We start from the raw sequence: 60,948 nt of genomic DNA, 5'->3' as shown, positions 1-60,948 counted from the left end.
ATGTACACACTGCCCTCCTATGTAACTGCACCCTTTTTGCACAACACCTTGTAAAAAAATTTATGTTGAATTAAAATAAATAAATAAATAAATAAAAAAAAAACCAAAAAACAAAAAAAAATATGAAGGGGGACTGGAAGTAAGGCTCACTGCCTCTCTTATAATTAATAAAGTCATTTTGTAGAATTCTTTTTGGTAACACTTGGATCTGACCTCAGGGCCTCTGGGTTGCTCTAATACTTGAGACCTGCCCACAGTACTTTTTCTGCTGCAATATAATTCAGGTAGGGTCTTGAGATTTTGCCCTGTCAATCTGGACAGGAATCTTCCTTCCTATAGCCTCCCAAGTAGCTGGGATTACAGGTACACACCACCATGCCCAGGTTAATGACCTGCACCCCCTGAGTATCTGGGATTACAAACAGGAGCTATGGTGCCTGGTCTATTTTGTGAGAATTCTAAAAGAGAAGCAGGGTAGTACAGTGACAAGATACATGCTTAAGCATCTCAGGTCTCAATTTTAGAGTTGACTCTCAAAGAATAACCATTATAAACAAAGAGTTCTAGGATGTTCTGCTTCCACAGATAAGAAGACAGGGACATAAATCACATACTTGTTAATCACATTCACACCATATATAGAAAATCAGATTATGTAGTTTCCAGGGATCTGTCCGGTGGGGGATTCTATGACCAGATGACCTCCAAGGTCATCTAGGTACTTGATGAGCATAGTGGCTCAAGCCTGTAATCCTAGTCACTTGGGAGGTGGTAATCGGAGGATGATGGTTTGAGGCTAGCCCAGGTTGAGAGACTCCATCTCATTCAATGATTGGACGCAGTGCCACAGGCCTGTGATCTTGGCTATGAGAGGAGCACAATGGCGGGGTGTAGGGGCACACGCCTGTCATCTCCAGTGATATGGAAACACACAAGTAGGAGGATCAAAGCCCAGGACAGCTCAGGCATAAAGTGAGACCTACCTACAAATGAACAAAAGCAAGAAGGGGTTGGGAGCATAGTACAAGTAGAAGAGCCCCTACCCTGAATGAGGGCAAACAATTAATGACGCCCTGAGTTTAAATCCCAGGACCATTAAAAAAAAAGTTACATGTTAATAGTCTATTTTTTGTTTTTAAAAACCCATTGCTAGTGGGCTGGTAATATGGCCTAGAGGTAGAGTGCTTGCCTCTTATACATGAAGCCCTGCGCTTGATTCCTCAGCACCACATATATAGAAAAAGCCAGAAGTGATACCAGGGCTCAAGTGGTAGAGTGCTAGCCTTGAGCAAAAAGAAGCCAGGGACAGTGTTCAGGCCCTGAGGTCAAGCCCCAGGACTGGCAAAAAAAAAAAAAAAAAAAGAATCCATTGCTAGTGATATCTGTTTTTCTTTTTATCTGAGGTCAAACCTTTGGACAGGAATGCAGTCCTAATGATAATGCTGCTCTTGGAAAACATTTCATTTCTGCAGTATAAGGAGTATACTACAGTAAAAAGCTGAGTCCGTCCACAAAACTATAGAGTACTGGTCCCAATAGAAATGTTTACCTCCTAAACTTTGGTGCTTATCACTGATTTAAAATTACATATTAGGGCTGGGGCTATAACTCCACCACTGAACCATATGCCCTTAACATACACAGTTCCTGGGCTCAACTCCCAGCACTGAAAAAACAAATACACACATACATATACACATACACACATATATACAAATATATTCATATAGAAAGTGTGTAACATCTGACATTTTCCAATTGTGCTTAAAAATACAATCATAGCACTGCAATTTCCTTAAGTTACTTCCTTTATTGTTCAAGTGTCAAGAAAAGAAGGTCTTGTACATAAACACAATGCTGTGTCTCAGAAATCAGAGCTCAGCCAAGAACTTTTCCCTATGACTACAAAATGAAATATTTATGCACTTAGTATAATACTTCACACTTACTTTTGAAATCTGCTGTTGCAACCTCTAAGGAGCAGTGACCCCACCAGAGAAGTAGAAAGAGCTGTCTTTTCTTGTTTAATATTGCTTTATATTGAAAAGCAATGGCTTTGATGCACAAATAATATTGAAAGGTGCTCCAAGTCACTACTTACACACTCAAATATATCGTTTCTCTAGCTTGGCCCATGTAAACTGCACTTTCCTTCAGTAATGAAGATTGCCTTCAATGGCCCTCAACTACATGCTTCAAATCAAGATAGCCTATTAATATCAGCCACGGCACCAGTGAGAAAAGACAAACTGCCGCACATTTAAGTGAGTCACAGAAGACCGGAAAAATCTCACAGCTTTGGATATGTCACATATCCAAGGATGAGCCTTCTCCTCACGCTGCATACATCGTAAACATTTTTAAAATGATCAAAACACTCTCTTGGCTCTAAAGAGAGCATTTCACACTCTATGAAAGGACTTAGAGCCTCTAACTATTTACCCAAACTCTCATTTCCACACAGAAGAGTTGGCATCTTCTCAATGTTTAAGACAAAGTTTATGGTGGTGGTGGGCACCAGCGGCTCATGCCTGTCATCGCGAGAGGTTGAGTTCTGGAGAGTCATGGTCTGGAACCAGCCTCAGCAGAAACGTCCTCAAGGTTCCATCTCCAAAATAATCAGCAAAAAGCAGGACTGGAAGCCTGGCTCAAGTGGTAGAGGGCCAGCTGAGCAAGCAGGAGGCCCTGAGTCCAAACTCTAGTACTGGTAAAAACAAACAAAAAAACCCTTTATTTCCATCTAAAGCAAGGAAGAATAAATGAAACTTTAAGCTCTTAAGCCCTGAGAAATAAAACTCGGAATAATTCTGAGCAAAGCATTGGGATTTTTTTTTTTTTTGCCAGTCCCAGGGCTTAGACTCAGGGCCTGAGCACTGTCCCTGGCTTCTTTTTGTTACAGGCTAGCACTCTGCCTCTTGAGCCACAGCACCACTTCTGGCTTTTTCTGTGTATGTGGTGCTGAGGAATCGAACCTAGGGTTTTGTGAATGCTAGACAAGCACTCTACCACTAAGCCACATTCCCAGCCCACAAAGCATTGTTTTAAAGGCTGATGTAAATATTTAAAATATTTCTCTTTAAAATAAACTACCCAGCACTCTTACAGTGAGCATCCGGCAAGTCACTGTCTACTCTCTGAACCTTAAGCTCTTTTTCTCCTTTCTCTGTGCTCCACAAGTTTTCAAACGGCTCAAGAAAGTAATTCCATTAAAAAAAAAAAAGGGCACGATGTAAATACAGTGTGATGCTACATTTGATTTAAAGTAGTCATAAATTATAAATCACCAAATAACTTAATGTAAATAACTATGCAAATCCTTAGTATAAAAAGAATCCATTCTGTCCTGAATATAATAAACCAGTTCAGTGACTTCAAATGACAAGGTGAAATAAAGGCAAAAATAAGATGTAAGACACTATTTATAAAAGTATAAAACCAATTACCACGAATCTTTTTACAAAGATAAATGTAATGTGGCTTATGACTTTCAAAACTTGCTAAGGAGGCTGACAATAAATGGTTTCAAAAAATTACTTTAGGGAAGTGGAGGTGTGGCTCAAGTGGTAGAGCTCTAGCCTTGAGCAGAAAAGCCAAGAGCAGGAGGCTCTGAGTTCAAGCCCCAGCCCTGGCTGGCACACACACACACACACACACACACGGACTTTAAAAGGGAAACTAGAGGAAGTGGTGCTGTGGCTCAAGTGGTAGAGTGCTAGCCTTGAGCTGAAGAGCTCAGGGACAGCGCCAAAGCCCAGAGTTCAAGCCCCACTACCAACAAAAACAAAACAAAAGGGAAACTAGAGAGTGCATTACATATTATTGTAATACATGATATATTTAATATATCTGTAACAGTAATACTGCAATAGGAGGTCATTTTAATCTTTGGATCTACTACCATATAGCAAGGATACTTTTTACAATGTCTTTGCTGTAACTGGATTTGTATGTGTTAGCCCTCAACAACTACAAGTTGTGGTTGACACTATACCAACAAAATAAAACTTCAAGTTGTAGTTGATACTATACCCACAAAATAAAACAAAGTTCTTCTTTCTTCTTAAATCTTTTGTCATTATAACAAGTGAAGTTCAAAATACATAAAATCGCTACCCCTAGAAATTAATGCCTAACTCCTTATAAGGGGGGGTGGTGGAGAAGAAAAGAAAAATAGAAACATTTGTCCTTAAAGATAAATCTGAAGTCCTTGCACTTCCAAAGCACATGGTATGTTCCAAAGCACATCTTCTTTCTGATCAAGTTCAATCTTCTACTACTTATCTGTGTGATACCAGGTCAATCCCCATTCTGTGAGTTTCAGTTTGAATTTTCTTGAATGCTTGCAAAACTGGTACTGGACTTGAGACGTTTGGCTAGATAAGACACAAATATTGTTTTAAATTAGATTTACTTTTCTTCACATTTTTCTTTATTTTTTTGTAAGCCACCTAATTTTTGTATTGAGTAGATTGAGAATTAACTGGATATATCTAATCTCTTAAGATTTAAAATTTAAGCCTATTTTTTATGAACCTCAAAAAACATAATTAGAAGCTACATATGGCTTTGTCAGGAGCAGTAGCAAATATAACAGGCCTTATTCCTACCTTTTTGAACATCACAATCTTACATATGTAAACGCTGCTAAAACTAGACTACTTATAAAAGGAAAGGACAGTAAAACATCACAATAAAAAAGAGATTAGACAACTTAAGACCAGTGTTTGAAAGTAGAACTGCCAACCTGTCTGCAGAGGAACTGAAAGACGATGAGGAAAGAAATAAAGATTAAACACAAGAGAATATTTGAGAAATAACTGCAAGGTTTGTGGCTTTCACAGAAGATGGATGATTGTGACTTTCACTGTAAACACAAGCAAAACCCCCATCATATGTTGTAAATAAATGTTTTACACAAAGTTAACTAGATTTGCAAGGTAAATGAGATTCTAAGCCTTAAAGGTAAAATAGTCTCTCAACAGTGGGGTTCACACAGCATTTTGCTGTTATTCTAAATAAGTGCTTTCAGGACTGAGCTATAAAATATAAGGGATGGGTGGGTGGATGGATAGATAGATAGATAGATAGATAGGCTGGCAAAGTTTAAAAGAACAAATAAACTATGACAGACTTTCCCCTTTACTAGCTATCTTTTTTCCCTCCCGGAGTCCTGGGGTTTGAACTCCGGGACTTCTGCTCCCTCAGCTTGTACTCTATCACGTGAGGCGTGGCTCCAGCCTCCTACGCAACATTTCAAGATGACAAGATACTACAAGTTCAGATCAAACTGATCTGTAGACAAAAACCAAAATTTTGAAATAGGGATATTAGAGGAAAAGGTAAATGAAGCAGCATCAGGAAGAAGCCAAAGGGGGAAAGGTTGAGTAGGCATAATATTTGAGAGGAAAAAAAAAAGATTAACTTTGTTTCCTCAAAACATTACTTCTTAAACACGGAAAGCCTAAGGTATGATGAGAGGAAATGAAGAGCTCGTCTCCGCTCCAGCTCAATGCTCTGCTCCCTCTGGAGGGAGAGAGGAGAAGACTGCATCTGCACAGAGCTTGTGCTGCATGCATGTAGCATCCTTGGAGCTACGATACCAACTTGTTCAAGGCACACCATGGTGTCTCCTGCCTCCCTCCCCCCACGAGGTTCTACCATCACTCCGGGGTTTGTGGCGGACTGCACTCTTGCCAGGATTCGGCTCCACTGTTGCCACCTCGTTCTGGGGGCGATCTAGCTATCTCAACTAATCATCTGACAGGCAGTTCTCCGATTTTTGGTTATCTGCACTTAGAAAACTCTTCCATCTCTCTTCCACTAGTAAGCTTAACTAAGATGCAGACATTTCAAGCTAATATACTTACCTTTTCTAAAATATGCTTAAGGCCTTTGTTTCTGGTGCTGAGCACACAGAGCCTCATGCATGCTAAGCAAAAGTTCTACACTGAGCTATGCCCCCCTCCCCTAAATCTTGTAAATATAGGCTGTTATCTAAGCAAACAAATGGCTATAAAAACAAACTTACGGAGAATGAGTTTGCGTTTCTTTTGCTCTGAGTGTAGAAAGCTGCTAAGGTAGAAGACAACAGGTAGAAAGAGGATGAAGACAGAAACAGCAATCACGGGCACAGTGTCGCTGCAAGGGACGGAGCAGTTGAAAGTTCGGCTCCAGAGTTTGCGAGTAATGTTCATCTGAAACAATGAGCAACAACAATGTTATTCTATTTTGTATTGAACTTGTCTGCACCTTTTAAAATATTTTATTACTATCTAAATAGGCATTCCAAATTTAGACCATATATACTGTCCTAAAAACCTATTGAGCCAGTGGTTCATGCCTATAATCCTAGTACTGAGATGACTGAGATCTGAGGATAGGGGTTTGAAGCCGGCCCAGGCAGGAAGGTCTGTGAGATTCTTGCAGGAAGGTCTGTGAGATTCTTATCTCCAACTAACCACCAGAAAAAAAGAAAAGAAAAAAAACAGAAATGGAGCTGTGTTTTAAGTGGTAGAATATTACCTTGAACAGAGATGCTAAGGGACAGCACCCAGGCCCTGAGTTCAAACCCCAGGACCCCCACTCCCCAAATAAATCTACTTATGGTGAAAATAATTTCTTCTGGCTTGGAAACAGACTGGCTCTGGACATTATATCTACACAGAAATGTCATATTCTAAACTCGCAATACTGACCAATGTATGTTAGAATGTTAATGACCAATATATTTCAGAGAACTTATGCTAACAGGAACACCGTTGGACTGTTTCTTCACTTTAAAAAAATGATTTATTATTGAGAGCCTGCTACAAACCAAGTGCTATTAAAGGGGAAGAGAAGTACAAATAAAAGTCCCCAGGTGTAGCCATTATAAGCACTTTTTACCTTCTTAAATATTATTTGTCCAATGCAGTTTCCTCTGAGCTGCTATGATAATTCACATTCATTATTCTCAACCAGTAAGCTTATCAATTTCCACCTCATGTTCTCTACATTGTATAGTTTTCTATCTCTTTTAATGACTTCTCGGTGTCTCATTGCCTAAGAAGGTGCTATCGCCATCTAGTGGTGTCTCATGTACAGGCTAGCTATACACTGGGGAAGAAAAAGTTTTTTCCTTGACCATTCATGTACAGCACCAGTGGACATATAGAATGGTAAACAAATAAAACAACCCTGTGGCCAGGTACTGGTGGCCCATGTTTGTAATCCTAGCTACTCAGGAGGCTGTGATCTGAAGATCATGGTTCAAAGCCAGCCTAGGAAGGAAAGTACATGAGACTCTTAACCTCTAATTAACCACCAGAAAATTGGAAATGGAGCCACGGCTCAAAGTGACAGATCACTAGCCTTGAGCAGAAAAACTTAGGGACAATGCCCAGGCCCTGAATTCAAGTCCCATGAGTGACAATACATCATCATCATCATCATCATATCATCCTTGTGTTCATGTGGCTTACATTTTAGTCAGATGAGACAGACTAAAGACCAATGTTTTAGGGGTCATAATAGATGGACAGAATAGGTTACTGAGGAATGGCTTCTGAAAAACATTTTCGTAAAACATAGAAACTTTTTTTTTTGCCAGTCCTGGAGCTTGAACTCAGGGCCTGAGCACTGTCTCTGGCTTCTTTTTGCTCAAGGCTAGCACTCTACCACTTGAGCCACAGTGCTACTTCTGGCTGTTTTCTGTATATGTGGTGCTGGAGAACTGAACCCAGGGCTTCATGTATACAAGGCAAGCACTCTTGCCACTAGGCCATATCCCCAGCCTAGACACTTCTTTAATTAGCAACAAGTTCATAAATAATTGCAATGTAAGATGGATACTGGTGGCTCATGCCTGTATTCCTAACTACTCAGAAGGACAAGATCTGAGGATCCTGGTTCAAAACCAGTCCAGGCAGGAGAGTCTGTGAAACTTTTATCTCCAAGTAACCATCAAAAGGCTGGACATGGAGATGTGGCTCAAGTGGTAGAAGAGTGGCTTTGAGCAAAAACAAGCTAAAGGACAGGGCCTAGGCTCTGAGTTTCAAGCCCAGTAATGCCAAGTTGTGAACTCACTTATAACGTCCCTCATTGATTTCCATTGTAGTTTGACAGACCAGGATATTCCAAAACCCAACTACTTAGTTATTTCCATTGACAAGAGCCTAAGCATACTCCAAGCTTCCCCCAGGAGATGGTACAGTGAAGACGCTTTGAGCTGCCCAGCAGAGGACGCATCCTATCACAGCAAAGCACCTACCGAATCTTCCACATCGATGCACAAATGTGCTCCAGCTTCAGCCTTCTGCTCAAGATCACTCATTTTTTGCATTTCATTATATAGACTACTGAGGCTTTTGTAGGCTGTGTGACAGTTTTTGCACACTTCTGAGTAATTTTTTGGTGGTAGTAGATTGTGTGAGCCCCCCTATAATGACAAAGGTAGATATAATACACGTTATAAACATTACACACACATCTCTGAAATATTAATTATTTGCCCTGTCCTTCCTGCCCAGAGGACAGGGACAACGTAGTGCATGGTGTATTAAAAATGCTGGTTGTACTCAGAAATAAGCCCACATGGCCACACAGACACAGACACAGACACACACACACACACAGACACAGACACAGACACACACACACACACACACACACACACACACACACACTTAAGCTCTCTTATTCTTGACAAACGCGCCAACAACATTAAATTGGACAGCAAAGTATCTTTAACAAACAGGTCTGGGAACACTGGGCACTCTATATGTTAATCCATATATGAGAGACTGAAACTAGATCCATCCTGTACTTTGTACAAAAACCAATTCAAAGGGCTGGGAATATGGCCTAGTGGCAAGAGCACTTGCCTCGTATACATGAAGCCCTGGGTTCAATTCCTCAGCACCACATATATAAAAAAGGCCAGAAGAGGCGCTGTGGCTCAAGTGGAAGAGTGCTAGCCTTGAGCAAAAAAAAAAAAAAGAAGAAGCCAGGGACAGTGCTCAGGCCCTGAGTTCAAGCCCCAGGACTGGCAAAAAATAAAAAGCTCTGCACAGCAAAGGAAACAATTACCAGAAGGAAAAGACAGCCAAAAAGCTGGGGGAAAATCTCTGCTGGCTATTCTTCCAACAGGGAATATTCTTCTGATAGCGGATTAATATCAGAACATGTAAGAACTTGGAGCACATACATTGTACAAGACAGCATTTGAAATACCTGAAGATTATGTTCAAAGCAGGTCAAGGTCTGGTTAAATAGAGTGAGGAAATGTTCTGTGCTGTTTGATAAATGTTCACTGTTGTTTGTTAAACAATCTGCCAAGAAAAGTAAATTAATATAGCACAAGCAGTAATTAGATGTTGTCATTTACCTCTCAAGCTGCTACCTTCTGTTTTTGCACTCTGGTAATTCTTTATTCCAATAAACATATAGTATGCTGCACAATAGAATTTCCCAAATACAGGAAGTTTACTTCTTTTAGCTTCCAAAAGTTTTCTTTTAAATCATAACCATTCCCATGAAAATCGTATAAATAATATACGGCACCAAATAAAATTTGCATTGACCTTTAAGTGCAAAATGGCATAATCACGAAATTTAGCTATCAAATGCTCTCTTCCTCTCTCTCAGCTTGCTTCCTTAGTTGGCACTCTAACATTGGAGTCATGCTTCCAGCCTAGCTTTTTTCCAGTTATGTTGGAGATGGAGTCTTGTGGACTTTTCCTCTAAGGTTGGCCTTCAAATGGAGCTCCTCTAGATCTCAGCCTCTTTGATAGCAGGGACTACAGGTGTGAGCCACCAGTGGCTAACTTCAAATGCAGTCTTAAAAGTGCTATTTAGGCCTAAAACTTTTTACTCTGGTTTTGCTAAATTCTTATGCCTTTTAGTTTCTGTCCCAAATTTAGTAGTTCTTTCTCTCTTCCAACTTCACTAAGAGGTTCACTTATTATATCAACTGGCAGCTGTTTTCATTTGCTCTTTTTTTAAAAATCGTTTTTATAAAGGTGATTTACAGAGGGGTTACCACTTCATAAGTCAGATAATGAGTTCATTTCTTTTATTGAGCAACGTCAGCCCTTTTCTCACCCTCTCCTAGTTTTTCCCTCTTATCCTCACACACGTTGTATAATTTATTTTCAACACAATGTCTAGTGAGTACCAATGTGCTCTTTCTTTAAAAAATATTATGAGCATAAATTAACTGTACAAAGGGGCTTCATGGTAACATTTACAACATGGATATCAGGTACTTTGATCAAATTCACCCCGTATAATACCTTTTCTCACCCATCCCCCTCCTCTGTCTTAAAAAGTTTGGGGGGAGTTTTGGTGACTAAACTCGGGGTGTTGTACTTGCTCAGCAAGTACTCTACCATTGAAGCCATGGTCCCATAAGTCCCTTTCACCATTTTGTGTCTTGGGGGGGGAGAGAAATACTGGGCATTGAACCCACAGCTTTGTGCGTGCTAGGCAAACATTGTACTGCTAAGCTACTGGATTCATTTCATCTTTCTATTCTATCATGAGTTAAGGGCCCAGAGAAACTGGTGTGAATTTTGCCTAAAATACTGACAAAGAGGCTTCAAGTTTGGAATTACACAGAAGTGTGTGTGTGTGTGTGTGTGTGTGTGTGTGTGTGTGTATTTTGGTTAGTCATGGGGCTTGAACTTGGGGCTCGGGTGCTGTCCCTGAGCTCTTTTGCTCAAGGCTAGTGCTCTATCACTTTGAGCCACAGTGACACTTCCAATTTTCTGGTGGTTAATTAGACATAAGAATCTCATAGACTTTCTTGCCCAGGCTTGCTCTGAATCATGAGCCTCTGATCTCAGCCTACTGAGCAGTTAGGATTACAGGCGTGAGCCACTGATGCCTAGCCATAAGACTCTTATCTCTAATAAACTACCCCTAAAAGGCCAGAAGTGGATCTCTGGCTCAAGAGGTAAAGCATCAGTCTTAAGCAAAAGACTTTCACGCACAACATCTATGCCCTGAGTTCAAACTCTAGGACTGGCATAACAAACAAAAATATTAATTTAAGCTTGATGCCTATGGCTCATGCCTTGTAATCCTAGTGACTTAGGAGGCTAAGATCTAGAAGACAGTGTTTTGAAGCAAGCCTGGGCAGAAATCATCATCAACAGGTGAGGCTGATGGCCTGGTTCAAGTGATAGAGCACCAGCTGAGCAAGCAAGCTTACAGATTCAAGGTCTTGAGTAAGTTTACTCTGATACTGGCAAATACACTTTTTTCTTTCTTTTTTTTTGCCGGTCCTGGGGCTTGAACTCAGGGCCTGGGCACTGTCACTGAACTTCTATTGCTCAAGGCTAGCACTCTATCACTCGAGCCACAGCACCAGTTTTGGCTTTTTCTGTGTATGTGGTATTGAGGAATCGAACTCAGGGCAAGCACTCTACCACTAAGCCACATTCCCAGCCCAAATATACTTTTCTTCTAAAGGTAATTTAAGAAATTCTCTCAAGGAACAAAGATCTTAATCTCTTCCACTTTACTCGCAGTCAGTTGCTTTTCACATAAAGTAATTTGGAAATGAAACTAAAAGCTAACGTAGCCTGGCATGTGGTTAAGCACCACATTAATGCAGCGCCACCAATTTTTTTTCTAACAATTGTTAGGCAGTGGGATTAGAAGACACAAAGGAGTTCATTTATATAATGAAGTTGAAACTGTCTTCATTATCAAAAGAACCCTGACTTTGTGATTCAAAACAAAGGAAAGCTAGTGAACCCTTCTTTTAGCCTTTTGTGGGAATTGAGAACATAGAGTTATAAATAGTAAGAAGCTATGCATTTTAGAAAGCGGTAAGTTAAAGAATATTAGCAATAATAAAGCTTCCTATAAGCACCAAGTGAAGTGGTCATTATACATTTTCCTCATCTCAGATAATCAATGGGACCTCATCAAGGAGAGATTAGCCCCGCGGCTGTCACGGGGAGGGAAGGCTAGAGCCCGCACGCCGCTCAAGAGGCCTTCTTAAAGGTTAAAAAAATTCAAGTGAACACCTTACCAGAAACCTACTAAATCACCCCCATGGGAATTACGCATCTTTAAATAGTGTTTTGCACCTTTTGGGAGTTTGTGTAAAGATCTCTGCTGTTTTCAAACCCAGTAAAGAATAAACTATGGAAACTTCATAATTAAGTTTAATAAGTAAGAAAATTAAGGGGCTGGGGGCATTGCTCAAGTGGTAGAGCACCTGTCTAGTAAGTGGGAGGCACTGAATTCAAACTCCAGTGCGACCCCCCCACCAACAAAACCCCAACGAGGTTCAAAGTACAATGTATGCAACTATGTAGTTCTCATAATGAAATCCCCTCATAGTATTAATGTATGCTAATTCAAAAAATTAAAATAATAAACTTGAAATTTGAATAACAGAAAATAGGAGAAAGGGAAGAGTATGTGTAGGTGACTTTGTCATCAATTTAAAAGGAAAAGCCTATTTTTACATTGTGTGTGTGGTGTGTGTGTGTGCAGTACTAGGGCTTGAACTCAGGGTGGAAAGAAAAGCCTATTTTCACATACTCTGTGTGTACACATACACTCTTGCATGTGCAGTACTAGGACTTAAACTCAGGGCCTCCCTCTCACTTAGCTTTTTCACTTACTGTTGGTGCTCTACCACTTGAGCCATGCCTCTACTTTCAGCTTTTTGCTGGTTAGTTAGAAGTGAGAGTCTCTTTTGTCTGTTCAGGCTGGCTTTGAACCTCAATCCTCAGATCTCAGCCTCCTCAGGAGCTAGGATTATAGGGCGAGCCACCTGCCCCCAGCTAGTCTCACATGTTTATTTGTATTGGGATCTAAATTTATCCAGTTTCCAAACAGGAGACTGGGGCACGAGAAGAACAGAGGACAATAGATTTTGACTGTTGACACAATATAAATAAATACTGCTTACATACCTTCATCTGTGGTGGTGCTCTTCCTAGGCTAGCCAGTGAAAATCTATGTACTTCACTGCTCCAATACAATTCCATGTATTTCTTGGTTGTTTTATTTTTTTTTAATAATATTTGTCTTGAATTTGTGTGTGTGTGTGTGTGTGTGTGCGCGCATGTGCAGTCCTAAACTCAGGGCCTTAGCTTCTTTAGTTCAAGGCTAGTGCTCTACCACTTGAGCCACAGCTCCATTTCTAATTTCATGTATTTCTAACAATATTTAAACATTATTTCCATTGCAAGTATATGCTATTTACTCCATCACATTATAAATAACTTTTGTGGCCTCAGTCTCACCATTTTGTGATTTCCCTTTCCTTCCCCAAATCAGATAAACATATATACAAGACAAATAGTACCAAAATCAAAAACAGTGACAACAGGAGATATAAAGGGGGGAGGGGGAGGAAACAAGTGAAAAAAGAAATAACTTCACACGAGACATTAAAAACAAAAACAAAACCTTCTTGTTTCCATATCTTGGAGTTCTTTTCAATTAGCATCATTTTCTATGGTCATAGCTACATAGAATTAAGCTACTGTGATCCTCTGCTAGGACTATCCTAGACATTTACTAATTATTACAAATGAGGGAAACCATGTAGTCTATGTTTCTTTGGGTCTGGCATTTTTTTCCCAAGTCTTTCCATTTCTTTACACATGTGGCAATATTATTCTTTCTGCTGGAAGCATAGATTTCCACTGTGTATATATACTACATTTTCTTGACCCATTCATCTACTGAGGGGCATCTGGGTTGGTTCCATATTTTAGCCATGTAAATAATGCTGCAATGAACATAGTTGGTACATAATTGGAACATAGTTCTGGTAGCTTTAGTATGGCCTTATTTGTGATCATTTGGGTAAATGCCCAGGAGTGAAATTGCTGACTCATAAGAGAGCTCTATGTTTAGTCTTTTGAGGAACTTTCATACTGCTTTCCAGTGTGGCTAAACAGGTTTACATTCTCACAAACAATGTAGTAGTGTTCCCTTTTGTTCACATCCCCTCCAGCATCTGTTGTTACTAGATTTCTTGATAATGTCCATTCTAACTAACTGGGGTAAGGTGGAATCTCAATGTCTCTTTTTGTTGTTGTTGTTCGTGGGGTTTGAACTCTGGTACTGGGTGCTGTCCCTCAGTTCTTCATCTCAAGGCTAGTGCTCTACCACTTGAGCCAGAGCACCACTTCCAGTTTTCTGGTGGTTAACTGAAGACAAGAGTCTCACAGACTTTCCTGCCCAGGCTGGCTTTGAACCACAATCTGCAGATTTCAGCTTCCTGAGTAGCTAGGATTATAGGCATAAGCCACAGATACATGGCTCAATGCTGTTTTGATTTGCACTTCTTTTATGGACAGAAATGTTGAGCATTTCTTCATGTGTCTATTGGCCATTCTTATTTCCTCTTCAGAGAATTATCTCTTTAAGTCTTTTTGTAAATTAAATTTTATTGACAAAATGATGTACAGAGGGGGTACAGTTACATAATAAGGTAATGAGTACATTTCTTGTCTTATTTGTTACACCTTCCCTCATTTTTCTTTCCCTTCCCTAGTTCAGATAAGCATATATACAATATCCAGTGTACCGAAATCATATACAGTGACCACAGGGGGTACACCAAAGGAAATTCACCTAGTTCTCTTTAAGTCTTTATTTGTTTGTTTGTTTGTTTGTTTTTTGCCAGTCCTGGGGCTTGGACTCAGGGCCTGAGCACTGTCCCTGGCTTCTTTTTGCTCAAGGCTAGCACTCTGTCACTTGAGCCACAGCACTATTTCTGGCCGTTTTCTGTATATGCGGTGCTGGGGAATTGAACCCAGGGCTTCATGTATTCAAGGCAAGCACTCTTGCCACTAGGCCATATCCCCAGCCCTCTTTAAGTCCTTAGCCCACTTTTAATGAGGTGGTTGCTTCTTTGAGGATTTGTTTCGGGGGGGGGGTTAATTTTTTGAATCCTACATATATTTTAGACATGAGGTTGTACGGCTAGTGAAGATCTTCTCCCAGTCTGTGGGCTTTCTATTTTTCTTGCTAGCTATGTCCTTGGCCATGCACAGCTCTGCAGTTTAATGCAATCCCATTTATCCTACCTTTCTTTGATTTGTTGGGCTTCTGGATCTTTAAGTTTCGACCTGTGCCAAGGAACCCTCCCATTCCTTCCTTTCTCATCTCACAGAATTTTTGTGAAGCTCAAATGAGATAAAAATTATGAGAAACAACTTGGGAAATTTTATTTAATTCAATGATTCATTATTTTGCTTAGCTCCTCATTTTTTCCTTTCCTTCAAGTTCCTTTTCTCACGCTCCCACCCCTCACTATGTTACCAGCAGCTATGTTGCTTAGGCAGGAATACTTTCGTTATTTGTACAGTTTTTATTGATTGATTGACTGACTGATTTTGCCAGTCCTGGGCCTTGGACTCAGGGCCTGAGCACTGTCCCTGGCTTCTTTTTGCTCAAGGCTAGCACTCTACCACTTGAGCCACAGAGCCACTTCCAGCCTTTTCTGTGTATGTGGTACTAAGGAATCGAACCAAGGGCTTCACGCGTGCTAGGCAAGCACTCTACCGCTAAGCCACATTCCCAGCCCCTATTTGTATAATTTTTGAAACTTAATTTTTAAAACAACTGGCAACAGAGGTTCTGATATTAGCACCAGTTTACTAGGAAAATAAAAGTTCCAAAAGGTAAAGTTTATTGTCCCAAAGCAGAGAACTACTAAGCAACAGAGTCAGAATGAAACCCATGGCTGACTAAAGCTCATATGAACTGCTGCACATTTTGGACTTGGAGTATTTATTGAACTAGCTACCACTAATACACCATGATGCTGAAGAGCATCCATTCGAACTTAGCAGCAAGTATTGTCTAGCTTCAGAGAATCTAAAATAAAATCTTAACATATATACTACTGAGACACAACTATAAAATAGAAATGAAAGAATTACTTACTTGCACAATTTGCATCCTGCCATGTGGTATTAAAAAACTCAGAAAGAATCACAACTATTTGCATTCTATCAGCCATTAAGAGGCTTTTGGCACAACTCTGACTCTCTGAGGTATTCTGCAACAAAAAGAAAAGTAAAATCTGAATATTCCTAGACTTTCCCAACAGCTTGAAATAAAAACCTTATAAAGATAAGTCAAATATCTGTTAGAAATCTTTTAAATATTAAACATTTAATCTTTTAAATATGGCCAATGGTGGTATTAACAATAACAATAATGATAAAACAATTAGTAGGTAACATTTATGGACATGGAATTCAGTGGCAAGAGAAGAAAATCTTATGCTTCTTGACCTTTTGTTTCTATAGTAGGATATCAGCTATTTAAGTTCAAGTTATCTTTTATCTTTTTTACATAGGAGGAGAGCCAAATCATTTGGTTTCATATTTTGGGCAATTTCTAGTTCAAAGTTTTATAATCAGCAAGAAAACCCAATAACATATCCATTTAGTTCCTAAATAGTACTCAAAAAAATGCTTTCCACATATCATTTTAATTATAAAAGAAACTCAGGCTATCCAAGTAATAAACTCAAGACTCTAAATTACTTGATCCTTATCTATTTCCTTTTTCTTATGCCCCAAGCAAAGAACTAAGTCCTGCTGAGCATTCTCCCACAGTTAATTATTTAACCCTACTACTTGTTAGGCATTAAGCGAATTCTGGAGTTTTGAGGATAAGAAAAGTGCAGGAGATGGGGCTGGGAATATGGCATAGTGGCAAGAGTGCTTGCCTTATATACATGAAGCCCTGAGTTCGATTCCCCAGCACCACATATATAGAAAACAGCCAGAATTGGCACTGTGGCTCAAGTGGCAGAGTGCTAGCCTTGAGCAAAAAGAAGCCAGGGACAGTGCTCAGGCCCTGAGTCCAAGGCCCAGGACTGGCAAAAAAGAAAAGAAAAGTACAGGAGAACGCCACTAGTGCTGGAGCAAGGTCCTCTGTACACATGAGATGGGGGATTATACGGCATGGAGACTAAAAAAAGACAGACTACTAACTGCAGGGAAAGAACCAATCAGCCATGTAGGATAAGAACCAGAAGGTAGGCTTACAGGAAGAATGCTTACTTTACTGACAGGGGGCCAGGAATGTGGCTTAGTGGTAGAGTGCTTGCCTAGCAGGCCCTGGGTTCGATTCCTCAGTACCACATACACAGAAAAAGCTGGAAATGGTGCTGTGGCTCAAGTGGTAGAGTTCTAGCCTTGAGTAAAAGAAGATCAAGGACAGTGCCCAGGCCCCGAATTCAAGCCCGAGGACTGACAAAAAAAAAAAAAAAAAAAAAAATCACTGACATTCATTTTGGTAAGCTAATCCTTTTTGTGGCTCAATAAAAGACAGATCCAGCCAGGTATGATGATTCATGACTAATTCCAGCTATTTGGGAAGTAGAAATAGGAGGATTGTGGTGAAGGACAATCTAGAAAACAGGGCAAGACCCTATATCTGAAAAAGAAGTGAATAGCAAAAGGATGGGTGCATAGCTCAAAGAGTAGAATACTTGCAGAGCAAGTACAAGGCCATGAGTTAAATCCCTGGAACTACAAAATAAAAAACAAATAGAATTCAAAAAAAGAACTTTCTTGCTTTCAAGCATAGTGAACTTTTTGGACACCACCACCCCCCTTCCTCAGCTTTGAGTCACAAATCTTCCTGATCTCGGCCTCCTAAGTAGTTAGGGTCACAGGCATGAACCACTGCAGCCAGGAAGCAAAACATTTTTAAAGTCCCTTTTTTGGAATAAGTTTTAGAGCAATATCAGTAGTAAAAGAAAAAAATTCTTTATTAGGGGGATGTGTGTGTTGCTAAGGATCAAAGCTAGAGCTTCACTAAACAGTGCTCTGCCACTGAGCTCATCCCTAGCCTTTTATTAATCTTTAAATAGCGCTGAGTTAAGCAATCAGACAAGCTTGAGTCACTAGCTGATGACCTAGCCTCTCTGGGGTTGTTACTATAACAAAATGAAAGAACATGATAAATGAAAGAACATATTGAATACTTAGCACAATGCCTGACACACAGCAACTGATAAATGCAATTTCACCTAGCTACCCTGCTGCCAACATGAAGTGCTACTGGTGATGTAACTGGCTAAGTGTGGTCTGTTAATTAAGTTGCATTTTGATAAGTAGATGACTGGCTATTTTAAAAATTAATAGAATAGAGTCCAAAGAGTGCTCAATGTGTGGAACAGTTCAGGTGAGGAAAACATCAGTGCCATTGGAAGAAACTTGGAACAATTCATGGAGAAAGTAGAAACTGAAATAAGCCCTATATTGAAAAAATAAAGACTCAAGCTTTGCATCCATTCCTAACAATAGAACTTGTTATTTAGAATACAAACCACCCTAAAAACAACTTATCTGACTATTCAAAACTAAAAATGATGATAAATGATAAAAATGATAAATATGATGCCCTATCACATCTTGACGAAGTAGACATTTTACACTGCATACAACTTAAACTTATTTAAGCTACCTTGAAAACTAGCTCCTTACAGAGTGATTGGCCACAGAATTTATTTAGTGCAAAGAAATCTAATTTCAGGCTAATTTAAGACAAGATACAACTATATACAAGTTTGTATTTGGCCAAATCAATTATGTTTTAAGAAATAACTTCAAGGGCTGGGAATATGGCCTAGTGGTAGAGTGCTTGCCTAGCATGCATGAAGCCCTGGGTTCCATTCCCCAGCACCACATATATAGAAAAAGTCAGAAGTGGTGCTGTGGCTCAAGTGGTAGAGTGCTAGCTTTGAGCAAAAGAAGCCAGGGACAGTGCTCAGGCCCTGAGTTCAAGCCCCAGGACTGGAAAAACAACAAGAAATAACTTCAACCACATTTTCATGGGACTATCTGCTGTGTTCTCAATACAAAAGGAACTTTTTTCCAATTCCAATGTTATTCTTTTTTTTTTTTCCCTGACATGAGGCTTGAACTCAGGGCCTGAGTGCTGTCCTGAGCTCATTTTTGCTCAAGGCTAGCACTCTACCACTTTGAGCCACAGCTCCACTTCTGGGTTTCTGGTGGTTAATTGGAGATAAGAGCCTCACAGACTTTGCTGCCTGGTCCGGCTTTGAACCATGATCATCAGCTCTCAGCCTCTTGAGAAACTAGGAGTACAGACCAGGGCCAAGTTTCCAATGCCATTCTAGTTTTTCCTTGACCACAAGTCCTGTGACTCTCACCAGCCCTGATACTGTAATCCTTTCCTGGTCTCAGCCCTCTACAGTACTTAGGGGCTGGGACTGTGTCTTCCTTTTTTTTTTTTTAGTTAAATCCCTCATAGTACTGATCATATGATGTGCACAAAGGCTCCCAGGGGACCAACAATGAACCAATCTTATTGTTTCCTAAAATTTTAGCTATTGACTGCTCGTTTTCTATGACCTTTTATCCTCAACTTTACAAGTGAGAGTAAAAGGCATAGAGAATATAACTTGGCCCAGCATACACTAGCTCGATGTCATGATCACTAAGCACTAAGAGGCACTCTACATACCTCGTTTTTAATCTTTTTATTGACACACACACAATTTATAGAGTAGAAAACTAAGGCCTTAAAAAATCATTAATTCAGGGTCACACCACTCCAAATTGGCTGATCTAAGTAAGCATTTCTGGCTGCAGAGGTCCAGCTCCTAATCACAAAGTCTCCAAGGGTCCTTTCTGGAAAGTACAGGTGAAGATGGGAAGAAGATGAGGCAGAGTTTAGGGAGGGGGGTTGTAAGAGGGAGCCACGGTTAGGGCTAGGAGGACCGCGAAGGAAACCAGTCTCCCTATCTGCAAGCGTGTACCCACAGGGTGCCCCGCAGGGCATCCACGGAGGGCAAGTCTTAGCACCAGGCCCCTGGCGTCACCTGCGCTTCCCAAGGCCCGAGTTCCACCCTCACCCCGTCTCTGTGCCCAGCCTCCCCGCGCCCTCGATCCCGGGGAGGAGGGGGGTAAGGAGGGGGGAGGAGGGAGGGCGTGCCCCGTACCCACCCCCACGGCTCGGCTGATGTTGTCCATCTTGCTGGCGACCTGTTGGAAGAGCGGGTAGCAGGTCTGGCAGAGGCGCACGGGCCGGGCGCTGCGCACCATGCACCGGGTCAGCTCCGCGCTGCTGCGGGCGAAGTCGAGCAGCAGCTCCTGGCACTCGGGCCCCAGGTCCGGCAGGTCGGGCGGCAGCGACCAGGACAGCGGCCCCAGCCCCCGGTCCTGCAGCAGGGACAGGCTCAAGTCCTCCGCCTCCAGCAACTGCTGCTCCGACAGGAGCTCGGCACCCACCCTGCGCGGACTGCTGCCGAAAGGGAGCGCGCCCCGGGCCACGCTGGACCACAGCAGCGGCACCAGCGGCAGCCACCACGGCAGCGACGGCCTTCGCCGCGCCGCGGTCGGGCTGGGACCCATCACCCGGTTCTCGAGACGCAGGTCGCACACCACCGCTTCCCCGCCCCCCAGCCGGTGACAGACAGCCGCCGCTTCCTGCTTCCGCGGGCGCATGCGCGCGCCGCGGGCCACGCCCACGACACGCCCATCGCGTGCGTAGCCACGCCCGCTGGCCGCCTACAGCGCCGGAGCGCGCGATTGCCCCTCCCCGCCCCCACGGCGTGCTGGCCTTAGCGAGGCTACGGGTTCGGCCCTGCGGCGGGGACGGAGGTCGCTGCCGGCATTAAAGCAGCAGCCCGGCACCTGGAACAGTTACGCCTTCCGAATGTGCTTCTTGAACGCCTGCCAAGGCTTTGAAAGTCCGACAGACAGTCTGCGCCGGGTGGGGCCGATGGCCTGCATCCAGGACAGCCTGGAGAGCATCCTATCTGGGAAGCCCGAAGACGGGGGGGGGGGGGGGGGGGGGGGGGGCGGGGAGGGGGGCTACCTGTCACGTGGTGTTGGTTAGCAGAACGACCTGATTCTGGAACTTGAGGCCTCAACTGTACACCACAGCTCTGCTCGATGGGATAAATCCACATCTACAGTATTCCGGTGGAAATGCGCCTACTGAGACTGGAGAATTGCATTTTCAGTTTCGTTTCGTGTAAACAGCCTCCTCTGGCTGGTAGCTGTTAACCATGTTGGGTCAGGTCTGGGCGGAGACCAACCTGCACCCTTGCCTGAACCGTAGGGCCTCTCAGATGCTGCCCATTCAATCACAGAATCCAGGAAATCCTGAGCAAAACCAGTCGGCTTCAACTCCCAGTTTATGACAGGCCTGTGGCAATTGTAGGGAACATCCTAGCATGCATCCCCATAGCACTAACTGGTCTATAGAAAGAATTCAAGCTTGTGATTTGGAAAACTTTTTTGATGCTGGTCCTCCATCTTGAACTCACTGCCTAGGCACTGCCCTGGAGCTATTTTGCTCAAAGAGAGATGAGTCACTTAAGCACCCTGTCAGGGGTTGCCTGTTTAATACAGCCACTTTTACCCAGAATCCAAGCAATGCCTTTGACTTAGTTTAGCTAAAACAACTGGTTCTATGCCTCGCTTGCAGCAAGCACTACTGTGAATGTAATAGTCAATGTGAAAAGCTTAGAATGCTGCTGTTTTCGTTTTTTTTTTTTTATAGTTGCACTCTATTACAGTTCTGTGAGGCACCTCACCAGCATTGGCCAGCCTATTTTTGTGACGTGGCAGAACAGACATAACACTGTGTTAAAAGCACTTTTTTGTATTGAGTTGAATCTAAAAGGAGTGCCAATTAAGTTCATTAACTGTGTCATCAGTTTATCCTAGTACCTCAGTGTTCATACCTGTTACCTGCATGGCTTCTTAAGGGCATTATGTTTACCATGTGAGTTTTGCAGCACCATGAATATTTTGAGTATCAGTCATAATGGCAATTTCTGTGTTAAAGAGCCTTAGGTGGGGGCTGGGAATATGGTCCAGTGGCAAGAGTGCTTGCCTCCTATACAAGAAGCCCTGGGTTCGATTCCCCAGCACCACATATATAGAAAACAGCCAGAAGTGGCCGCTAGCCTTGAGCAAAAAGAAGCCAGGGACAGTGCTCAGGCCCTGAGTTGAAGGCCCAGGACTGGCAAAAAAAAAAAAAAAAAAAAAAAAGTCTTAGGTGGAACACTGCTTTTAGATCAGTTTCCCACCCTCACAAAAATTGAAGTGCCAGACTTTGAAGTCAGGCCCCACTTTACCACGCGAACCCCACTTTACCACGTGAACCTGAGATAAGCAGGCCCTGTGAGCAGACCCAGGGCAAGCTTATTAGGGCCCAGCCGGTCAAGAACTTTAACCGCTTGGAATACTTAACTCTAACCACCCCTAGAATGCCTCGAGCCCTATCAGATTTGTACCTGTGTCCTAATCTTTTTATTTAATTTATTTATTAATTGAACACAAATTTTTTGACAAGGTGTTGTGTATAAAGGGTACAGTTACATAGTAGGGCAGTGTGTACATTTCTTGTGATATCTTACACCCTGTTTTTCTATGCCTTCTCTAGGTCAGGTAGACATATATACAATATACAATGTATCAAGAACATATACAGTAGCCACGTGGCCACGCCCAAGAAAGTTCGCCTAGGGCTTTAAATGTAATGTCGATATTAGACAATATGTCGACAGTAGTCTTATATGAATGTACATACATAGCTTTTGAGCTATTGTGATCCACTGAGAGGTCTATTTTTGACCTTTATAAATGTTGAGTAATTGTTTGGTTTTAGTTACATACTGTTGGGTCGCTGCCCCAATCCTGTGGGGAATACTATTTGACAAGCAGTTTTTGGTTTCACAGACTTGGTCTCTACTGTCTCTCCATCTCCCTTTGTTAACAGTCATATATCAGGGAGATCATGCCCCTTTGTTTTCTGTGTTCTAGGCTTGTCTCACTCAACATTATTTGTTCAAGTTCTGACCATTTCCCTGCGAATAACAATATTTCACCATTCCTAATCGCTATGCAGTATTCCATTGTGTATAAGTACATGTGTCCTAATCTTGCTTGCTTGAACACCTGATTGCTGTAACTTTGTTTTTGCCTTTATAAGCCCTGTGTAATCGCAGCTCGAGGCTTCCTCCTAACCTCCGCTGTGTCGGTGGGTAGGACAAGGCCCGAGTTGCAGCTCGCTTGAATAAAGACTTGCCTTGCTTTTGCATTTTGGAACGTCTGAGTCTCGGTGGCCTTCTTGGTGGTCATCTCGCGACTTGGCACAACAAATGGCCATAAAAATGGTGGCATATTAAAACAAAAAAGTCCAGTCTAGATTTAAAAATGATCATTGACTTCAGATTAGATTAAAAACAGATGAAGGAAGTAAACAAGTCAATTCAATACTTGGATAAGAAATGCAGCATTTGGACAAAATATTCAGTTAAGAGAAATTCGGGGGGGGAGAAGATATCTTAGAAATGAATATCTTAGAAAATGAAATCTTAGAAATGTAAATGAAATTAAAAAGCCATTGAAAAATATCACCAACAGTTAGACCAGGTAGAAGACAGAATATGAAAGATTTGAGACAAGGTTGAGGATGGATTTACTATTTAGATAGCAATAAAACAATCATGAGAACATTCAAGTTCTTTGGAATACAGGTAAGAGATCAAACCTAGGGATTAGTGGTATAGAAGAAGAAACTGAGGTATGGAGTAATGGCATTGAAAACTTATTCAATAAGATTATAGCAGAAAATTTCTGAAACCTGGGAAAAGAAATAGGACACATTTAGTACAGAACACATTTAAAACCTCAAATAGACAGGACTAGCAAAAAACCTTTCCATGTCATATAATAGTTTAAATGCCAATACAACAGAACAAAGAAAGAATACCAAAAGCTGCAGGAGAAAAGTGCCATGTTACTTACAAAAACAAACTTATCAGGATAACATTACACTTCTTGGTAGATATGCTGAAGGCCAGGAGAGCATGGGCTGATGTATTTTAAATCCCAAACCAAAAGAACTGCTAAGCAAGATTACTATAGTTAGCAAAGTTATTCTTTAAAATCAAAAGAAAAAATCTTTTTATATTAAATATAAGCTAAAGGCTATTTATCAACAGTAAGCCAGAATTGCAAGGGAAACTCAAATTAAAAAGAGGAAGAAGTATATACACAATCATGAGCTCTCAGGAAAGAAAAAAGGTCACTAGAAAAATTGGGAATTAGGAAAGAATCAAACACTAGAGAATTAGGAAAGAAACAAACACTATTAACTCTGAAAATGAGTAAGCCTGTAAGCTTGAAGGGGAACATTAGTACATACCTTTCAGTAATTACCGTAAATGTAAATGATCTTTGCTCTCCAACTAAAAAATGTAGACTGGCTGAATAAATTAACAAGATCCAACTGTTTAATGTCTGCAAGAAATTCACCTCAGGGCTAGGGAAGTACCTAAATAGTAGGGCCCTTGTCTAGCATGACGGAGGCCCTGGGTTCAATCCCCTCTACTACAAATAAAACATTTTAAAGTGATAAAGACATACATGGACTGAAAGGAAGTGAAAGAAGGAAAATGATCCTCCTGTCTTCAGCAGATGCCTAAGCTCTCCAAATATGCTTCTGTCTCTTGGTCCAGATTCCCTCTGCCTCACTCTCTTTGGAACTGAACTTCAGGCCTTTTTTGGTGGGGCCAGTGTGGGGCAGAGTTGTAGAGGGGTCATTGTAAACTTTGTCATCCTATTCTTGCAGAAGTATTTGGTGTCCTCTATATCCTGGAGGATTTAAGGATTCTATAATTCAGTTTTTTTGTGCTTTTATTTTTCTGGTACAAGCTTAGAATCTGGTTTTCCTGGTTCTGCTAAATCAGTTGCCCATCTGCTTCCTACCTTTCAATATTTTTATTTCTCTTGTTTTCTATGTCGTGTGTGTGTGTGTGTGTGTGTGTGTGTGTGTGTGTGTGTGTGTGTGTGTGTGTGTACGTACGCACGTGCCAGTTTGGGAGCTTGAACTCAGAGCCTGGGTGCTATCCCCGAGCTCTTGTGTTCAAAGCTACTTCCCTACCACTTCGAGCCACAGCTCCATTTCCAGCTTTTGAGTAGTTTATTGGAGATAAGGCTCTCACAGATTTTCCTGCCTTGGCTGGATTTGAATTTCAGCTCTCAGATCTCAGCCTCCTCAGTAGCCATCCTCACAGGCATGGAACACGAGCACCTGACCCAATATCTCTTTTTAAACATGTTTTAAAAGCTGGGAGCCGGGCTGGGGATATAGCCTAGTGGCAAGAGTGCCTGCCTCGGATACACGAGGCCCTAGGTTCGATTCCCCAGCACCACATATACAGAAAACGGCCAGAAGCGGCGCTGTGGCTCAAGTGGCAGAGTGCTAGCCTTGAGCAGGAAGAAGCCAGGGACAGTGCTCAGGCCCTGAGTCCAAGGCCCAGGACTGGCAAAAAAAAAAAAAAAAAGCTGGGAGCCAGTGGATCACACTTGTAATCCTATCTACTCATAAGGCTGAGATCTGAGGATCACAGTTCAAACACAGTCCATGAGACTCTTATCTCCAATTCATCATGGAAAAAGCTAGAAGTGGCGCTGTGGCTCAAGTGCCAGAAAGCTAGCCTTGAGAAAAAAGAGCTTAGGTACAGTGCCTAGGCCCAGAGTTCAAGGCCCAGGACCAGGGCTGGGAATATGGCCTAGTGGCAAGAGTGTTTGCCTCTTATACATGAAGCCCTGGGTTTGATTCCCTAGCACCACATATATAGAAAACAGCCAGAAGTAGCACTGTGGCTCAAGTGGCAGAGTACTAGCCTTGAGCAAAAAGAAGCCACAGTGCTCAGGCCCTGAGTTCAAGGCTCAGGACTGGCAAAAAAAAAAAAAAACACCCAAAAACAAAACACAAGGCCCAGGACCAGCAAAAACAAACCAAAGCCTCAACCAGTTTGAGGCACAACTCCACTTTCTGTTTTTTGAGTAATTAATTGGAAATAAGAGTCTCACAGGGACTTTTCTGCCCAAGCTGGCTTGCAACCATGATCCTCAGATCTCAGCCACCAGCTTAAGTTCACTCTTTATTAAAGTTAGAATGTGTATCTTTTACTGATTTCTACCCTGAGATAATCTCTTGGAGAATGTGAACTGTGTCCAATTTATATTTGTACACTAAGAAGTAATTGGCAGCCAGGCACCAGTGGCTTATGCCTGTAATCCTAACTGCTCAGGAGGCTGAGATCTGAGGATTGCACTTCAAAGCCAGCTAGGGCAGGGAAGTCCATGAGATTCCCATCTCCAATTAACCACCAGAAAACCAGAATGGTGCAGTGGCTCAAGTGGTAGAGCACTAGCCTTTAGCTGAAGAGCTCAGGAAGTACATATAATCAGTAACCAAAGTCTGATTCCTTATTCTATTTCCTAATATAACAGGAAACTGCTATTACTTGGATGCCTAATATATAGTCCTTTCTCCATGGTCATAATTTACAGGTCCAAGAACTAAAGGACAGAAGCATCACTCACAATCACCCTGCTGGCCCACTAGCAGAAATTATATTCCCTTTTCCCATGCTTCCACCAGGAAATAGCAAAGTTTCCATTGAATTGGCCACTTTGTGCTTCTCATACTTCTTTTTTTTTTTTTTTTTTTTTTGGCCAGTCCTGGGCCTTGGACTCAGGGCCTGAGCACTGTCCCTGGCTTCTTCCCGCTCAAGGCTAGCACTCTGCCACTTGAGCCACAGCGCCACTTCTGGCCGTTTTCTGTATATGTGGTGCTGGGGAATCGAACCTAGGGCCTCGTGTATCTGAGGCAGGCACTCTTGCCACTAGGCTATATCCCCAGCCCCTTCTCATACTTCTTGACTAGGCAAAGAAAAGGGTTACTGCTGCAGATAGAGTGACTGATCTTGAACCAAGGGAAACCGGTTCATAATGGAGTTAAGAAAGAGTATGTCTGCAATACAGGAGATCCTTTAGAACATCTCATAGTATGAAATGCTCTTAAAGTCCATGAAAGTGCAACCACCAACTCAGCTGGACCTATGAACGGACCAAACTCTTCAGGTATGAATGTTTGACTCATCCGACAAGATAAAAGAACTACCATCAGCTAATGTGCTTGCTGAAGACAAAACCATATGTAATCATGTAGTTTCAAACACCAGCCATGACTGTATGATCAGCTACAGAAATAAAAACTGAAGCTGGACACTTGTGGCTCATGCCTATAATCTTAGCTACTCAGGAGGCTGAGATCTGAGAATCACAGTTCAAAGCCAGCCAGGGCAGGAAATCCTCTGAGACTGTCTCTAATTAAACACCAAAAAAGCAAGAAGTGGAGCTGGGGCTCAAAGTGGTAGCCTACTAGCCTAAAGCAAAAAAGCTCAGGGACAGCTTCCAGGCCCTGAACTCAAGCCCTATGACAAAAACAAAAACAAAAACAAACCACGAAATAATAGATATTCTTTTTTATTTTGTTATATAGGTGGAGGGGATACCTCTATTTTCTTCCTTCTAATTTTCATCATATAGGATACAATGACTAGCCCAATACTGGTGATTCACAACTATAATCCTAGCTACTCAGGATGCTGAGATCTGAGAATCATGCTTCAACACCAGGTAGAGCAGGACAGTCCCTGAGACTCCAATTAACCAGCAAAAAGCTAGAAGAAGATCTGTGGCTCAAGTGGTAGAGTGTTAGCCTTGAGCACAAAAAGCTCAAGGACAGTGCCCAGGCCCTGAGTCCAAGCCTCAGGACTGGCCAAGAAAAAAGATATAATGACTTTATATTTGATGTTTAAATTTTTAATAATTTTATATCATAAACATTAAATTATGGGATATCTAAAGAAGACCCAACATTACTTAAGGACATTATCTCTTTTTCTAGTGTAGGTCTTAGTGCATCTTCAGTTGTGAGAAGATAGTTATATTGGGTAAAATTATGATCTTGCTATTTTCTTTATTTGAAGTTGTATAAAGGTGCCAAGTTAAGAAGAGTGAACTTCTGATGGTTAACTTATTTGATCAAACATTATTCTGTGTGTGTCTGTGAGGGGGTTTTTGGATGAGAGTAACAATTTGTTTGATTAAGTAAAGCAGACTGCCCTGCCCAAAGTGGGCAACTCTCAGCTAACCTGTTGAAGATCTGAAAAGAAGGCTGAATAAAAGGAAACAGTGGGGCTGGGAATATGGCCTAGTGGTAAAGTGCTCACCTGGTATACATGAAGCCTTGGGTTTGATTCCTCAGCACCACATATATAGAAGAGGCCAGAAGTGGCGCTGTGGCTCAAGTGGTAGAGTGCTAGCCTTGAGCAAAAAGAAGCCAGGGACAGTGCTCAGGCCCTGAGTTCAAGCCCCAGGACTGGCAAAACAAACAAACAAACAAAAAAGAGAAAACAACTGCTTGATTGCTTACACAAACTGCTACACTGGTTTTTTATTGTCTTCGAAATATTGGGTCTTGAGCTTGAGGGCCTTTAAACAGAAACATCCACCATTAGTTCTACTAGTTCTCAGATACTACGCATGGGGTCTCCTGGGCCTCTTGCTTCCTGGCTGCAGATCTTGGGAGTTCTCAGCACCATAATCATGTGAGTCAATTCCTTATAATAAATGTCATCTATCTACTTACACATATCTTACTGGTTTTACTTCTCTCTGGAGAACACCAACTTATGGAGATACTTTATTTATAAAATGATTCCATTATTTAAATCTCATTAATTATTAAATATTAATAACCACACATGGATTTTATGTGGAGAGTTTCAAAGTATGTTTTGTACTTTCATTTCATTGGGCAGAAAGACTTCTAAATAAATCATCAAGATAAAATCTTTATACAGTATACCTTTTATTAAAAACTCAGAATTTAAGGATGCTTTATAAATAAGTAATATTTACAGCATACATAACAGATGCAGTAAAAATCATGTTATAGATAGAAGATAGAGTGTATGAATGTCCATGTCTCAGAGAAATAGATGCTCCTGAATTTACCTAAGGCAGTATTTGGAACAAGTACCACTTGTTATCATCCTCCTACAATGCTTACTTCCACAGGGCCAATATTAAAATATTTGTTTCTTTTATGAGCTATTTATTTTCCTTCCAATTCTAATTCTGCTCAATTTTTCCATTCAAGTCAAGTCATTTAAACTCCCCTGTTCTGATTGATATTTTAATTATCTAGTCCTTTCCAGCTGTGTCCACTGAAATTTTTTTCTAAAGAATGGAGAATTATACTTTCAATGTTTGAATGATAATATTATTGAAAGGGTCATTTTTTTTCTTCCAAAAAATGAAGGACTCCCTTCCCCCCAAATTTTGCTCTGAATATCATGAGGGAGATGTCTGCCTGTCACTTCCCTCTTACTAATCTGGTAACATTTAAAGACTGTTACAGCTATTCAGTTACTTGGTTTTACAGCTACGAAATGTGCAAACATATATATACATATATATATACACACATACATATTGCATACATATGCATTAGTCAGATGTTAATTGAAGATAGCATTTTGACTATCATAGGGCATCTATTTTGTCTTTCTTGTCTTCCTTGTCTTCCCTGGTCTTCAATAGAATCCCATTAGGACAGCCTATTTGTTGGATCTCTTTTGGGCTTTAAGAAATAGAAACCAGGGGTTGGGAATGTGGCTTAGTGGTAGAGTGCTTGCCTAGCGTGCATGAAGTCCTGAGTTCAATTCCTCAGTACCACATAAACAGGGAAAGCCAGAAATGGTGTCGTGACCCAAGTTGGTAGAATGCTAGCCTTGAGCAAAAGAAGCTTGGGGACAGTGCCCCGGCCCTGAGTTCAAGTCCCAGGATTGGCAAAGAAAAAGAAAGTTAAGGCTCAAAGTTACTAAAGTCATCTTTCCTAAGGTCTTTAAACCTGAGGTAAGTAGTCATCTCTCTAAAATCATCTCTGGAACATCCTTCTACTTTCCTCTTAAGATTATTAAAATAACCATCTACCTCAGTCAGAGAAGTTCTGTTCATTAGATAGCATATGCTTGAGTGACAGAGACCTGTAGATAAAAGTTCTGCCTTCGGAATAGGCATCTGGCCATCCTGCAAATATCAAGATTTTAGATGTTCAGGATTTCCTGCAATTTCTGGTTTCCATGGCCATCCTGAACACATGATCATTTCACTTTTCATCCTAAGAATGGGCCCTCTGGGCCCAGATGTAATGAACAAAATGGAGAGGAAATATTTCCAAGATATGAATTCTCTTTGTATAGTCCAGCCTGTCAGAAATCCTTCCAGCCCTAGGCCACTATGTATTTAATTGCATGAAACCGCACTCTGGAGCAAAGCTACTTCTCTTCCTATAGCCAAGTGATGTCAACAGGTCATTTTAAGCAGCCGTGAACTCTTCTATCTCCCCTATGTGGCTTATACCTCTATACTACCTTGCTAATCCAATCCACCTTGCAGAAAAGTAGCCCCTGGTGAAACAAGAAGGCTCACACCTGCAAATCACCTGGAAATAGTCCCTCCTCAATACTATGAGAAATGATACATCTAAATTTGAAGAAACCTTTATGGGGTTAGAAGCACAAATGAAGACTTAAATTCTTGCATTACTTTTCCCAAGCATTGTTTAATATATAAAGCTAGGTATTTATTCAAACTCTGTTCATATGTGATGGACAAATCACTTTCAAAATGTTCTTTGTGAGGCAATAAAAAGAAGGAAGGAGGAGAGTAAGGTCTTCCTCTCACCCTTAAAATGCATGTACAGAATGTTCTTTGTAAAGCAAATGTACAGAAAATTATTTTCTTCCTTGAGCATCTGTGAGTCTTTCTTCTTTAGAAAAAAAAATGGGCTCATTTTGGGGGACACATGACAAGGAAGGAGTTTAGAGTAGCACACAATCATGCTATTTTAAACAGCTCTGTCTCAAATTAAGTTTACATATAGTAGCTTTCTAAGGAGGAGGGGTGGCAACATATAAGCAATTTGAAAGTCTAACATTTCATATACAGGTTCAGAATAGCTTTCAATTCCCTCACTAGTGTGCTTCTAATTAAATCTTAATTGTACCATTCATTATGAAATGAAAGAAACACTGTTATACTGGATTTTCTCTAAGAGGAAATCAAAATGGCTCTCATAAAATGCCTCATACACACACAAAGGAAAAATTAAAATAATGCAGAAAGAAGCCTTAAAATTAAGCATTGAAATTTAAATTTTCATAAGCATAAAATTGTCATAAGGAATATATTTTGATAGACCCAAATTATTAAGTATATGTAATTAATTATAGTAAATAGTCCAAACCTGTGCCATACGTTTAGGAATGGAAAAATGTGTGCATTTTGTGCTGCTAGTTAATAGAAAATTCAACTAGACGCGTAAGACTGTGGGCTTGGCCAAAATATTTCCTGAACAGCTCCATACCACAAGATAGACATTGTACTTTGAGGTCAGGTGTGTTTTGATTAACTGTTTCCAATATAAAGTTAACATCGCTCAAGGAAATGTTTCACTTTAAGTAATCAGGGCTGTTACCCTAAGAATCTTCATAATGTATTCCCATTTAACCAAAATGTTAATCCAGGGCTGGGAATATGGCCTAGTGGCAAGAGTGCTTGACTTGTATACATGAAGCCCTGGGTTCGATTCCCCAGCACCACATATATAGAAAATGGCCAGAAGTGGTGCTGTGGCTCAAGTGGCAGAGTGCTAGTCTTGAGCAAAAAGAAGTCAGGGACAGTGCTCAGGCCCTGAGTCGAAGGCCCAGGACTGGCAAAAAAAAAAAAAAAAAAAAGTTAATCCAGTAGGTAGAACTGATTAAAAATATACAACTGAATCTTTAAAATAATGGTTTTCAAATTGTGGTCTAAAAATGTTTAAATAATACTGATGAATTGTCTCTCCCATCCCAATTCTGTTTTTGTTTAGTTGGTTTCAATTTTATTTTTATTCTCCTTACATAGTTGTACTAATAGGTATTACACACATCAGTTTATGAGTTCAATGCATTTTAATTAATGTCATCCATTCCATCACTCAGCCTTCTACCCCAATTCTTTATCTTTAACTCACTAGACACTATGTTGAATATAAACTATACAACTTGTGAATAGGGATGGGAGAGAAAAACTGGGAGATAGTGAGGGACAGGGTGACATTGTCCAAAAAGAAATGTAGTCTTTACTTGACTTGTGTAACTGTAACCCTTCTGTACATCACCTTTGTAATAACAATAAGAAATAAAAATAAAGAAAGCTTAAAATAAAGAATAAAGATAGAGAGAATGTAATTTTAGAGTAAAAGGACATCCTTCCAAGAATTATTAAATTCACTTCAAACTTAAAAATTCAGGTTTGATTTTGTACAGTTTGCAGCAGTCTAAGGAATAAAGAAAAAAGAGACCTAGTTCTGTGGGGGAAATCCCTTTCCTCATATTCTTTACCCTATTTTGTTAACTTGGTATAAATTGCATTAAGTTCACTTCCTGCAATTTTTCCTTTTTTTTTTTTTTTTTGCCAGTCCTGGGCCTTGGACTCAGGGCCTGAGCACTGTCCCTGGCTTTTTTGCCCAAGGCTGCCACTTGAGCCACAGCACCACTTCTGGCTGTTTTCTGTATATGTGGTGCTGGTGAATTAAACCCAGGGCTTCATGTATATGAGGCAAGCACTCTACCACTAGGCCATATTCCCAGCCCCGCCCCCTTTTTTTAAGAGTAGCATATAGCCAGGTGCCAGTGGCTCACACCTGTAATCCTAGCTTCTCAATAGGCTGAGATCTGAGGATCATGGTTCAAAGCCAGCCCAGGCATGAGACTCTTATCTCCAACTAATCACAGAAAAAGCCAGAAATAGGGCTGGGACTCAAATGGTAGAGTGCTAGCCTTGAGCCAAAGGAGCTCACAGACAGTTCCCAGGCCCAGAGTTCAATCCCCAGGAAGGAAGGATAGAAGGTAGGAAAGAAGGAAGGAAGGGAGGGAGGGAGGGAGGGACGGAGGGAGGAAGGAAGGAAAGAAGGACGGACTCTACACAATACAGAATACATCAGTATTGCAGCCTTTCTCCACTCAGTCATTTGAGGCTCAGGTTCCCCTGCCTTCTTATTCTTGCCTTGTTTCTATTTCAGGGAACTTATGGGAAACAGATAAATTATCGTTGAATTATTTTAAGGACAGTACAACAACTTTTTAGACCTTATCTCTACCAGAGGATTTCAGAAGCCACAATACCAAGTAAGGATAGATCGTCATTTGCAAGTCTGATGTGGTCAGTGATTCCACAGGGAGCTGTAACATTGAGGTGTGGACCATCTGAAATACACTATTAGTGTGCACTGTAATGAACAATCTGCTGCAGCTCTGAAGTCAAGCTGGAATCATGAATCAACAGTCACAGAAAAGTTTTCAAGTGCTTTTTGAGATCCATGTCCATGGTATTTCTTCTGACAAGGAAATGTAAGAAGCTGAGGGTATGTTCCGAGTTAAAGGATTTGAAATAGACTAGACATTAAATTTTCACATACATACTGTTAGAGATGTACTGGCAAAAATCAAGCCATAGATACTTTCAGATATTTATAGATGATCTCCTTGGGAACAATTATTTAAAATGGCCTCCTTCTCGACAATGTCCATGAAGGATACTTTCAATGCTGAGCCAAAATGTTCCAGGACTGCAAGTAATTTCTGTCACTCCACTAAATCCTGAGTCTGATGGGAAATTACTTCCTGAATTTCACCCCAATTCTTAAAGCACTTGCCCTTAATACCTTGCAATGTGACCTGATTTGAGAAAGCCTCTTGACAGAAGGAGTCAAACTAAAATGAGGTCATTTAGAGGGGACCCTATATCAAAATGTGTGCTAGTCTCACCAAAATGGAGCTATTTGGATTCAGATTTGCATAGAGGGAAGACATGCAAGGATACGGGGAAATCTAGCCTTCTACATGTAAGCCAAGGAGAGAAGCATAACAGGTTCTTCCCACAAACCACAAAAGGAAGCAACCTGTGGACACCTTCCTCCTAAACTTCTACTTTCAGATAGGTGAGACAATACATTTGTTGGCTAAGCTTGGACCCTCTGTGACAACAGCCCCGGGTATACTCACACACAATACTCTTTTGGTCACTTCTAGAGGAAGGAAGCCTAGTTCTCTTTGTTTGTATGTTGGATTTCTGAGTACAATTTCTTTAAATGAGGAACCACTGTTGCCCAAAAAACAATTCACTTGTCTTGAGGTTCAGTTGTCTTGAGGCGATTATAATAAATTATAATGTTATTAATAAATAATATTATTATTATTAATATATTTTAATAAATTTCTACCATTATAACAAACACCCCCAAAAAAATCCTATCATTGTCTTAGTCAAAAAAATAAAGAGGCTGGGGATATAGCAAGAGTGCCTGCCTCGGATACACGAGGCCCTAGGTTCGATTCCCCAGCACCACATATACAGAAAACGGCCAGAAGCGGCGCTGTGGCTCAAGTGGCAGAGTGCTAGCCTTGAGCGGGAAGAAGCCAGGGACAGTGCTCAGGCCCTGAGTCCAAGGCCCAGGACTGGACAAAAAATAAATAAATAAATAAAGAGGGGCTGGGAATATGGCCTAGTGGCAAGAGTGCTTGCCTCGTATACATGAGGCCCTGGGTTCGATTCCTCAGCACCACATATACAGAAAATGGCCAGAAGTGGCGCTGCGGCTCAAGTGGCAGAGTGCTAGCCTTGAGCAAAAAAAGAAGCCAGGGACAGTGCTCAGGCCCTGAGTTCACGGCCTAGGACTGGCCAAAAAAAACAACAACAAAAAAAAAATAAAGAAAATAAAATAAAGAAAAAGGGAAAAAAAGCAGAGCTAGAGTTAAAGATGCATCCACGTAGTGTATTTAGAACGAGATTCCAGGGTATAGTAGATGCTTCTTGATGTTGTCTGTTACTCTCTGTTTGGATAAACCACTGATCTATTGCTTTTCTTTAATTTTTTTATTGTTATTATAAAGGTGATTCAGAGGAATTACAGTAACATAAGCCAGGTAAAGGGTACATTCCTTTTTGGACAATGTTACCTCTTCCCTTGCATGCTCCCAGTTTTTTATTTATGTCTTTTGTTCATTGCTTTTGTTCGGAGATGTTAAAAACATTAGGCTTCAAAGTAACATCTGCCAAGTTGGGTACCAGTGGCCCACACCTGTAATCCTAGCTACTCAGGAGGCTGAGATCTAAGGATTATGGTTCAAAGCCAGCCCAGGCAAGAAAGTCTATGAGACTCTTATCTCTAGTTAACCACCAAAAGAGCCAGAAGTAGAGCTCTGGCTCAAGTGGTAGAATGCTGGCCTTGAGCAAAAGAGCCCAGAGACCATTCTCTCTCTCTCTCTCTCTCTCTCTCTCTCACACACACACCACCACCACCACCACCACCACCACCACCACCACCAGCAACAGCAGCAGCAGCAGCAGTATTTTAAACCTAAAAAAAAAAAAAGAACAAAGAGTTTAGTGAAGCAAATATGTTTTTTGCTGATAAAGAATGTTACCTAAGCCAGATGCTGGTGGCTCATAACTGTAATCCTAGCTACACAGAAAGTTGGAATCTGAAGATTGCAGTCCGAAACCAGACTGGGTAGGAAGAGCCCATGAGACTCTTATCTCCAGTAAACTGTTCAGAAAAAGCCAGAAGTAGCACCGTGGCTCAAGTGGTAGAGGGCTATCCTTGAGCCAAAGAAGCTCAGGGACAGCACCTAGGTCCAGAATTCAAACCCAGGACTGGCACTAAAAAGGAAAAAACAATGTTACCTGATACAGAAATGCCTATGATTATGACAAAACACGTTCTTTATACCTCAGCCAGTAATTATATAAAAATGGAGCGAATAGTCTGGTGGCCTCTAGGCTATTAGCTCTTCAAAAAAGTCCCAGTCTTCTAGTCATCCTCTTTTTTTTTTTTACAAGCAAGAAACTGAGACAAATAGAAATTACATAATTCATCTGTACTCTTATCTGTACTCCATAGGTGGAACCAAAGTCCTCCACCCAAAATGCAAGGCATACCATAATGTCAAAAGATGATTACTAGTAGCTAAAGAGTGCAGTTTTTCACTTGCTGCTCATAATTCCACTTGCCTATGAAATGATGTTTGTTTTGTAAAGTAGCTATAGACAATGTTAATACATAATTGTTAATTTTGACAAGTGTGATAAAGTCATCAGAGTCATATTGGCAAATGCTTTTTTTAGGGATGTATGTTGCATGTAAGTTCATCAAAAATAAGTCAGCAAGGCAGTACCTAAGTGAGACCTTACCACAAAAAGTGTTCAAAGGGGTTGGAGGAGGAGCTCAAATGATGTCTTCCTAGCAAGCATGAGGCCTTGCTTTCAAATCTCACTGTCTCCAATAGAAAAAAAAAAACCCAAACCAGGGAAAATGTGAACAATATACCTGTTTACCTGTCTTAGCATCATAGTTATATGTTGCTTGGTTTGTTTCTGTAAATGTCTACATACTTAAACAAACTTTCTGCATTGAAAAACGGTATCGTTTTTAGTTCCAGTGAAAATGTGTCTCCTTAAAAGGGCTGTGTGGAATAAAGAGGACATTACTTTGAGTGGGAATATAACACTGTCCTAGAGAAAAGGCATTGGTAGGCTGTATCTCCACATATATGCAAAACCAAAATAAAACAAAACCCACTCATCTTTAGCCTCTTGTGTGCTTGGCACACCCACCATCTCAAGCCAAACCCTCAATAAATGGGGTGCCTTCGCTTGTAAAAAAAAAAAAACAAAACAAAACAAGTCAGCAAAAAATGAAGCAAATGTGAAAAATGTTAATCATTGTTAATAAAAATGGTAGGTATATGGAGGGTCATCATATTTTTCTTTCTACTTTGTTTTGGGGACAGTACTGGTTGAATCCAGAGCCAAGGTGCTCTCCTTTAGCTTTTTCATTCAAGACTGGTACTCTACCACCTAAGCCACACCTATACTCCTAGAATTTTGCTGGTTAATTGGAGATAAGAGTCTCTTGGTTTTGTCTTCCAGGCTAGCTTTGAACCAGGATCCTCAGTTCTCTGCTTCCTGCATAGCTAGGATTACAGACATGAGCCACTAGCACCTGGGTCTATTTTGGTTTTATTTGAATCAGTTTGGGAATTTTTCCATTCTAGAGAATGACCCTAGGGCTTCATGCATGCTAAACACACAGACTCATACTCTACACCCTGATAATAGAACATAAAAGGAGAGAAAAACGTCCATTCTCTCTCTGTTCCTAAGCTTGTAGACCAGCATTAATTCTTCCATAGATCCAATACTCACTGTCTCTGCGTTGCCCCTGAGTCAGGAGTCCTGCTCCCCATGTCCTGGTCAGCCACTTCTTCCTCCTCAGCTCTATTCAGGAAGTCTGGTCCCAGCCAGCCTATCCCATACTGACTGGGCAGGAGCACTTCAAGCCCCTCTCCAAATTTGTTCTAGGAGTTTCAAGAAGAAAAACAATCACAATTTGTTTCTCTCTCTTTAAAAGGCACAAACCTTTCCTATCCTTCCCTCCATAGCTCATCAAATAGGATACTAAAAGGAGTTGATTGAGCTTGAGCAGTGAGGACACTCAGTGGCCTCCTAGCATTTTCTTTAAGATTGGGAACACAACGTACAGCCCAGCTTTTATAATCATCAGTACTTTAGGGATTTGATGGAATAGAGTTTATGTAGAATACGTTAGTTATCACCCTCATCATGAGGAAACAAGCACCCGCTCTGTACCTGTGCTAAGGACTGGAATGATTAACCTGAGAAAATCCAGGCCTGGATTCTGAGTTACTCAGCTAAGCTACTTTGTTTTTGTTATTTTTGGGGGGGGCAGTCCTGGGGTTTGGACTCAGGGCCTGAGCACTGTCCCTGGCTTCCTTTTGCTCAAGGCTAGCACTCTGCCACTTGAGCCACAGCGCCACTTCTGGCCGTTTTCTAGATATGTGGTGCTGGAGAATCGAATCCAGGGCTTCATGTATATGAGGCGAGCTCTCTTGCCACTAGGCCATATTCCCAGCCCTCAGCTAAGCTACTTTAAGAGCTCAAATGAAGCAAATAATGTCAGATCTTGGCTTGATTGTTATTGCCTGTGGCCATCTCTGTGACCCAGAGTCAGCGCTACCATTCCCACAGACAGCCAACAAAGGCACAGTAAACTACATTTTATATATATATATATATATATATATATGCTTATGAATAGAAAGTGCAGTGTCTGCTACAGTAAAATTGGAAGCACTCCATTTCTTTGTAATCATCATTTGCTTGACCTTTAATTTTTTTTGGCCCAGCTGAGAACATTGTGATAATTTGTTAAGTGTTAGAGATGGAAGGGAAATGTTCACACTTGAATTTAGTTGTTTTCTCATTGATACTTGAGGAGCAACAAGAAAACATCCTTCATCTTGTCTGAATGGAATATGTTAATATCATAAATATAGATATGCAAATCACCATAACTGAATTTATATCCCTTGCATTTATCAACAGTGAAACTCTAAACTAGCCATTTAATCTCTATGAACCTTAGTTTATTTATCCAAAAGAGATTCAAATGATTTTATTACTTATTTATTTCTGTGTCAGTCCTGGGGCTTGAAGTCAGGGTCTGGCCACTGTCCCTGAGCTTTTGCACTTTACCACTTGAGCACAGCTTCACTTCCAGCTTTTTTGTTAGTTAATTGGAGGTAAGTATCTCATAGACTCTCCTGCCCAGGCTGCCTCTGAACTGTAATCCTCAGATCTCAGTCTCCTGAGTAGCTGGGATTACAGCCTTAAGTCCCTGGCACCCGAATGACACTATGTTTTTGTTAGCATTTTCTGTGGGCCTTCCTGGTAGAGAAAAACAAATATAGTGAGGCAAGCAAAGCATCCAAAGCGAAGGTCCCAGCATATGCTTGTCAGGTGGAGGCTCTGGGATTTGCAATTCGGTCCTGTTGGAGATGTGGGGAAGGAAATGGACCATAAGAAGTCTGGAGTTTGAAAGACCCAGGGATTGCTGGGAAGTAATGGATTCTCAGGGGCAGAGTTTTGACATAGGGCTCATAGACAAAAAGTTGGGTCCAAACAGCTCTACTTCTGGGTCTAAGTAGGACCACTGAAACTGTGATTCACTAGCCAGGAATCCCTTGATGACTTGGTAACCCTTGTCACAGGCTTGAGCCTTGTACTCTGCATATCTTGCCTCCCTTTCTCCTCCATGTTTGCACTACACTGGAGAATCAGCACAGCTGAGGATTTTCCTTCCTCTTACACACTCAGATAACCTCATCACCCCCTTCAGTAACAGTTCTCAGTTGCTAAAAAGTGGCTATAGTTCACACTAGATTCCAGAAAGACTCCAAACCAAATACTCCAAGATGTGGCTTAGAAACCCAGACTCCGAATCTCAGAGAATGTTCAACCATTCAACAAGATCTTTCCTATGAGTTGATCCCTGGATTCAATGCTGTGGGTAATACCAGCTGCATTGTACTTAAAAACTACTAGAAAAAGAACATACATAATACATAGAATATTATATATATACTTATTGGTAGAAGTAGTTATGATAAAAGAGGAAAATTAAAGGGAAAGATGGTTATACGAGAAGAGTTGAAAGTAAAGAAGTAACAAGAACATCTTTATGGAAAAGGAGCATTTGAACTTTACCTTAAAGGAAGGGTAAGCTCCAAATGAATGGATAGATGGGGGAGGTTTCCAGGAAAATAAAATGCTTATGGCTTGTCGGGATGTGGGAGAAATGGGATGTGCAAAGAACGTCCCCACAGAATATATATCCACGCACACAGGAAATGGGAAATAAGGAAGGATGAGGAGGGAGCCACCCAGTCACATCTAGGACTGAAAGGAGGCTTTAAAAAGAGCTCAAGGACACAAAGGCCATCCTTTTGCACTTCCTTGATTAACCTCAAGTGCTCACTCCAAGTAAACAGTGACATGCTAATCAGTGAGATCTTATTTTTGATGTCACCTTTCCTTTCTTCTTTTATTTTTAACCGTTTGGCCTTGGACGTCAGCAGAGACTTACAGTGGTTCACCTCTCACTGGGGCCTGAAAATACCTCCAACTTTTGGGCTTAAGTTTGTGCCTGAGATGGCCTCTATTAAAAATGAGTAGCACACCCCAGAGGACCGGGCTTGCGTTCCCAGTCACTCACTACCCCTTTAGGGGGTGAAATATTTATCTTCATTATCATCACCTACTGAAAGCCAAGATAGCCAAATGACGGAAGCTGAAACCTTTTAGAAGAAAGACAAGGAAGATTCTGGAATCTAGGTGCTGCAGAGATGGGTGTGGAACCTTCGTGTGACTGCAGAGCTTCCAGACCTCTCCTGGGAGAGAGGAGGACAGGCACCCTTGTCTTGAGGTCAGAGTTGGGGGGGGGGTTCCCCACACCATCCAGACAGCAAGGAGTTGAGGACGCTTGGTAGCCATCCTAACCCTGCAGCTAGTGTGCCTTACTTCCCAGCTCGGAAATCCACGGCTCTGCGCTTCTCTGGTTCTCCACCTCTTCTCCCGTCCTTGGGACCCGTCCCTTCCCTCCACTTTCCCCTCTCCCTTCTCACCCCTGCACCGACGTGCAGCGGAGAAATCGCTCCCCGAGCCTCCACTTCTTAAGCTTTCCTTTTCTTCCACCAGGGGTCGGCTTTGTTTCTTTTTTCCGAGGCTGATGCAGCGGCTTGATTGGGAAATCCTCGTCCGAGAACCGACCCCCCCCCCCCGCCCCGCGCCCCCTTCCAGGAGGGGAAGCAGCCCAGCGGTCGGGCGGGGGGCGAGGGGAGGCCCGGGAGCCCCAAGAGAGGCGCAGCCAGTGTGGCGCCCACAGCGTCTCCCCTCACCCCCACTCCCCTCCATGCGACACCTGTGAATCGGGCCAAGTTAACAGTCAATGGGGTTGGGGAACACCAGGAGATGTTAGGGGACAGGTGAGCCGGGGCACCGGGATGGCGAGGCCGACCCCCGGCGGTGCGCACGGGAGACTCAGTGGAGGCAGGCTGGGGGGGGGGGTGGGGGGGCAGGGGGAAGCCCCCCTTCCCCGTGTCTCAGCACGGTGAGGGTGAGGTGGGCCAGGGGGGAGCGCCTGGGCCCCGCCGATCCGCGCGGGACGCGTGGCTGGTGGTTCCGCTTCGGTGGCCGAGGTGGGCGCCTCCCACGCCCCACCAGCCAGCGCGCCCACGGCCCACGCGCCTTCGAACCCGGGACCGAGCGTTGCAACGCAGAGCCCCTTCCTGCTTTGTGTCTCCCCGTTCGTATCCCTCTGGCTACAAACCAACAGAGACGCCCCAAAACAAAGATCAAGTCGAAATTACACGCGAGTGTTATTGCTGGTGCGATCCCAACGCCGCCCCCTCCCCCCCCCCTAAATTGTGTTTCAAAACAACATGGTGACTTCTGGACAAGATTTTCCTATTTCCCCCCCAACACCACAATAGAGATGCGATGAATGCGGCTCGTGAAATGTTTGACTATGTCAAATTCAGTCCCGAACGCTGGCTTGGGCCAGCGCTGGGGCTCCGCTTTGTGTTATGTTTCACAGAGAAGATATTAATTAAAAGAAATACATGATTAAAAAGTAATGAGTTGAATAAAAATTATCTCAGCTCATTTTCTGATTATGTTAATTGTTAAAAACCCTTCAATCACGCCGTTGCAGTCAATGGGCTTTAATGTGAAATTAGTGGGCTCTTGATAACTTACAGTCCAGAATAATCCTGGCGGTTTAGTCATCATTCCTAATAACAAGGATGTTGCTAAGAACAGAAATTTTACATGATTTTGATACACTCAGCCCTTCCCCCCCATGTATCATTAAATTAAAAAAAAAAGCTTAGCTTGCTAGTGATTTCCAACTCTTGCACGGATCCATCCACCAGCTTTGGCAAAACTCGAATCTGCGTCCCCGCCCCTGCGACTCCCGCGCTCAGCCTGCGGAGCCCGTGCTGGCAGGCGGTTCCCGGCCCAGCGGCCCGGAGCCTTTGGGAAACGGAGAACGCAGCTTTCCACCTGCAGCCCCGGCTGTGCTGGGGAGGAGCTAGGAGAGAAGAGACCTCAACCCCCGGTGGGAGGCCGGAGCAACCTCTGGACGTGGTTAGCGACCACCCAGCAGGACGTGAACGAGGCTGCACCATCCCTGCGTGCCCCCACGGAGCAGAGCGAGCTGGACTGGACGGCCCGTGCAGTGGGTGGCCCCTCCCCCCCCCAGCAGAGTTCCAGAGTTGGGGATCCTATGGGATCTTGAGAACTCAAAGAGTCGAAGGGGCAGAGGATGAAGAGAATAAGGGAAACGGTCTCTAGCCCCCCATCGCCGGGGACTGAGTAGGCTGGGAAGGAAACCTAGTCGAAACTGTAGGAGATTCTGATGAGTGTTGATGGCTGGGCATTTTCAGTAGCCCCTGGGCACCGGGGGACACGCTGAAAGCTCCCTCCTTACCCGGCACCAAATCCATAGCTGAAGCTAGGGGTGGATGCTGGAGGGATGGGCGTAGGTCTCAGCACACCTCCTGCCGAAAGTCCAGCCACCAGTGAAAGTTGTCAGCCACCACGCACCAACCACCTTGACAGCACCTTCAACCACCTTGACAGCACCTTCAACCACCTTCACAGCACCTTCAACCACCTTCAACCACCTTCACAGCACCTTCAACCACCTTCAACCACCTTCAACCACCTTGACAGCACCTTCAACCACCTTGACAGCACCTTCAACCACCTTGACAGCACCTTCAACCACCTTCACGGCACCTTCAACCACCTTCAACCACCTTCAACCACCTTCACAGCACCTCCTTCGGAGTTGAAGGAATTCTCCAGTCTTTCGATTTTCTTGGACGTGTTTGAGTTTGAACTCTGGGCCTTTCACTCGCTAAGCAGGTGCTCTACCAGTCAAGCCACCCCCACAACCCTAAAGCCCAACATTTCACCCAGAAGTAGAAAGGGAAATTGTATTTCTGAGGTCTGCCTGAAATACTGACATACATACATACATACATACATACATACATACGTACATACGCAAAAGTCTAGAGATGTACCTACATGCATTGAGGAGTAGTAAGATGGTGTGTGTGTGTGTGTGTGTGTGTGTGTTGTGTTGCAGATTTATTTTCAGAGTGCCATTTTTCAAAGCTTTTACCTTTAAGACTATCTAGATTGGAGGAGGAGGAGGAGTCTGGTGTTTCTTAATTTGTTTTCCTGTTTTCTCCAGTGACTTCAGAAACACAATTTTCTTCCTATGGTCTTTTAAAGAATATGTTTTTCACCTTCTCAAGTCCAAACCTTAAGGAACCTTCCCTGAGAAATGTGTGTGTGTGTGTGTGTGTGTGTGTGTGTGCTCAATGGTGTCAGCAACTGGCTGGGACCAGTCCCAAAAGTAATTCTTGTTCCTCTCTCTATTTTGCATCAGCTGTTAGGCTGAGGATCATTTTAATAAATAACAATGAACAGGAATGGCATCTAGAGGGCTTGTCGGCAACATTTAAAAGCCAATAGAGTTTATAATTCTACTCTATCATTTCTTATTGATTAGAGTAATCAAGATAAAAAGCTAGCCGGGCTGGGAGAACTTCAGCAGCATATCATTAAAGATAAGAGTCAGTTAATTCTGGAGCTGGGGTAATGTGGCTGAAATGAAGAGTTCATTTGCATGAGATGCTGAGCCCAGTAACAAGGGGACAAAAATCACTAATTAGGATTGCAGAGTGTCGCCCTCTCTGCAAGCACCCTTTCCAGACTGCAGAACCCAGAGAAGATGCCATTTATGTAAATGTGGGGCAGAGCTGAACGATCTCACTGGCTTTACAGACAGCCATTACCCACACCACCCCCTGGGGACACCTTGTTCCCCTAGGCCTGAGGGACAGGGGTCACTGTTCCGATCTTCTCTTTCCCAGTCCCGTGGTCCTCGGAGGTTAGGCCCTTCCACTGAAGTGGCCGTTTGGGAGTCTCTGGTGCCTTCCTGAGCAAGTCCCACCGCTATATCCTGGCCCCGGGGATGGGGGGGGGGGGGAGATCGGTGAGTCGGCTGGGGCAGGCCCAGGTCAGTGTCCACCAGATGAGTGGCCTCAGGGACCCCTGCTGTGGAGAGGATCCTCAGAGGGGGTCCAGATTCCAGGACCAAAATCTGAGCGCCCCGCCCGCGCGGTTGGCTTCCTCCAGGCTCCTCGGGTCATGGGCAGAGCCTGTCCAGGAGCACCCAAGGGCGCATGTCTGTGCGCTGCCAGTGCTCACAAGAGTATGCACGCGCGTCCCAGGCGTGCGTGTGCAGGAATGTATGCGTGTGTGTGCAGCTCCTGTGTAAACGTGTTGCACTACACCTCGTGAAAGTGTCTTTATTCTTCATGTGCGCACACAGGTGTGCGACCGTGGGCACGACTGGGATGTATGGCCGCCACGTCAAGTGTGTGCTGTGCGCGTGGCACGAGGCAGGGAGGTGACCGGAGGAAGCAGCTCCCAGAGGAAGACGCCCCGCAGGCTGCACCGGTGGGGGAGGCAGGTGTAAGATCTGAGCGGAGGGGGGGGGGGTCTGCCTGCGGGGGAAGGGGGAGGGAGCTTGCAAACCCGACAGGAGTCGGGACCAAGGGGCCGCGGTCGCCCCTCTAGGGCCCCCAGGGGTCGGGCCAGGAGAAGGGGGCCTCCTTCGCCTGCCTCCCCCCCCCCACGGAATCAGTGATCACGCGGGAGGGGGCAAAGCATCCCGCGCCTGGACCACACAGGGGTCCCTCACCCCATCCTGGGGAAATGAGAGACCCAAAGGCACCCTTCCCCCCCCACCCAGGAGGTGAGTGCAGAGAGGCCGCCGTGCAGGGGTCACCTCCAAGCCAGGCACTTGCGCGTGCACCCCGCCATCGCGGACGCCACAGCTGCCCCGGACTTGGAGGCGACCCCTCCTGGTGTGTTTGGAGGGGGGGGGGGGTTCCAGAGAGCTAACTTGGCCTCTCACTCCGTCGTAACGACCCGGATCCAGGCCTGGGTCGGGCCCTCGTAGGTAGAGCCGTGGGAAGCGGCCACGGGGACCGGACCCAGGCGCCACCCGTGGGGGGGGGAGGGGGATGGATGCACGGACCACGCCCCGGTGCTGCGCGCAGGACGGAGCCGCGAAGGCAGCGGGGATCCTGGTCGGGGGTGGGGGGGGGGGGGGCGAGGGCCGCCCCCCCTCCCCGGGGTGCAGCGGCTGAACCCGAGCGCGCCAGGCCTAGGGCAGCCGGAGCAGGCGCGGGAGGCGCCCGGGGAGCCCCGCGCTTCTTTCCATCCACACCCCGCCCCCACCGCCCCAGGGATTTTTTTTTTTTTTCTGTGTATCGGTGTGCAGCTGGGGCTCCCTCGCCCACCACCCCGGGGCCTCCCCATACAGAATCAAGTCAGTCTGCATTTAATGGTCATGGCGGATGGGAGGCAGGAGAGAGGCCTGGGGCTCTCCAGCCTCGCGCCTTCCGTCGTGTGAGTCTACCAACCCACCACGACCCCAGATTCTTGTGCGGGTGTCTGACTCGAATGACAAGCGGGCTGATTTTTTCAGTACATCGCTGGGAAATGTAGTGAGTGATAATAGAGATTTCTCTTTCATTTTTTACGCTTGACTTGGTTATTGTTGCTTTTCTTTTCCCGTGATTCCTTCTGAGGATTAGCTCTGACTTCCCCACTATTGGCGGTCAAAGTGGCCCCGACTCGGGATGACAATTGACGGGGATCAAGGGATTGCCCATTCTGTGCCTGTAAGAACGGATTCGTGCCAGAGAAACTCATCAAGTGGAGGCGGAGAATAAAGACCGTTCGGGGGTAAATGTATTCATTGAGAAGGGTTCTCCCAAATTGCTTCTAAGTTTTTTTAATGAAAAGTAACGATTGCAGCAATCAGCGGCTTTTTGGCGGATTACAAATCTGGAGGGAGCTGCTGGCGCTGCATTGAAGAATGCCCCCGCCTTCGCGCGGGGCAGCCGGTTCACAGGAACAGCGGTGTGGGGTGGGGGGGAGGGGGGGTCCCATCGCAGCACAAAGGCCAGCAGGGGGGCAAGTCGAGGCAGGTGAGCTGGGGCGCTCCGGACAGCCCCGGGAAGCAAGTGTGGAGGGACACACCCACCGAAGGAGAGGAGAGAGGCAAGGTGGGTGGACCCCAGCGCCACTGGTACCGGGTATTTCTTGGCATCTGGAACCAGGAAGGTGCTCAGAAGGAACAGTGGGCTCTCCCCAGGTGCTCTCTGGTCCCCAACCTCTCCCTTTGGCCCTTATACCCCAGCATCTTCTTTTAGGGATGGCTGGCTTTGCACCCCGCCGCCGCCGTGGGAATAGGGTCTTCCCCGGGTGCAAGTTATAGACAGAAGAAGGGAAAGCTGGGATCCGCTGTGCGCGCCCAGGAAATGCAGGCCAGTCCCCTGGGTCCTAAGCACCTGCTGCTCCCACCGTGTGGGGGGGGGGGGCGGGTGCATGATCCAGCCTGAACTGCACCCTGTGGAGCTGGCAGCCCCCACTCAGCCCCCAGAGAGCAGGGGATTGCTGGGGAGGAGTGAGGGAAAGAACGGGAAGGGGTGACAGACAGGAGGACAAGACCAAATCGTTATTCCCACAGAGGCCAAAATCAGGCGCAGTGGCTCTAGACAGCCTCATTCAGAGTGACTTTTCATACATCTATTTCTTAAATAGTGGAGCTTGGCAGGGGGTGGGAGGTATGTTTTTTTTTTTTTGTCCCCCGTTCAGACTATTTGAAGGCTTTCCGAAGTAAATAAGAGGAGCAGGGGGGGTGGGAGGGGGGGAGAAGAAGAAAAAAAAAGCCCTCTCCTTCAAATGTTAAGAATAAATCCAGCCGGCAGGCCCACAACGCTGAAGGTTTAACTTTTTTTCTTTGCAGCTTGTCAATGCGACCATTGCTTTGATGGGACGCTCCTCAAGGTGACACATTTCTGAACTTCACCCCCTTTTCAAACTAACTCCCTACCTCCTTGTTAGTGGCCAGCTCTGAACTTCTGCAGAGTGTTTTTGTGTGAGTCAGGGCTCATTCACGGGGCCTTTGTGGGCCTCTCCTCCTTTCAGGCCTCAGCGTGTTACACCAATTAAAGGGCGACGTGCTGTAAATGTAATGGGCCGCAAGGCGATTGTTTCTGACAAGCAACAAAACACATAGATCCACCCCTTAGATTAGGCCGTTGAAGGGAGGTTGAGGCCGGTTAGTTTACTGAATAGTTTGTGAACTGTAATTCTGAGGGCTCATGTGAGAAAAAAAAAAAGTCTCTTCCCACCTCCTTCGCCTTACTCCCCCCCCCCCCCCAAAACCTCGAAAAGAAAAAAAAGAACAAGAACAAGTGACATCCATGGGGCAGAATGGGGTCACCAGAGAAGAAACTTGGGTGTGGGGCTTGTTCTGTCACTTGGACTATCCAAAGAGAGCCCTCAGCCCCTCCCCCAAGCCTTCTTTCTCTGAAAACATCCCCCAGGCTTGGAGTTTGGGGCTCCAGCAGCCTTCTCCTCTGGAGGTGGCCTGGGTGGGAGTGAAGAGAAGTCAGCCTGGATAACAATATCCGGGAGAGGTTTGATCTGTGGCGGCAGCAGCTGCCTCCAAGCCCTGGGAGCTGACTCTGCCCAGCCCTGTGGGAGTCCTCCTGTCCGCGCTTCAGGGCTTCTGCAACCCGGTCACCACCTGAGCTTGAAGGAAGCAGATTTCACCTGGACATGACGCTATCTGCCTCACAAATGGAGACCCAGAGAAGAGAAGCGACGGAACACAAACCACCAAACAACAAACAGTGAGCTGCACCTAGAAGCCAGCCCTGCCATCACAGAAAGCACAGCCTCCCCCCACCTTCCAGCAAGCCTTGTGCACCTCCTCCCCAACTCCTACCCGCTACCGTGCCTTAACTTCCAAGTCTGGGTCTGCTCTGCAGATTGATTGACTGACTGATTTAGAATTTCCTAGGCAAGTGCTCTACCACTGAACCACGCCTCCAGCCCAGCAGATCATTATTGAAAGAAGAATAATCATGACTGAAACATCATATGAAAAGAATATTTTGCCTTTTTGTTTTTTTGCCAGTCCTGGGTCTTGAAGTCAGGGCCTGAGTACTGTCCCTGAGCTGCTTTTGCTCAAGGCTAGCACGCTACCACTTGAGTCACAGCGCCACTTCTGGTTTTTTCTGTGTATGTGGTACTGAGGAATCGAACCCAGGGCTTCATGCATGCTAGGCAAGCACTCTACCACTAAGCCACATTCCCAGCTCCCTGCCTTTTTAATGAATTTTTATGAAGTTTTTTATGAAACTTTTCCAGCTACTTATGTCCCCCCCCCCCTCCATTACCACCTCAAGAAAAATCTCCTCTACCTCAGACTCTCCTTCCCTCCACATTACTTTCTGGTCAGAGACCTATCATTGGTTCTTCAGATGACACTGCTGGGAAATCATTCCAGGATGCAGAGCACCACAGAAATGAGGTACACAGCCTGACAGAGGAACCAAACAAAACCCAGTGTGGTAGAAAGACAACAAGTCAGGTCCACACACACAGTCCGTGTGCCCGGCAGGGGTATTAAAATGCATTTAGAAACAAAGGGAAGACATTGAACCGCTTTGAGCAGTCAAATCTCTTGCTAGGCTGAACTGTTAAATAAAGACACATCCCTTTTGTTTTTGTAGTCCTCTCTCCTACTGCTAGTGCTTGGTACATCATGCTCAAAAAACATTTGCTGAACCAAGGAGCCAATAACTCATTAAAACACATAACAAGCTGAGTGCAGTGACACACCTATAATCCAAACTATATGGGAGTTCTGGAGAATCATAGTTTGTGTCTGCCTGGGAATAAAGTTGGTGATGACTCCATCTCAACCAATAAGCCAGGCAAGCCAGGAATTACCATTTTCAACTATAATCCCAGCTACATAGGAAGCATAGGTAGGATGATCATGACTCTATGCATGCCAAAGCAAAAGAATAAGACCTTATCTGAAAAACACCCTAAAGCAAAAGGGCTAGAGACATGACACGAGTGATAGAGCACTGTGGCTCAAGACCCTTCCCACCTACCCACCCCCATAAAACATACCATTTAAAAACTCTACCCATTATGGAGGCAAACCATGAAGTGCCAGGACAGCAGGAACCAAATCACTATGTCTTGAAATTCACCATGATATTGGATCTATGCTGAGAAATCTGGATTAGGTTCCCATTGATGAAATAACTGAAAATTAGTACAAGTAACTTCAACTTGAGGACACTGCAGCCATACTGAAGCCTCAGTATCTTTATTAATAAATGGGAGTTGTGCCAGACACTGGTGGTTCACACCTGTAATCCTAGCTGCTCAGGAAGCTGAGCTCTGAGGATTGAGGTTCAAAGTCATGAGACTCTTATCTCCAATGAACCACTCAAAAACTAGAAGTGGAGCTGTGGTGCAAAGTGGTAGAGTGCTAGCCTTGAGCAAAAGAAGTCAGGAACAGAGCCCAGGCCTTGAATTCCCTACAATGCCAAATTATATCAATCAATCAATCAATCAAGAAATGGGGGTCAAGCTGATTCCTTCTAGGATTGATTAAGAACTAAAGGCGTTGCTATGAATGACTTTTACTTTGAAGAAATACGTGGGTGCATGAAAATTTGGACATGTTCCTAGGGTCTGAGCAAGACCAGTAATGAAGGTACTTCTTTAAAATGACAAGGGCAGGGGCTGAGAATATGACCTACTGGTACAGTGCTTGCCTCCCATGCATGAAGCCCTGGGTTTGATTCCTTAGCACCACATACACAGAAAAGGCTGGAAGTGGTGCTGTGGCTCAAGTGGCAGAGTGCTAGCCTTGAGCAAAAGGAAGCCAGGGACAGTGCTCAGGCCCTGAGTTTAGGCCCCAGGACTGGCAAATAAAAAAAAAAAATGACAATGACACGCACTAGTGGCTCAAGCCTATTTATAACCCTAGCTTCTCAGGAGGCTGAGATGCTGCCAGCCATGGCAGGAAAATCTGTGAGATTCTTATCTGCAATTAACTACAAAAAAAAAAAAAGGCAAGAAAAAAAATCATCCATGAGCAAAAAAGGTAAGGGACAGTGTCCAGACCCCGAGTTCAAACCTCAGGTCTGGTATTAAAAACAATTAACAAGACATCCTGGAACAAACAGAAACTTTGAACCTCCCTTCTTTCATGACCAGGAGCCTGGCTGGCCCTTCTCCCCCAGGATGAGCCACCGCCTCTCATATTCTTCCCACTTGGCTTCCTATTCCTGCTCTAAGAGGCCTCAAACAGCCCGCATTCCGACTCTGCTCAGAGAAGATTGCCCTGGAAGACAGGACAACCAGACACCAGGAAGCTACGGCAGAAATCACACAGACTCCAATTTCTGAGGCCCAGTTTAGGGAACCACTTGGGCACAGCAGACAATGTCTAATCCCTCACCAAGCTGTATTGCATGGTGACTGGGGGTGGGGGTGGGGGCTGTGGTCCTGGTGGCCCCTCAGGGAGATGAAATGTGAGGACAAGGGCAGAGACTGCCCTCCTAGATGCTGGGCTGTACGTGGAGACGGAGACATCTTTTCACTTCCAAAAGCAGGCATAGACGCTAATGTGTGCAAAATCCTGTAGCCGTTAGCTCTAGAGCCTGCCAAGAAGCACTGTGACATGCAGGACACAGCAGGGGCTGGGAATTGTTTGGCCGGGGCTGTTCTCCCCGTAGAGACCATGGTGTGTCTCCAGGCTAAGTCCACACCCAACCAGAAGCCCGTGGTCCATTGGGTCGTCCAACATGGGAACCGAGGCGTCCTTAGAAACTTTTTGCTCCAACCAGATGTGTGTGCTGTGCCTTCCCTTAGCCTCAAGTTACAAGAGCTCTTTTCCTCCTCCTCATAGGACAAGCTATTGCAATCCTACGTGACCTCAAAGGTTCTAGACTTTGCCTTACACTCTCTCACCCCATTGCTCTCAGTGTTATGTGTGTGACTAGTGGGTAATTTATCTTCACAGGAGGGTGGCAGTGGTACCTGGGCAGTGGTGGGTGGCATGAGGAATTACAGGGTCAGGAGAAGTTCTCAGGATGAGGAAAGACAAGATGAAGAGTCTCAGAGCTCAGTGGGGGTCCCAGGAGAAGAGGTGACCACCATGGCCCAGAGGCTGCACCTGCACCCCAGTGTCCCCCGTGGATGAAAAGTGAAGAAGGCAGCCACCTACACTCTGAACAGAGAAAATCAGCATGGATTTCTTGAGTCCATTCCAGGAAATACTTGTGAAAAGTTGGTTGAAAGACGACCACCATCCAAACTCTAAGTTTGCTCTTATGTTCAAGCTCCAATTTCTTTGCAGCTGTCTGATTGGAAACTATTCTCCTGTTTTGATCATTGCTTCTGGCCTGGGACTTATTCATTCTTTTATTTATTTCCTGCAGAAACCTTTTCCCATTACACAGCAAAAACAAGGAGAATAAATATTTGTAAATACGTTTTGTACCATTAAGTCATTGAATTATCAAGTGCAGTTAAAGGGCCACAATCACAAACTATGGTTAGGTTAGAAGAGATCAGCCCACTTGGGCAATGCTGCTGCTGAGAGGAGCAAGCCTGTGATACTCCTTTGTTGTCCTTTTCTGTTTTTTGTTTGTTTGTTTGTTTTGTTTTGTTTTGTTTTGCCAGTCAGAGGGACTGAACTCAAGGGCTGGGCACTGTCCCTGAGCTGCTTTTTCTCAAGACTAGCAATCTACCACTTGAGCCACAGTGCCACTCCCAACTTTTTCTGTTTCTGTGGTGCTGGGGGATCAAACCCAGGACTTCATGAATGCTAGGCAAGCACTCTACCACTAAGCCAAATTCCCAGCCTAAGCCTGTGATACTCTTAGAGGAATTACTTGAAGGTCAAGGCTGGGATCCAACAGCCTTCTATTCTAACAGTTTTCTACTGCCTCTTCCTCTGGCAGTCTCCTGAATGAGTCACTGAAATCTCTGCCAACAAGAGATGCTTCTGCCCAATTTACCCAACTAGCTAGTCAGTGGGAGAGAAAGATCTGAAACCTCAATTGTGTGTGCATCTTTTGTGTGTGTGTGTGTGTGTGTGTGTGTGTGTGTGTAACAGTACCAGGGCCTGAACTCATGGCTTGATGCTCTCACTCTGTTGCTCAGGGCTGGCATTCTACCACTTGAACCACCCCCTCTAGTCCCGCATGCATTTTGCCCATTAATTGGAGATAGAGAGTTTTAGACTTTTCTACCCAAGTTGGCTTCAATCCATTTTCCTCAAGTCTTAGCCTTCTGAGTAGCTAGGATTACAGGTATAAACTACCAGTGCTAAGAAGGTTGAAACTTCATTTATTTATTTATTTACTTACTTACTTGCTTATTTCTTTCGTCAGTTTTGGGGCTTGAACTCAGGGCTTGGGTGCTGTTCCTGAGCTCCTTGCTCAAGCCTAGGGCTCCACCACTTTGAGTTACAGCTCCACTTCTGGTTTTTGAATAGTTAATTGGAGATAAGAATCTCATGGAGACTTTTCTGCCCCAGCTGGCTTTGAACCACAATCCTCAGATCTCAGGCTCCTGAGTATTTGGGGATTACAAATGCAAACCACTGGTGCCAGGCAAAATAACTTCATTTATTTTAAAGCTCAGTTTTAATTATTCTGCCACTTAACCTGAGCTGGTAACAAAAAAATGCTATTTCAATTCTTCATCTCAGAGAGTGCTCTTAACCCTGTGTGATAACTCTCATAGCTATAAGAAGTAGTACACAGTTGAGGTTAGATGCCAATTTGACAGATTTAGAATATGTGGTTTACTGTTTTTTTTTGTTTTTTTTTTTTTTTTTTTTTTTTTTTGCCAGTCCTGGGGCTTGGACTCAGGGCCTGAGCACTGTCCCTGGCTTCTTTTTGCTCAAGGCTAGCACTCTGCCACTTGAGCCACAGCGCCACTTCTGGCCATTTTCTGTATATGTGGTGCTGGGGAATCGAACCCAGGGCCTCATGTATATGAGGCAGGCACTCTTGCCACTAGGCCATATCCCCAGCCCTGGTTTACTGTTCTTGTCATGTGCCATTTCAAGGCAACCAGGATTGAAGGCTTCTGCATACAGGTGCATAGGCTTCTCGACGCAGTGGTACCGGGTTCACACTGTACAACACTAGCAGCAAACACACACAGCAGGACGGTGGGATAGGACAGTGGCTTCTGCTCATGGCAGCAGGGGCGGGGTGAGGACAGATGGGTGCCCTCTTGTCCTGGTAATGTTTATTTTACCAATTTAAGCAAATTATGACAAATATTGACAATAGCATGTTTTTTTCTGGATGATTTGATAGTTTTAAGGCTCTTGACCCAAAAATCTTAGATGTAAGTCCCGGCTCTGCCATATGCTTGCTGAATCTCCTTAGACAAATTACTTCTAACCCCAGCTGGGACTACAGGTGCACCCAGCTTGTGTTTGCCTTTTTGACACCGTTGAGTGCTAAATTATCAACTCCACCAGAGCAGCAATCATGTTTATTTCTGTTTAACAATGTGTTCCTAGTGTCCTTTGGCAATATTTATTGAAAGGGGTTTTTTAAAATATTACATTATTAGCTGGGCCTGGGTGGCTCATGCCTGTAATCCTAGCTACTCAGGAGGCTAAGATCTGAGGATCATGGTTCAAAGCCAGCCTAGGCAAGCTAGTCCCTGAGATGCTTTTTTTTTTTTTTTTTTTTTTGCCAGTCCTGGGCCTTGGACTCAGGGCCTGAGCACTGTCCCTGGCTTCTTTTTGCTCAAGGCTAGCAGTCTACCACTTGATCCACAGTGCCTCTTCTGGCTGTTTTCTATATATGTGGTGCTGGGGAATCAAACCCAGGGCTGGCACTCTTGCCACTAGGCCATATTCCCAGCCCTCCGTGAGATTCTTATCTCCAATAAACTACTCAAAAAAGCCACAAGTGGTGCTGTGGCTCAAGTGGTAGAATGCTTGCCTTGAGCAAAAGAAGTTCAGGGACAGCACCCAGGCCCTGAGTTCCTGAGTTCAAGCACCAGGACACACACACACACACACACACACACACACACACACACGTTAGATGGCTCAAACAACAGGAATATTTTCCCAGCTTCTCTGCTGCCTTCTTTGTGTGCTTTCATCTCTCTCTCAAACCCCCTCCCCACCCCCTCACCCCCGCACACAAGAGCATCCTCGGGAATATCTTCCTTTTATTATAAGAGGACAGATCTTTTCAAATCAAGTCCTCACCTTAGGTCTTTTTTTTATCTTTATCTTCTCACAGGCCTTACCTCCCCGTCACAATGGGGATTAAGCTTCAAAAGGAATTTTGAGGAGACACAAATATGTAGTCTATAATAGTCTCCCCTGCTCCCCACAATTCGCATTCTCCTATTCTATCCTAGCACATTCACTTACGCTATCCTAAGAGTCCCCAACATCTTCACTTATTCCAGCATCAACTCTAAACTTCAAAAGCCCAACTCTCATTTAACTATTACTTAAATCAGATAGAGGTAGGACTTAAGGTACAACTAGTTCGGAGGCAAAATTCCTCCCCAGTGATGAATCTCTGAAACCAGGTCAAGTGCCGTGGTGAGACAGGCATAGGTTAGATCATGCCCCTCCACAAAGAAGAAAGAGGAAGGAAGGGAAGGGTGACCAGTGTGGGCACATTTATAAGGTGAGTCTCTATTAGCTGACCCCGCTGGGAACAGCAGGCCTGTAGCTTACAGGGTCACTGTGGTTACCACCAGGAGCCCCACCTAGAAGGCTTTGCCTCCTTTGGGCTTGCAGTGGGAGCCACAGCCTGCTGATCTCTGAGCTGGCTTCTGGTATCTTCTTTTCTTAAAGGGCAAGGCATGTAGTCAGCCTTCCTTCATCCGGCCAGTTTCTTTCCACCTGGCAGTGTTTCTGCCTCTATCCTTGCATTTTGCAGCAATGTCAGATCAAACCCACAGTTTATTCCCACATTCATCTCCCTACCAAGTGATCCCTTAGCCAAATCTTCAGTGCTTTGAAAACATGCCTTTTCTATTTTCACAATAAAGGTAGGCTAGGAATTTTCCGAATCTTCAAGTTCTAGTTCTTTTTATCTTATCAATCCCTTCTTCAGTTTATCTCTTTTCTGACATGTTTTATTACCAGCAGTAAGAAAGGCCTGATCCCTTCCTTCAATACCATGCTTAAAAAATCTCCTCTGCTAGGCTGGGAATGTGGCTTAGTGGTAGAGTGTTTGCCCAGCATGCATGAAGCCCCGGGTTTGATTCCTCAGTACCACATAAAAAGAAAAGGCTAGAAGTGGTGCTGTGGCTCAAGTGGTAGAGTGCTAGCTAGCCTTGAGCAAAAAGAAGCCAGGGACAGTGCCCAGGTCCTGAGTTCAGTCCTCAGGATTGGCAAGAATAAATAACTAATGTTCTATTTAGTGTAAGTTCCTATCTTCCTGAACACTGGAAAACAGTCCAGTCGTGTGTGTGTGTGTGTGTGTGTGTGTGTGTGTGTCCTTGTAACGAGGACACACTTTCCTCCACTTTCCAATAGCCCGTTCCTGAGACTTCCCCACAGCCTCCTGGCTCCTTTAGTTATTTATATATTCTCTAAGAAGAAGGGAGGCTTCTCTGCGCATTTTCTCCTGAGCATCCTCACTCAGAAATGCCTTTACAGTCCATATTCCTACCAATAGGTCCACTGTGGCAACTGACTGACATCCCCAGCATGCACCTCAAAGCTCTATACTCTGCTTACAGCCCAGCTCCAAAGAAACATACTGCACAGTTTAGGTCTCTGTTACAAGAGCACCCCACTTGACCAAACTATGGTATGGGTGCTCCAGAGAAAGGCAAACCACAGAGGATATAAGAAACTGATTCAAATGAAGGAGGAGGTAACAAGCTGAACAAGAAATGTACTCACTGCCTTACATATGAAACTGTAACCTCTCTGTACTTCACTTTGACAATAAAGGAAAAAGAGAAAAAGAAACTGACTCACTAAACTATGGGGCCAAAGGATAGAGGATGACTAATTTTGTTATAGATTTCAAATACACATGAAACCAACATAAAGAAACTCAATGAGAACTGCTGCTCCATAGGGGCGTGGGGAACAAAGAAAGAGAACTAAACTCTGTGTAGTGAGGAGTTGGGCTAGCAAGGAGGATGTAGGAGGTTGAATATTTCCAAAATACATTGTTTGCAACTATGAAAATAGAACAACAACATCTGCTGAAATTGCTTTGGAAAGAGTGAAGGGAAGGGCTGGGAATATGGCCTAGTGGCAGGAATGCTTGCCTCATATACATGAAGCCCTGGGTTCAATTCCCCAGCACCACATATATAGAAAATGGCCAGAAGTGGTGCTGTGACTCAAGTGGTAGAGTGCTAGCCTTGAGCAAAAAGAAGCCAGGGACAGTGCTCAGACCCTGAGTTCAAGCTCCAGAACTGGTAAAAAAAAAAAAAAAAAAAAAAAGTGAAGAGAACAGGGAAAGTGAGAGATGGGATGAGCCTGGAATACATTAGAAACGTGTGTGAAAATGTATCAATGAAATCATCCTTCTATAATTAATGCAAGCTAATAAAAATGCACATAAAAATGCCCTGCTCAAAGGCAGTCAGATAGGAAAAGTCCCTGTTATTCATGAGGAAGTCAGCCAGCATTTTTTATTTTTTTATTTTATTTTATTTTTGGCCAGTCCTGGGGCTTGGACTCAGGGCCTGAGCACTGTCCCTGGCTTCTTTTTGCTCAAGGCTAGCACTCTGCCACTTGAACCACAGCGCCACTTCTGGCCATTTTCTGTATATGTGGTGCTGGGGAATTGAACCCAGGGCTTCATGTATACGAAGCAAGCACTCTTGCCACTAGGTCATATCCCCAACCCCAGCATTTTTGTTATTTTTCAGACTTCAGCTGATTAGGTGGCACCCACTCACAGGAGGGAGGGCAATCTTCTTTACTCAGCCTACAATCATTAGTCTCATACAGAAACCTCTTGCAGACATCCAACGAATGATGTTTTCACCAACTATCTGGGCAACCTGTGGCCCAAGTAAGTCAATGCAAAATGAAACCCAGAAGTCACTTTAGATCTGTAAGTGCAAACTGTAATCCCCTAGAAAGCTTTGTTAAAAGACTGTAGCCTCACCCTGAGAAATTCTTATGTTATTGGTCTGAGAGTCAGCTAAGGTCTTAAGCGTTTTTAAAGTCCCCCAGGTGATTCTAATATGCAATAGAAAGGACCAACCATAGTACCTTAGCAAGCAAGGTTTGTGGGAGCAGCAAAGCTGTAAGAGAAGCACTTTATGTAATCAGTGCCAGAAGAATAATCTCCAACTATGAAGAGTCTCTTACAGAGCTGGGAACATACCTAAGTAGCAAAACCATGCTTATGCTCCGGGTTTAAACTCCAGCACCCATATTTAATTGATTAATGTAATTGATTAATCAGTCAACCCATTAATTATTTTTCTTAGCTCAGTAGCCTTCTGGCTGGATAGGAATTAAAGCAATTTAACAACATAGGTGCTAAGTGTGCCTACATATAAAACTATAAATAAAAGGCACAAACCTTTGTGGGGAAGGGAGGAGAGAGTCTTTTTCCAATGTGAAGGTAGTAGGATTGTATTTTTAATGATTGGTTACTAACTGGATTATAAATGATTCCATAACTAATAGAGGTGGCTGCTTCCCTTAAAACCTTTGAGCTGACTTTGATAGTTACATCTTCTCCTCTGGGAACTGAGAGGAAAAACACCGGTCCTCTTCTGCTTCCCCAATGTTGTGCCCATGACTAGGGTAGAAGAGATGACTTGAGCAAAGGGGCACTGGTAGGGGGGGTCGGTGATTTTTTTTTTTTTTAGCCACCCTGTCTTGTGGTTGACCTGAGCTGTGGAGTTTGGCCTGGTAATGGGGAAGAAGAGGGAGAAGTTAGGGGGTGACCTGGGAGAAATTGCCCTGGCCAAGAGAGGAGGTCCTAGCTGTGAGTAGGGCCACCAGATAGGGCTTTGTGTATTTAGAACAGTGGTTTGTGCTGCTAAGAGTTAACCGTGACTCTTCCCTTTCCTTTGAGGGCTTGAGACTCCCCCTGCTTGGGCAGGTGTTGGAAGTGGTGAAAGGTGAAGAGGAAACCAACAGGGCGGCCTAGTGGGCAGGTGAGATTTCACGCAGTGTGACTCAGTGGTAATCTGGTGAGAGCCTCCAAATCCTTGGGAATTGTTACAGGGTGGATAGGGCCACCCTAGAGTGTTACAACTTTGAACCTGGATAAGCCACTAATGGCAGTTAATTCCTTCAAGAGAATTTACTGCCCATTTCAAAAGCCACGGACCCAACGTTCAAATCGTTTGAAAGCGAAGTTCCACGCATGCAGCAATGCCATTCAGAAAGTTCTGGAAATGGATGGTGGAGGGCGCGCCACACGATTGCAGCTTTGAATGGCTTGGAAGGTAATTAAAAATAACATTACAACAATAATCACATTTTTTTTTTAAAGAAAGGCATTCCATAGTTAGAGCTAACTCCATTTTTCTGTATTTGGTGCCCAGAATGAAACTGTGCAGGCTTTTCCTTCTAAGTGTCTAAATTAGAAAAATCTCGATTCAAATGCGTATGGCGGGGGGGAGGAATCCGATGGCAGAGGTCGGGGCTGTGCACCCCATTCCCGCCCCCCCACCCCCCCACCTCCCACCCCCCGACACCAGGCCCAGCAAAGCGCCAGTCACCCTGGAGATTTCCCCTCCGTGAACCGCTGTTTCAGCGTCCGAGACTCCAGAGGACAAACCGGGGAAGACCTGCAGGGCTGAGGAGAGAAATCGTGCCCCAGAGCCACCGTCGATTCGGGCCCGGGCGCCCCCCACCGAGCCGGGCGCCCGCGGGGACCTCCTGCGCACTGCGCGCGCACGCACGGGCAGCCTGCGCGGGGCCTCGGTGGCCGCCGCCTCCGCCGCCGCCGGGCTGCAGGTTCAATGAGGATGACATCATGGAGCAAGTATGCCGGGCCGCCTGAGAATCAAAGCCGTCCCCACCCGCGGCTGGTTAACTGTACAGTGGCTGAAACCCACCCTCTGGGCACCCCACTCCCCGCCAGCCCTCCGCCTCCCTTACCATGAAGGGCAAGCCGGGCTGGGGGGGTGGGGGGGGGGGTGGGGAGAGGAAAACTCTGACCCAAACCGTTGCACTGCCGCCGACAGATTTTTTCTATGGATTCTATAAAGGCCACCTTAAAGATTTCCCTAATGAATGGATGACATCTCTGGCTGCGGGAGAGGCGATGGATTCGACTCCGTCTTCGTCTTTGTCAACCTTCTAATTAACTTTCGTAGGTCACTCAGGTCTCCCAAACCTAAAAAGTGAAGAGGCCCATTGTGCCCGCCGCCGCAGTAAACTCACTTTTGCTGCTGGGGAACTTAAAAGGGAGCACGATTAGAGGCTGAGAAAAAGAACTCCATTTAGGAGCTTTGTGGCCGCAGAGAAAGCATCGGGTCCCTCCCTCAGAGAATCATTGAAACACCTTTTATACCAATATTTCTGTGCATAATAAAAACAAATTAGCAAAATGCATCTAAATTCAGCAGCACTTTCAAATTACCTTTTTTTTTTTTTCTTTTTTGGAATGGAAGCCTCTGGGAGTACACAAAAGGAGTTGGGTTTAGAAAGAGAATGGTAACTGCAACAGCTATCAAGCCTTTGTGTGCATGCAGAGCAAGACTAGCCAGGAGGAGCGTGTCCAGTCTCCTCAGTGAGGGAGTGCCCCAGACGGTTAGCAAAACAACACCTTTTTAGGCATGGTTTGGTCTTTTGGCTTTTGAGTTATTTTTATTTTCTTTTATTTTGATCTTTCCAGGCTGACCTGGAATATATAGGCTCCTGCCTTAGTCTCTTGTGTAGCAGATACTAGAGGCACCCACTTCCATGCCTGGCTTCACTCCTACATGCTGAGCATGTGTTCTACCAAAGAGCTACCCTTCTAACCCTCATTTTAAAAAAACTGGTCTTAATGAAGAAGAAACACTAACTGAAAGCCAGAAGATGAAATGAAAGCCTATTGTAAACATTGTAAAATTGATAAATTTGTGGGATTTATTTTTTTAAAAAAAGAAAAGACTATGTTATTATGTTTAACTCTTGGCAAATGAGTCTTGGTGCTGCTTCAGCTCCTCAGAGTCTGAGCCAGTGAATGCAAAGGGACTCTGAGGGAGGAGCGGGTGTTTAGCCAGAAATTGAATCACATTGGGGTCCTTTAAAAGAAGAGCTGACGGGGGAGGGGGCTGGGAATATGGCCTAGTGGCAAGAGTGCTTGCCTCAAATACATGAAGCCCTGGGTTCGATTCCTCAGCACCACATATATAGAAATAAGCCGAAGTGGTGCTGTGGCTCAAGTGGCAGTGTGCTAGCCTTGAGCAAAAAGAAGCCAGGGACAGTGCTCAGGCCCTGAGTCCAAGCCCCAGGACTGGCAAAACAAAACAAAACAAAAAAAGGAACAAGAGGGGTTGCAGGCATGGCTCAGGTGGTAGAGCACCAGCCAGTAGGCAAAAGTGTCAAGAGCTGGATGCTAGTGCTTATCCCTATAATCCTAGATACTTAGGAGGCTGAGACCTGGAGGACTAAAGTTCAAAAAGCTAGCCTGAGTGGGAAAAGTTAAGATGCCATCTCCTGTGGCTCAAGTAGAGCACCAATCACGAGCAAGCAAGCTTAGTCAGAGCACAGGGGCCTGCGTTCAGGAGACACACACACACACACACACACACACACACACACACACAAGATCCGCCATTATTGTCTCTCCATCCCTTAACACAATCTGTCCATCTAAAATAGCATTGGGAATTATTAAGTTGAACCATATAAAACTAGTGTTGTGTCAATGATTCAAGAGAAGCGATTTCAGGATCAACCTCATGGTTTTCCTCATCCTGTGGCTGGAGTGGAGTCCTGGTTCCTTGCTGGGGCTAACATCATTTTCTCCCTCCCTCTCTGGCAGCAGGACTCTCATTTAGCTCCTATTTAAGAATGTAGTAAATTTTGCTTCTAAGTCCTATTCATGTACAACTCATTTCTTTTGCCCATGATTGGTTTAGGTTTGCACATGGGATATAGCTCTTGGCCAATATGAAAAGACAGCTAGAGGCTTCTGGGAAAGATTTCTCACCCAGCGGACATTTTCAAATCCAGAGGGCTGCCTAGAATTCC

The 60,948-nt window shown here is 44.0% G+C and overlaps 1 protein-coding gene across 1 annotated transcript; it reads right to left on the bottom strand.

The window, feature by feature from the left end:
- Positions 1-4,260: 4,260 nt before the first annotated feature.
- Positions 4,261-20,427, bottom strand: Ostm1 (osteoclastogenesis associated transmembrane protein 1). Its single transcript, XM_048353734.1, has 6 exons — positions 19,953-20,427; positions 15,907-16,021; positions 9,211-9,308; positions 8,249-8,416; positions 6,029-6,194; positions 4,261-4,373 (listed from the first exon to the last, which is right to left on the bottom strand). The coding sequence occupies exons 1-6, from the start codon at positions 20,358-20,360 to the stop codon at positions 4,318-4,320; spliced, it is 1,011 nt and encodes a 336-aa protein (XP_048209691.1). The 5' UTR covers positions 20,361-20,427; the 3' UTR covers positions 4,261-4,317.
- Between the last annotated feature and the right edge of the window lie 40,521 nt (positions 20,428-60,948).

The sequence above is a fragment of the Perognathus longimembris genome, chromosome 9 (assembly GCF_023159225.1).
Source record: "Perognathus longimembris pacificus isolate PPM17 chromosome 9, ASM2315922v1, whole genome shotgun sequence".
Classification (NCBI taxonomy): Eukaryota; Metazoa; Chordata; class Mammalia; order Rodentia; family Heteromyidae; genus Perognathus; species Perognathus longimembris.
Note: the sequence above shows the minus strand (reverse complement) of the source record. Positions and strands in the feature narration are given on the sequence as shown.

What these genes read in the sequence shown, in the direction of transcription:
- Ostm1 (XM_048353734.1), bottom strand. Translation starts at nt 20,360, where the DNA reads ATGGGTCCCAGCCCGACCGCGGCGCGGCGAAGGCCGTCGCTGCCGTGG. An exon ending in GCATCGATGTGGAAGATTCG is followed by an intron (nt 6,195 to 8,248) that starts GTAGGTGCTTTG and finishes TCATTGTTTCAG; the next exon opens with ATGAACATTACTCGCAAACT. An exon ending in GAAACGCAAACTCATTCTCC is followed by an intron (nt 4,374 to 6,028) that starts GTAAGTTTGTTT and finishes TGTCTTATCTAG; the next exon opens with CCAAACGTCTCAAGTCCAGT.